The sequence below is a fragment of the Lepisma saccharinum genome, chromosome 17, assembly GCF_977018435.1.
Source record: "Lepisma saccharinum chromosome 17, izLepSacc3.1, whole genome shotgun sequence".
Classification (NCBI taxonomy): Eukaryota; Metazoa; Arthropoda; class Insecta; order Zygentoma; family Lepismatidae; genus Lepisma; species Lepisma saccharinum.
The window spans coordinates 21,832,237-21,888,263 of record NC_139245.1 but is presented as its reverse complement, the minus strand read 5'-3'; the positions used below and the strand labels follow the sequence as shown (position 1 = coordinate 21,888,263).

Below are 56,027 nucleotides of genomic sequence, written 5' to 3'. Positions count from 1 at the left end.
TTGTCTACACGTAAGATGTAGACAATCGTTGTTTACGCGTAGACGCACATCACTGGTCCTGGCTCATGGACTATGGAGAGCACATGTTGAAAATGACTTGTAGAATTCGAGATTTCTAGAGCTTCGGGAAATTTTGAACATTTCCCGACACGAAAATTTCACGACTTTGTCGGGAAAAGGCGAATTTTTCCCGTCCCGAATGTCGGGATTAAAGAAATTTCCCGTCCCGACCAAAAAAAATCTATGCCGCACGTCCCTAAAAACAAATACAAAACAGTAACGATGTCCAAAGTCGACAAGAAAATGCTGACAGGGACAGTTAAAAGAAGAAGAAGAATGACGTATGTTTGCACGAGGCGACAATACGAAAACTGGCCTGGCAGCACTGGAAAGATAAAATTTTGGCGCAAAAGCAAGTGCGGTGTGGAACGTCGTTTGGTTGTCAATTATTGTGTGTTTTTTTATTTCGTTGAATGCCACCTTTCCGATAAAAAGTTATGTTTATAGTATTTTAAAGTTTTTCTGTGTGCACCATACCTGTAAGTATAGCATAAAAATACGTCAAATCTTTGAATGAAATGACCATGTAGTCATGTAATTCTTTTTTATTCTGCAGTAGTAGTGTGGAGAAGTTGTAACTGCTGGTTCCAGTGTACTGATTAGTTTTTTAGTTTTAATAGAGGCGGCTGATGGTCTGCATGTGAGAAACTCCTGCCGATTAATTGCGTGGTCGGGGCCAATTCTGACCATGGCGACTGTAGTCTGCGAGTTACAAACAAAACGTTCATGAAGTACATGCTCTTCACAAATCCATGTTCAAGTGGGGAACGTCGCTGCCTTGCAATGAAGGGGTCCCGGGTTCGATGCCCGGTCGAGGCACATTGAACAATTGCACAACACTTCAAACTGTAGGTCTATTCCCGATTAGCCTTTCTGTGCATAAAGTGGACTTAAAACAACAATTCAAGTGGGTGTACAGAGTGTTAAGGGTATCCAGTACATATACCATTGCATCATTTCAGATATTTTTATGAAGCTTTCATCAGACAATGATTTTAAAGTGCCCTTTTGCCTCTTTTGCCTCTTGCCCCACTTTTCACAAAATACGTGCTACATGGTTCTACACTCAGGTTTATTTTAAGCCAGCGACTATTTTCAGCAGGTGCTGAGAACAGCATATGTGGCGATTTTCACCAGCAAAATAATTACCTGAATCATACCATAACATTGTCTTTTATCTTATTTTATTACGTTCATTGCCATTGTTGATGAACTTACTGCTAGAAGTTATTTTAAATTAAAAATGGGTGTGACTACTACTGTCACCAGGTAGTGAGAATAGCAGAAAGTACATGATCAGTTGTTGTGAGGTATTTACCGAAGTAATTTTAATGCTAATAGCCCTAAACCTGATCTGTCTAACGAAAATAATGTCTTTTGTTTTACATTAACGAGTACTTACTGTTGTTCCTTATTTCCCACAAACCATCCACGGGTAGTCCCAAAAACCATTGTCATTAGCCCAAAAATTCACGATAGCCCCATGAACCATCACGGGGACGAGGTATGCATACTAGGTTAAGTTAGGCCTGTTAAGTTAGGTTCCATTAGCACTCCTTTCATTCAATTTAGCATATACGGACAATATCGGTTTTCTCGATGAAAGAAAATACACGGAATTCTTTTAATTTTAACCTTCCACGTCATGCATTCCACTTCTTTCTTCAAGATTCAGTGTTGAATTACAAATTCCACGGCATCTTCCACACCTGGCAACAACTTCACGACGCATCCTCGACACGTCATCTTGTAAAAGCAGCAATAGCGCGTATTGTGCTCTCGTGCAGAAAGCAAATGGCAGCAGCAGCAATAGCACGTTGGAAATAGATTTTTGTAGAAAACCACATGCATTCGCATTAAAATGGATCAAAATTACATTCCCGAACATCAACAACGCTGCAGAAAATGATTTGCGTGAGTACTTTCTCCTGTAAATTTGAAGAAATCCGTCTCTGGTATAGTAAAGTGTTACCGCAGCACCAGTCCATATGAGAATACCGTGCGGTATTTTTCCAACTCCATGGGTTGCCAAAAAAAAGTACTTGTCTCCTGCACAAAAATAAACCTGCATCCATCTAACAGTCCAGTTTAAAATCTAGCTAGCTTCACCAACTGGTGAAAATTGTCACTCCCTTATTTTAATGTGTAACTAACTTCCAATTTCAGTTTGAACATTTGTGAAAATAGCCTTTCAATTAGAAACATTTTTTGGTGCTGGTGACCCTCCATACATTCGTGAGAAAGTTGGAAATTTTGACTCCATACAAGGGTTTATATAATATTTGAAACAATTTTTATTAATAAATTTTTATTGACAAACATTAGCTGTGGTAATAAACGTGGATACTATTATAGAGTTCTGATTATATTCCGAACAACATCACAATATTGCTTATAGCTATTAATAACTATGTTAACTATGAATAATGTTTATTCAAAAGTTTGATATTAAGCTATTAATGTCTGACAGTCAAATTATTTCACAATCTCTTCTATTTGGTGTATTAGAGATACTGATTTTTTCAATGGATTATATGGTGAATCACTAATTTGTTTAATTTGTTCATTCTGTTTGGGACTGGCATGGAATTTTTTTACTGTACAATAAAATTGCATATTTGTGAAGTGAAACATTTTCGTTAAGAGATAGTTCAGTGTGACCATAACAACATGTGATGGTAACAGTTATGAAATCAAAATCGGTTATTGTGCTTGGAAAATAAAATTTGAGCAGTTTCTTGGTTCAAATCATCTTTAATAGTTTTCATTATCAAGTGAACATAGAATATCAAAACTAAACTAAACTGTTTCAATTCCTTATATTCGATTATTTGTATTTTGCAAATAATCATCCCAGAGTATTTTCCATATTTTATATTGTAACATATTCCAGTGAAGGAGAATGCAGGTAGTTCGTCGAAAGAGAGAAACTAGAAGAGTAGTTGGAGAATTAGGCAACCTTTATCCTCATGATGTGCAGTTATTTACTCTGCCACCTATATCAACAATTTCCTTATCTGAATTTGAGGAATATGCTTTGGAAAGGTTGAAAGGTGAGTTGTACAAGGGTAATTAATTCCATGTCAAATCAACCACTCCCCACTCTCGCCTGCCATAGCCATTTTTTTTATGGAGAACTTTGAACATGAAGCGTTCCGCACAGCTCCATTGAAACCCACTGCCTTCTACAGATACGTCGACGAATCTTTCGTCGTCTGGCCACACGGTAAAGAAACTCTTCAGCCATTCCTAGATCATCTAAACAATCAACACCCGAATATAAAGTTTGCCATGGAGACTGAGAAGAACAACAGCCTGCCGTTCCTGGATATTCTCATCAGACGCAAGCCAGACGGATCCTTGGGACACAGTGTATACCGGAAACAGACTCTCACCGATCTGTATCTCAATGCCAATAGTTTTCACCACCCATCTCAACGAGCTACAGTCCTCTCTATTTTATTTCACCGGGCCATCTCCATCATCGACACTGAGCATTTATCAGAAGAAATACATCATCTTCGCACAGCTTTCAAACAGAACGGGTACTCGGAACATCAACATGACATTAAAACTAGTACTGGACAAGAAGACCAGCACACCAGGGAATCCGAACACACCAGGGGACACGGACAAAGCTGACCAGAAGTAGCCATCCTTCCTTACACCGGTAATCTCTCCGGAGTTATCAGCCAAATTCTAAAGAAACATAACATTAAAACCATTCACAAATCACCTCCGAAGATCAGAAGCCTACTACGCAACCCCAAGGATGAGTTAGGACTCAAGACACCGGAAGTCTACCGTATTACCTGCAAATTCGGGAAAGCATACATTGGGCAAACGGGTAGGACAATAGAACAGTGCTGTAAATAACATGAAAGCTCCATCAAGTATTTCCACCCTGAAAAGTCGGAACTAGCAGAACATTCAATCAACAAGGGACATAGACCAGATTTCAGCAACACAGAAATCATAGCCAAAACTTCAAACTACTGGGACCGTTTTATCAAGGAAGCAATAGCCATTTATGAAGAAAAAGACAATCTTAATCGCGACACGGGGCTTGAATTGGACCCAACCTTCTTAGCGTTAGTTAACCAGAAATACGCACGTAGCAGACACACCACTCGGTTGGTCCCCATCTTCACCGGGATCCTCCCTCCATGAACGTATATACACCGGGTTGACATTCAGAACTGCACTTCTACCCTGAAGATGAGAGTGATGTTAGCTCTTGAAAGCTTGGAATGATTTCCACACCTCACCTGGTTGATAGCCCGAGTGAATCTGTTCATAACTTGGTAGTTGTAATTGCTACAATTATGAAACATCAATTTGAATGAACGACATTATTTAAGTAAGGCACAACAACCCCTCCCTTGAGAAAAACAATGGTAGAAGTTCAACAAGGGAAGTGTAGGGGGCTCCGAAATTTATTCTCGCTCCGGGTGCAGAAATCTCTAGCTACGGCTCTGCTTATGGTGAGTCTCCAGTGAGTAAGAAGAAACTGAAGTGTTTGAAAACGTATTTCAGAAAAAAGATAAAGAAAGTAAGAAATACTTATACCCAATCCCTTTTTAATGCAGAAGGTGATAAAGATGAAGAATGCCACTGTAGCAATTCAGAATCATAAAATCTTTGAGCAACTTAAAACTGCAAATAAGAGGGAAAGGTTCATGATTTCTATTTTGCCCAAAAGTTTGTCATGTGAAAAAATTGAAAAGGAGTTTGATGTTAGTAATTACATAGCAAGGAAAGCTAAGAAAACTTGTCGAAGAGAAGCGAATTTTGTCCTCACTTGACCTCAGACCTGGAAAAACTTGACCAGAAGAAACAGCCTCATTAGCTAAAGATTTTTACTACAGTAATGAAGTTAGCAGGCAAATGCCTAACAAGAGGAGCTATATTTCCGTGAGGGACACAGATGGTAAACGTATCCACATTAAAAATAAAGAGAGATTGATCCTGGGAAATCTGAGAGAAATATTCAGACTTATTACATCTAAATACCCGCTACTTAAGATTGGGTTTTCATAATAGCAAGAGCCAGTGGTACCCACACTGTACGTGTTTGTACCACTCATCAAAATGTTAAATTAATGATAGTTGGAGTGATGAATTTGCTTCTGTATTTAAAATGTGGTAAGGTATGCAAAATATGTTAACTTAAATCATCACATGATCTTGATAGGAATTCACTTTTCATATGATACCAAAGAGATACCACCTTGAAATTTTGACTGAACCTTCAGTAGATGTGTACCGATATGTGTAAAACTTTTGAAAATTTCATTTTTTGGAAACCTTAAAATAAAATTTTGAAACAACTTTTTTGCAAAAAGCCAAGCATGTTGTGTATCAAATAAAAGTCCTCTTCATAAGCTTTAAAATGAGACCATGCCCAGCCCTGTAGTTGAGACAGGTCTCTTGCAAATTCTATTTAAAATTCCAGCGGTGAGCAGTTTTTGGACAATTTTCAAAATTCAATAACTCATAAACCGGCAACATGAAAAATATTAAAAAAATATTTTCTATATTTCAGATGATAAGAAATGTGTATACCAAAAATTCATCAAATCCATGACATCAAATTTCAAAATTTATTTTTTCTTGGTTGATTTGACATGGAATTACCCATAAATAAAAAAAAAATATTGTGTGGCCAAAGTGAGTACATGGAAGTTTATACACACTATGTCATTTTAAATTTTTTTAGAGAATTATGCATACCATTTTTAACATGTTATTCTGCAAGTATGAGTTGAAAGTGTGTTTGCATGTAGTGTATTCAAATATTTATAGATACATTCTTAAATCGATAATGGTTCGGATTGTTTTAGGATTTTTTTTCAAATTCTCCTAGTTGGAAGACTAATTATCATAGAATTTTGGCAATCATTGTCACATTTGCATTTAAGGACTTTATTTTAATGCTAAGAGAACCAAACCTGGTCTGCCTAACCTAACTACAAAAGCATATTTTGAACAAAATCTTAAGTAATCGCTAATACTGAATATAATTAAAATGAAAATTGGAAATATTTGGTATGTGAATTTTAACATTTGGACTCATGAAATACAAAGGCTGTCACAGAGAAGGTGAGACTAATTCTTGTATAGGAAAACAGCGACCTCCATTGGCTAGCAAATGTACTAGGGTGAAAATTTGGTTCATTAGCTGCCGATTGAGACCAAAATGAGCGCAATAGGTCAAAATGTCGTGACTGCGTAGCTGTTAAAAGACAAGCATGTACATGGACCCCTCCAAGAATCATTAAAATGAAACAAAAAAATTACAAACCACAAAATTTTTATTCAGAATCAGCCATATCGAGTAGACGTACATCATTTTCAAAATAGGCACCATTGACAGCTAAGCAAGCGTCCATACGCTCCTGCCACTTTGTGATTGTCTTTGAAAATTCGTCGTCAGGTAGCGAACTGAAGAAAACTTGCACTGCGGTGATCACTTCTTTGTTCGTCATGAAATGACAACCATGTAAAGCGGCCTTTAAAAGAGGAAATAGCCAAAAGTCTCAGGGTGCAAGGTCCGGGATGTATGCTGGATGCAGCAAAACTTCTATTTTTCTCTTTGTCGCGTAATCCTGAAAAGCCCGCGCGATATGCGGGCGTGCGTTATCGTGGTGCAATCTGACTGAGTTCTTCAAATGCGGCCTCTTTTTTGCTACGTGCTGGCGCAGAGTCTTAATGACTCTTTGGTAATACTGTGGCTCTACTCAGTCTGTCTTGATCGGCATATGCCTGTTGAAACATTGCATATGTTTGCGCAGCACGTTTCCCTAAACGCCAACAAAATTTTATGGCATGTCGCTGTTCATCTTGAATACTCATCGTGAAAAGCAATGTTATACACAAAAACCTGGAGGGGTAAACGAAACATATTCCACGTAAATCAACACAGCTGCTCACTAACGTGGTTTCACCAGTAGCGGCTCGTGCCTAAAATAACAGGTGAAGAAGTATATTTATAGGCAATGAAAAACAAATAGTAAGTGCCAGTGCCCCCCCCCCCCCCAATTTAAAACGTCTTTTTTGTCTTCATCCGTCCATCTGGAAAATGGTGTCTGCAACAAATTACACACTAAGTCATTTACTGGGTTCATTGTAGAAACCACAGCTCAACACATGAACACAACACACGATAGGAAACGCGAAACACACACGCGGAACAAGATCTCGCGAGAACGCAAAGATTTTGCCACAACCACTGGATGCAATGTTTTCTCCGACGAGAGAACTGCTTCATCTAGAAGGCGACACCCGTTCAAGGCCAACGCTAGGTGACGTCACCGTTGCCATGACAACCGGCTAAGTTTTCCGCAACCTGGCGGTGTTTGCTCTTGGTTTGGGACGAACTCTTCACGTGCGTAGCGCCGAGCGGCGTGTTAGTTGAGTATTATCGTGTGCGTTCTGCTGGGAAATAGTTTAATTTAACAAGCAAATGAAAAATGTCAATATTAATTTGAAAATTAGGTGAAAACATCTGCACTTGTTGCACTTGGCCAACCGCCACTGGGTTTCACAACATGTGACAACTTGCTACGGAAACGGAATGAGTCATCCTACACGTTCCGACTAGTGCCGAAACCATAGGCAGTGTTGCCAAGCCAGGAAAAAATCTGTTTCACCTTCTCTGCCACAGCCTTTGTATGATCCAATATAAAATTATGAATGCTCATGTAAATCGAAATTGTTCATTCCTGACTTGAATGTGATTGAAATTGGTTTTGAAAAAACAAACTCAAAAAAAAGAAAAAAAACAACCAGTTGCTTCAGTGGAAGTACCATTAGCTCTGCCAAGCAGTGTTTGCTAGATGTTTACTCAAGTTGTTCACTCTTCATTAGTGCTCAAAGTGAGGGGGATGCAAGCATATGGTATCCCCAGCTAGCAAAATTTGTGCGAAACATCCCCTCCTTCAGTTAATTCCAAGGATCGACCAAACATCCCGTCAGCTAACATTTTCCACTTCAAGGGCTGCTTTTCATTATTTGTTACTATTTCTAACTGTTTATGAAAATTTATTCACTTTTTATTTTATTTATTTTTGTTATGGCAATCTGACATGGGGTAAAACTGGGTTGAGCAGATTGTAATGCCTACATGAGCTATGACTATTACAGTAATGGTCCCAGGCTAATAAATTTATACTTTTGTAATTTGTGAAACTTAATACAGATTCACAATTCATAAAACAATTTATTTTTTAAGTCAAATTTGATGTAGTTCTTACTTAGAACAAGCTGCCTCCTTGACACAGAATATGGAATTCAGGTTGTGTAGTTTTTCTATTACCTGATGAATCATTTCCAAGTTTTGACGTTTCTGTTTTTTTCGTAGTCTTGAGAATCATAGAACGTGCAAACCTTAAAGGTGTTGCAAAATATTCCGATGACTGGGCGAGCACAATCAAAAATGAAATGATGAGTCAAGGGCTCAAAGCATATCATAAATTGGTAAGTATGTCTTTTGATAACTGTAAAGTTAAGATTTTACTGATTGTCTGTTTAGTTTGTGTTAATAAAAGTTTACATTGATACATTTCTAATATCACTGGCTTTTTACTTTATCTTGCATATAATATAGATTCTTCCACTTTACACTGCATGTATTCTCACAAGATGATTGATTTTGAGAATTTCATTTACTGTACAATTAATATGAAAAACGTGATTGACTTTGTCTACTGTTGAGCTTTTGAAAGAATTTTAGAAGTAATTTTTCATACTGAGCTATAGAGTGTCTGATGAGATAACCATTTCAGAAAATGAAGAATGAAATTTTCCAGTGACTTGTGGGCTTATTTTACACAAGAGTATTATGTAGTAATGTATTCATTTGGGGGATAGATACAAACCTATCTTCATGTACTGCCTCCTTCACAGATGATACTCAGTGTAAACCAGTGATCCATACAAGACAGAAGATAATGGCACACCATGTTATGACCTTTCTTTTTAATTAATTTTAGTTACAGAAAATATTCTTTCTCTGTTCAGTCATGTCTCATATTGAAGACCAAATTCTCTTTTTTCAGTGTTTTGGTGGTGGCAAGGGAATGGGAGATTCTGAACAAGCCTATGCCATCCGGAAGAGAGATCACATTTCACATTATCTCCTTCGTCTTGTGTACTGCAGATCCGAAGACCTGCGCCGTTGGTTTATTTCCAGGGAACTAGATCTTTTCCGTTTGAAGTTCCATGAAATGTCACAAGATGCTGTGAAAGAATTTCTGGAAATTAACAAACTTGACTATTCACCAGTAAGTTTTGACAATACTTGAAGATATGTTTGGTGATCTTCAGAATATCATAAATTTTAAAATTTTTGATCGAGGATATACGTGACACAAAATTGTAAAGATTTTAGTGTATGTGTCCATTAACAGCTTGTTTTTTCAGTGGAACTGTGCAAGATAGATGTAATTTTTTTCTTGGTACATGAAACTGTAGGAAGCAAATACATATCCAATAGAGCGATATGCTAAAATACACTGGAATGACGTGTTTGCGGAAAGTAAGCTTATACCTCTTTGTACCCTGTTTTGATTTGTATATCAGCATACTTCACAATAAATGTATTCTTGGGGTTGAATAGAAAAGAAACAAATATCCAACTAAATGTGCAACAAGGGTTAAAACCACATGATTCTTCGTCATTTTTCAAAATCTGTCACCAGATGCATGCTTGCATGTTTTCAATTTATAATTCTTGCATTCCCATTACGTATTACATCAGAAATTAGTTGGAAATAATAAAGCATTAATTGCTATTATTTAATTCATTTCTTAAAACTTTTCCTGATTGTCTGGTCTGACCTTTATCAGTAATATACCCACATATGCCAACAACCTCTAAAATTTAATTATGATCATTGTAACTCTTGTAAATATAATTATACCTAGATTGAAAATTTTGAATAAACCACTTACCTGCATGCTGGATATTTTCATAAGAGGATGAGGAATACGTATGTGAAGAACTTAGTGTTTAAAACAGTTGAAACTTTGAGAATGTAATCCTGGCATATACTAAAACTAGTATCTTTCAAGTACAGATATATTCCTGGATTTCAGATGGTCCCAACATAGCAAAATGTAATAAAATTTCCATTGATTTTACATTTTCCCGCCTTTTAATTTTTTTCAGCTTGGTCCCCAGAAATATGTAAAATCGAGATTCAACTGTATTTACTTCCAAGGAAAGTAGGCTACCGAAATTATATTTATTACAACATGCTGCTGTTTGAAGTTTTTTTTTTCATGTCCGTAAATCATGAGTTGAATTTTTGTCTAGCAAATGGACCTGTAATACTCTCTGTACTGTAGTGCTTTCTCTCTGCTGGTGCTCAAGAGCTACTAACTATTGGGAAAGTGTACATGAGAGGGACATGTTTAAATACTGAGAGAACTACACAACTAGCCTAATGATGTCAGGATGTCTATCATCCTCACAAATACCAGGTACAAAAAATAAACACAGTGAATGTAACTTTAATGTTTGTGTAAAAACTATCCCCCAAGCTACACAATTATGTAAATAAAAATAGCATACGTGCACTCCTTAATACTTTGCTAAAGTGATCCATATTAGAGTACTGCATTGAACCACTTTCGCTCGCTGAAACTCAATCGAATCTCCCACGCCCGAGTGTGATGTGCTCGAATGTATAGAATATCAAATATCATTTCAATGAGAGAATAATCGTACAAATACATGTGTAAAATTCCTGCTGGTAGTTTCACCCCATAATCATCTATTAATTTTCATATATTGCTATGTAATGGTAAGATGATGATGACTAGGCTATGTTCACTTCAGTTTCAATTTCACTGCATCTTTCACTTCACGATCCATATTTCAAGGCCCACTACGTCAGAAAAATTACGTTTACACGTGAACTACTGTGCTTTGGGCCTATGCCGATAGTTTGCCTATTCCAGCGTTATTTACTCAAGCTAACAATCGATTCCGTAAGCCATTTAGCGTCATCCGTGCAAACTATTAGATCGAGCAAAAAGGCAGCACTCTAATCCATGTACACTGAAATGAATTTACCGGTATATGCTTCTCAAAGTTATGGACTTCATGAAGGTAAATTACCTGCATGTATGCAATAATCTGTCCCTTAGTTATCACTTCTTGACAAAATATTTTTCTATAACTTTGAAATACCAATGTGAAATTTACTGGTACCGATAGTCTAAATATATCAGTACAGAAGTGACAAATGTTCCAGGGAGAACCTGGTTGACTATTTTCTTAAATATATATGGTCATGAAAACATTTGTTATGTTTGGAAAACATGCTGTGGATTCAGATATTTACTTGACAAAATCAGGACATGTAAATCATTTTTGTATGTTTCTAAGAATAAGAACAACATGGAAGAATTGCTTACTCAAGTACAGACTATCTATATTGGTCATTAAATTTATCGCTATTGATCAATGTAGTCATATTGGATTGTACTAAAATTCCCGATAATTTTACTGATTCAATATTTCTGTAAAATTAGAGCAAGCTTTGACAATTTTGTTAAGTAAATGGGAAAATAACTGTTTTCCCACAGGCAAAGCTATTACCATCAGCTGATTATTTAGGGTGTGAATGAGTCATTCAGATACCCAATAGAACATTTTTTATTAGCATATTTCTAACATGGCAAATTTTTATTGAACCAGTTGCAGTAAATTTTGTGTCTGTATTCATCCATCCTTAATTTTTATGCAATTATTGTCCAAAATTGGTACTTCATTGATTATTTGGGAGCTTGTGACCATGCTTTTTTTTAAATTAATTAAACCATAAAGTTTTAATTTTATCCAAAAATATATGGAACTGACACACATTTTCCATTGAATATAGATACCCAATGAAGAGAAGGAAAGTCTGATGGATAAGTTCTACAATTCAGCTCCTGTGCTGCTTCGATCAAAGCTTGAAACTCAAAACTACTACAAAGTACCATTTCTACACGTCCTGGATCTCGTTCGCACAAGAAAGGTTTACCTTAAATCTGGGTATGCGTACATTCCCGACTCTGACTTTGTTTGTGTTCTTGTGTCCATATTCAGGTCGGAAATGGCACGTGCGCTAGTGGTAAGTGAAATCTTTTGTATCTAAGTTCTTCTTACAGCTTCACATAACTACTTTTTATACATGGAAAATACTATATGGTTATTTTGAGTGGTTTTTATTTTTTCTTCTTCATGCTTTTGCAGGATGAAACATCGCAAGAGAAATATTTGGTCTAGGAATTAATTTGTGCGCCTGGACAAGAGATGGCGTAATGAGCGTATCGTCCCACAGTTCCGTGTAGCCACACATGCATTGAAAACTCCTGTCAGCACGCATGGTTCGTAGTATAGGGCAGTTGATTGACGCGTCAACAACAGCATTTTGTAGTCAACTGAACATGGCGCAGTTCGTGCCAGATAAAGTGTTTTTGCGGGGTGTTCTGCTTCATTACTTTAACATGCAGAAAAGTGCTACCGAAAGTCATCGTATTTTGGTGGAAGTGTATGGTGACCATGCGCTAGCTGAGCGAACGTGTCAGAAGTGGTTTGCACGGTTTAGAAGTGGTGATTTCGGCCTGGAAGACCAAGAGCGACCTGGACAGCCAAAAAAATTTAAGACTAAGAATTGAGAGCATTGCTCGATCAGGATTCGTGTCAAACGCAGGAAGAACTTGCAGAAGCATTAGGCGTTGATCAAACAACAGTTTCCAAACACCTCAAAGCCATGGGAATGATTCAAAAGATGTCACATTGGGTTCCACATGAATTGAAAGACAGAGACGTTGAAAGACGAAAAACCATTTGCGAATTGCTGCTTCAAAGACCGAAAAGAAAGGGGTTTTTGCATCGCATTGTTACTGGCGATGAGAAGTGGATCCATTACGAGAACCCGAAACGAAAAAAGGCCTGGGTGAAGCCAGGTGAACCAGGTCCATCACAACCGAAACGAGATATTCACTGTGCAAAGGTTATGCTGTGCATATGGTGGGATATGAAAGGTGTGGTGTACTATGAGCTGCTGCAACCGGGTGAAACTATTAATGGAGAACGTTATCGACGACAATTAATGCGTTTGAAGCAAGCTCTGGCCAGGAAACGACCAGAATGGGAGAACAGATATGATAAACTTATTTTTCAACATGATAACGCTCGCCCACATGTCGCAAAACCGGTCAAAACCTATTTAGAAAATGTCGGATGGGAAGTTTTACCCCACCCGCCGTATTCACCAGACGTTGCTCCTTCGGAGTACTACTTGTTTGATTGCATGAATAACCATTTGATTGGACAGCGGTTCACTTCTTCAGAAGATATCGAAAAATGGGTCTCTGACTGGATCGCTTCAAAGGATGAGGACTTCTTTCGCCACGGAATCCGTAACTTGCCTGACAGATGGGCGAAAGTGGTGGCTCACGATGGACAATATTTTTCTTAAGGTATTTATGTATTTTGTGTTTGAACTACAGCTTCAATGTGTGCGTAACAACCGCACGAATTAATTCCTAGACCAAATATAATAAAAATCATTTCCAATAACCAGAAATCTTGTGTGTTCATTTTTTAGTATGTACTTGTTCTGTTTGCATATTTCTGTTACAAATGCATAATATTGATCATCATTATGCCAAATGAGCATTTCAGTGTTATGTCATATGTGAATGTATGAACATTTTAAAGGAAATGTGGTAGACTGGTATGCTACAGTTCCAATGAAATACTTTATATTAACATTTATATAAATATTTAAACAACTTTAAATTGGTAGTGTTCAGTGTTGGTGAAAATCTGTAAGAGTATCAGTTAAGCAGTATTAAAGTACAGTGGTCTGTTTTTAATTCAAACTGAAATGCGACATGAAAAGATGTTTGAATTATCCAAAATTTAAATTAAGAAAACTTGCATTATTGAAAAAAATCAATAAAACAAAACTACTCTACTACAAATAATTCTTGAAGCCTTCCTGATGGCGAATAATGAAAGGTTTTCTCGGGACACCAACCAGGTGATTTCCGGATAGGCTTCCGAGAACTAACTAATGTCACTCTCATCTTCAGGGATTGAAGTGCAGAGATGTCAGGGTATGGTTATATGCATTTGGTAAGGGAGGGTTACGGTGTAGGTGGTGGGCCAATGAGGTGCCGTCTCTACGATGTCCGTGCTCCCCGTGCGACTGTCGCTAACCAGGCTGTGTCCAGTTTGAGTCTTGCGTCGAGATTTTCCTTTCCCAGTGGATGACTATTGCTTCTTAAATGATTTGGTCCTATTAATTTGATGACTTATTAAACTTGGTGGTTGTGAAGTCAATTCTATGGCCCTCCTGGATGGAATGTTCTGCTAACCCTGATTTTTCAGGATGAAAATTCTTGATGTAGCTTCTTGCATGTTCTTTGCAGCGTTGTCCGATTGTCCTCTCAGTTTGTCCAATGTAGACTTTACCGCAGGCACATATGATACAGTAAACCCTGGGTGTCTTCTGTCCTAGGTTGTCTTTAGGGTTTCGAAGGCAGCTTCTGACTTTCTCTACTGCAGTGGAAACAAAAGTAATGAACATGCAGTTTGTCTTACTGTAAAACTTGCGTATTTTGTGTGTGGTCCTAGTGTAAGCCAGTGAAGGGTGCAAACCAGCAATTGGAAACTTTCTCTTCCTAGGGCTGTCTCTGGATCCGAAGCTGCCTTCGAATTATCCAAATAAAGGTTCAAAAGTTCGAATTATATATAAATTTTTAACATTGGTTTCAATAGGAATTTTAAGGGGAATAAACTGTTCGAATTACTGAATAATTCTAATTGTTGAAGTTCGAATTGAAAAAAGTTCACTGTATATGCTAGAATACCGTATTTACTCGTGTATAATGCGCACCCTGGTTTTTGATGGGTAAAAGTTACAAAGAATTATATCTTGTATATAATGCACAGTACAATCCTGTTTCAAGAAATGGCTATCTTAGTTGTACGTCGTAAAGCTGTTGCTATGCTGATCAAGAGTGAATAACATCATACCTATTCAATGAATCACCTGTTGCTATATGGACCAAGAGGAGAATATCCTCTTGTGTAAACCCATGCCACCTCCCCCCTCTCCGTCCACTGTGTTTAGCATTCCAAAGCTTTCACTCTTTAACCACCTTATTCATTATTTATTTATTTATTTATTTAATTGTAGTTGTCTCCAACAGAGAAAGCTTCTCCAATTATGGGAGACTTGCATACAGTTTAAATATACATACATAATTAATAATATATAAAAACACACATACACACAAATAAAGAGATACTTCACACAAATAGATATTTACAAGACAAAACAATACAAAGCCATACCTATACTCATAGTAAATGGTAACAATATACCTCACCCATGATATATATACATGCTTAGAAATCCCTAAATGTCTGCCCTTACAAGACAATAATTTCTATAATTTCTTGCGCAAACCATAATGATTGAAATTTTGTCTTGCAAACATTCAGGGAATACAAAACAATACAAAGCCCTACATACACTCATAGTAAATGATAACAAATAAATACCTCACCTATAACATATATTTATATTCAGAAATCCCAAATATTTGCACTTATAAGACAATAATTTCTATAATTTCTTGTGTAAAACATAATGATTGCAACTTTGTTCTATAAATATTCAGGGAATATGAAAAGTCTAACTCATTATCTATCATTGATAACTTATTGTACAAATCTAACATTTGCTGTAACGGAGAGTTTTGATACTTCTTAGTTTTAGCCATTTGACAATTCAGCAAGTTTCTATTTCGAAGATGACAACATGTAGTATTAAAGGATATTTTGCTTAAAATTTGAGCATTATCAATAAGGCCATTAATTATTTTATACAAAAATAGCTGTTGCATAAAAATTCTCCTTGACCTTAATGATGGCATGTCGATTTCTCGTTGAAGTGTATTGGTAGATAACATTTTAACATTACAATTCTTACCATGTTTTTTGGAATACAAATAACGTTGAAAGCATTTTTGTATTTGTTCTATTTTTTCTATATATATTTTAGCTATTGGTGACCAGATTATAGATGCATATTCCAAGGTAGTCCTAACCATTGCATTGTATAATAACGTGATTGCGTCCAAATCCTTTAAATATTTTAACATTCTAATTACAAAACCTAATTTTTTGTATGCAATATTTACCATTTGTATTATATGAGTTGAGTACGAGAGATCCTTATGTAATAGTAGAAAGTGAGATCGAAATTACGTTATGGAATTGCAGTGCTCGGGAAGTTATTTTCTATTATTTCTCACCCAACAAATACTGCTGATATGCATTCCATGTGATGGAAGGTACATGCTCGAATTCCGCCGGAGTTGCCTGTTTTTTTTTTTTTTTGGTCTCGCAGAACTTTCCATTACAAAGTGAAAAATCTTGTGAAATGGCCTTCAAACTTTTATAATTGGTTTTGCTCATTCCTTTTTTACTTTTTCTATAATAACTTCAAAATATACTTTTTCCGTGACTAATGTAACATTTATACGAGACACATTCAGGACCTTCAAACTAGCAGTTAGCAGCACAAGATTTCTTCCATTAAGGAATTTACACACTTCATATATATATATATTATTATTTGGCCAGTAATACATTTTAATTATTGTTTTCTTTTTCCTTATGTTTTCTTTCATCCAAAGCACCATAGAAATCAGAATGTTCCTTCATTTTGTGATGAACTTATTTCAACCGCATTTCACATTAGGGTAAAAATACAGTGAAGCACATCCCTCATCGCTAATTGCCTGAAACTCACAGGGACAAGTTTCCAGTAATTCAAAACCATGGAGTTTAATGGGGAAAAACATAGTGGAGCCCCACTCATCGCAAGATGTTCCCAGTATCAAACATGGTTTGATTTTGGGTCCCTTGTTTGAAGTGGAAGGCTCAGTGATTGGTCCACTCAAGGTCACTTCTTCCTTTTTTGGAAGACACCCTCCTTTTTCCCCACTTTTTTTTGACAGATTTGTAGTTTGCAAGCTTGTGCGATGGCGGTCAATATGCCCGTCCCGACAGCTGGTTCATTCATTATATCCTGACCTTTTTATGGTTCGATTAGCAAGGTTCCTTGTGCCGCACTGTGTTTTTACCCTTAGTGTCCTTATCTTGAATGGAATACTGTTGCCATATTTAGAAACTGCAGGATTTAAGCTTTACAACGTTATATGTCATGATAGGGTTCAGTAAACATGAAAAATCAATGCAAGTGTCCCAAAATCATGGAACGACCCTGTACGGTTTCGTGTGGATGTCTGAATTATTCCGTGCATAATACGCACCACAGTTTATGGGAGCAAAAGTTTTGGAAAAAAGTGTGCATTATACATGAGTAAATACGGTATATGGTACAATTATAGTGACAGGGCCCTTGTTTTCTTTCAGGTAACTTGCCGTAGCTTACCAAACATGGAGGAAGATGAAAGACTGGTGAAAGTGCTAAGAGATATGGATTCTCGGTACACAGGCCAGGACTACTCAAAGAATGTTGATAGAGCAGCTGTTCAAATAGAGAATCTTGACCATGTAAGTGTTATGGTTCACATTCTCATGTCCATATTGTATTGCACGAGGGACAATCTACCACCAACATTAGTTTTTTGTCAATCCAAGAGAAAAGTGCTTTTGTATGTTACTGTTTAATGTAATCCACACAGACATTAAGAACTTTGTCCGTGCTGTACCTTTGCCAAAGCTGGAAAGATTCGAAAGTTTCTAGGTGCAAGGTCAGGACTGAAGGCATGCCCATCACAGAATAACCGGCATCATTGTCCCAGTGAAGAAATCCAATGGTTATTTCATCAGTTCAACTTTCTTCATAATTCATCGTTGCAGTTAAAATTGAACAGGATAAACAAGAGATAAGCATGACTTACAATAGCCTTTTCACTTGATTATTTTCTTTTTCTTTACAAAACAAATGTCATGGAGTTTTACATACAGTTGATTATTTGTTGCTTTTTTAAAAATATATATATTGCAGAAAAATTTTCTAGACAGGTTTTGACCTTGAAAATAATATACAAAATAAGTGTGCATACTTACACTGGCACTCTACAAAAATCATTCATTTATGGTACAGCATAGTGAATTTTTGTTTTGAACTCCATGCAAACTCAGACTTTTATAAATTAATAATTGCAGCTTTCTCGCAGTTCGTATCCTCTGTGCATGCGGCAGCTGCATGAGAAGTTGCGAGAGATTCACCACCTAAGGCACGGAGGTCGTATGCAGTACGGCTTGTTCTTGAAAGCCATCGGACTCACCTTAGAAGATGCAATGAAGTTCTGGAGGTCAGAATTCACAAAGGCTATGGATGTGGACAAGGTAATACCACTCCATAAAAATTACTGCTAATAGTTTTATATGTTATAATAGTGTATATTTGCAGGTTTATTATGTCAACTAATGAGAATAGTTAGTAGTCAGGACGGATATGGATTTTTTTGCCAATAATAAGGATATAAATGCTGATATAAAATTTAGTCTAATGTAAAATTACATATACGTACTGATACTTCATTGTTGTAGCAATTTTAACTCACTCACTCTGGCATTCCTAAACCTGAAGGTTTATTTCCATTTCCCAATTCTGAGCAAGATATTCCATTATTTATCCTGAAATGTGTCTTGCCTCCAGTAGCATTGTATCTTGAAGACTTTCCTTTTGCAAAAATTGGTGTAAATTATTTGTTAAAAAAATAAAATATGACTTCCTTGCAAATTTTCTACTGGTCAACACATTATTGAACACCATGGCATGAAATGTTATATTCACTGTTCCTAGCTAAGGTGCTGTATCTATATACTGAGCCATTCAGAGCACACAAATAAAAACATATTATTGTGAGTATGTGTTAAGCCCTAAAAGATTAAATCACTGCACTGCATAAATTTTATATATATATTTTTTTTTTGTTACCCAAACATTTAAAATTCATTAACACCATCTGAATTATAATTTCAGTTTGAGAAACATCATTCGTACAACATTCGCCACAACTACGGTCAAGAGGGGAAACGTGTCAACTACACTCCTTACAGCTGCATGAAGATCATTGGAGGGAGCGTTGGGGCTGGCGATTATCATGGTTGCCCTTTTAGACATAACGACGCACAAATCTTACGGCAACAGCTTTTGCGATATCATTTGTCTCAAGGGGGTAAGTGATAGTGTTGCAATTGTTACCATCATGAAAATAAGTGACATATGTGGCAGACTGATGGTCTTGCCATGAAAGGTTTCAGGTTTGAGTCCCATCATGGGCGTGTGTGTTTGTTACCCTTCATCTTCGTTTTGATTAGCCTAAAGAGGGAATGAATGAATGTAATGAAAAGATAGGGTAAAGACACCCAATCAATATGCTGATTATATATTATTATTTATAATATAGAAAACATATTCAATTATTCTGTTGAGTTAATTTAACGGCCAAGTCTGCTGCCACGTGCGTGTCAGCAGTAAGAATAAGCATCAAATTTACTCCTGCCACGTAATTCGTCTGCTAAGAGGATATTACAAATCTTAAGAACAAATGAAGTTGAGAAAAATGCAAGTTTATGACCAGTGGGAATGAATGTACACGTAATTTAGAACTTTTTTTTTTAGAAAGCATTTAGAGATATTATTCCATGCTAACAGAACCTAACCTAACTATGAGAGCATTTAGGTTTATTATTAGAAGAATGCTAAGGGACCTAATCTTAAAACATTTTTGTGTAAGTAATCGCTAAAACTTCACAGTATGTGTTACAGACGTAATTGCATACATAGCATGATGAAATCACGATAAAACAAAGACAGTCTGCTGCCACGTGCATCTCTCTTTTGAGGTTACAGCAGATAAAGAACGTGGCATCAGACACTACCTAAATTAAATATAGCCTTTTTTGTATATTTTTTATTTGAAGGCAGTAGCTGAATAAAGAATTATTTAATATATTGTAACCTCACACCTTTTGGTAGTTTCGATCCTGCTTTAAACTGTAGCTTCAGTTGCAATTAGTCGGTTGTACTCCATGGTGCTTCTAAGAAATGAGATGTGTTGTGGGGAGGATAAAGTGTTTTATTTCTGACTGAATTAGCTTCGTAAAATAGCTTGTGGCTGGATCAGGGATCAAACTTTGATTTTTGTTATTTGATGCCAGTGCCGTACCGCTGAAAGTTTTATTCAGTAAATAGTAAAATGATTAATGTCAACATTTATACCTTTAACAGGAATTGAATCAGTCACACGAATAGACAGAAGTGTTTTCTGCACCGTGGAATTTGTTGTTTGAGGAAAAACATGCCGATTGTTTTGCTGTTCCTGTAGCATTTCGTTTTTGTTGGATACAATGTTGTTTGTGTGGCAGATTCATTTGGAATTTTTTGAATCCACCTGGGGAACTACATTAGGGATGGGAAAGGAATGTGTTACAACACTAGGCAATTGATCTCACTTTGAGCTGACATTCTCTGTCATTTGGGACTGCCCAAAGAAGCTTTGTAATGTTTAACCTTTTTAGAACCACTTACTTTTTTAAAACCTAGAAGTAATGCTTATCATCTCCTGTGTGTGCCAAATTGTAAGGTAAAAATGTTTATTCCTTTCGTGCATCTGATGAAGAACCCAGTTTGGTTTGAGAATTCTGATCGTGATTAGAAGTATGTATCTTTATGTTAGTCACTTTACTATTTATATTGTTACAGTCTAAGATTTCCATCCCAGGGCAATTCCCTGGAGACTTACCAGATTTCCAGATCTATCCTAGAGACCAATGAGCAACATTGCAAGATTTTAAAATGAATATATGAGGGTGATTAAAAAAGTAAGGTAACAAGACCTCTCACATGTATCATATCCCTCCTGTTCTCCGAATATCCTGCAAAGCGCGAAGCAGAAGAGCACAGCTTTATCACACAGCCTTTAGATGGTGCATATGTTGAGTCAGGCCCTCGCAATGTCAGTTGGAAGATTGCTGCAGTCACGGAAACATTGTCACGCGTGGAAGTGCGTAGTGTTGTCAGATTTTTGAGTCTAAAGGTCACCTCACCAACAGTAATTAATCGTCAACTGTTTGAGGTGTACAGTGCTAATGTACTCGTAATGTCACGGAAACAGGTATGGGTTTGGTGCACCGAGTTCGATAATGGCAGGCCAGTTGTGCAAGATGAGCAACGATTTGGTCGGCCAAGCACATTTGACTTAGCGATATTGCTAAGGAACTCAACATCTCAGTAGGCATCGTTCATGAGCAACTGGGCTACCGAAAGATGTGTTCATGCTGGGTGCTAAGGCAATTCGCTGAAGGCCACAAAGCCACTAGGATGGGATTCTCTCATGTGGACATCCTCCCTACATCCCTGACCTGGCAGCCAGTGATTTCCATCTCTTCGGACCACTGAAGAACCACCTGGGTGGTAGGCGATTGACAAGCAATATGGAAGTTCAGAAAGCCTTCATTACATGACTTGACAGATTTATTCTATGCCGGCATTTGATGCCTTGGTATACCATACTGTTGGAACAAATGTTTGGACAAACATTGTGACTATGTTGAAAAGTAATGTGTATCAGTATATCTGCCTGTGAAATAAGGTTTGTCCATGAGAGCTATTGTTACATTACTTTTTGAATCTCCCTCGTGTCTATTCAGGTTATTAATTCAAGAGCAACTGTGAGCATCCTAATGGGAGCAGGTACTAAGTTCGGGTGTCTGAATTGAGCTACGATGGCTGGCCTGCTGACAGACCCTGGCTTGAATTTCACCGCAGGGCCACCAGAGTCATGGGATCCAAGGCAGGGTCTGTCTGGAGGCCCGGCACTGACACTCAACCTTCGGACATGTGACATGAAGTTTACCTTATTAAATTTATTTATTGTTTTCAAAATTGATCTGCATTTGGTGATTACACTGGAATAAATTAATCTAATTTTTTATTCATGAAGTCCAATTACTACACAAATTTAAAATGCTTTGCATTTTTTTTTTTTTTTTTTAAAGAATTGGGTGGATAATTTTTGGAATGTAGAAGCTGACCATCTTTCACCTTAGTTACATATTTGTCCAATTCCAGCAATTGAAGAAGTCATGGATTACGTAAAGCGGGGACATTTCCAGCTGGCTTGCCAGAAGTATTTTGAGATAACGCACAAAAGCACTCCTGATTCTGGCATCAACCATCCAAACCAGTACTTTGATGAGAGCCAGAAGATTCTCACAGGAAAGGCACCTCCAAAACCTAAAGCTGTGTATAAAACTGAATCAGGTAGGTGATTTCATACATTATACAGTTCCTCCTTCAGAAATACTTTATTCGCTTCAGTAGTCCTACATTACTAACACCACCTTATTAATACTGAAGCTTAGTGAAGGAAGTATATGTCAGTTTGACTTTCTTCTTAACTGCTCCAGCTCAGGCTCTTTACTTTTCCTCAGTTTCTTTAGTCTTGTTCTTTCCTATTTGTAGAAGACAGCCATAATCCCCCCCTTCCTCCCCAGCCAATGGCATGTCCTTCCCAGATTGTTATGATACCCATAAAGAATTTAATTATGACAAAGCATGTTATCTTTACTTAACCTACCATACCCAAATTCGTCCTTTTCTTCATTCTAGTAGCAAAAGTGACTTGGAACCAACTAAAGTAAATGAATAACTCAAGGAAATATATTCCGATTCCCCCACCTCATCGCACATGGTGCCAAGGTGGAATTTTTTTTGCATGTATTTTATAAAATATATCCATGTTCAATTTCTGTTATTGTAAGGACCCCTCCTCCCAAAATTTCAATGGTTTGGTCCATATCATCCTTCCCTGGGGCACCCCTGGTCATAGTACTGCATTCTGTTACATTCTTACATTCATTCATTCTCAATCTTACACCTTGCTGTAACTTTTTGCTGTTTGCATCCTGGGTAATTTGTTTGATGTACTCCACCCTGGCCCTTATTAAAAAAAAAAAAATCTTTCTATTTTTTCCATTATTTGTCCTGAGATGTCTCTTGCCTCCAGTAATAGCACATCTTTGAAGACTTTCCTGTTGCAAAAATTGGTGTAAATTACTTGTTATAAAAAGAAATATGGACATTCTGTCCTTTAAATTCACAAGCAGGCATTGATTGAAAATTATCAGCTGCACCTTTGCACAGATTCCCCCCCCCCCCCTTTTTCAGAATGTGTCCTCATGCAATTTCTATTACATTGTATTACAAGTAGATATTTCATTCCAGTGCCAATCAGCCATCCAGGACCAAAAGAGAACATGGAAGACATGTGGCTAAGCGATGACTTTGATTTACAAGCAATTGAAGATGGTATCAAAGACAACAAAAACAATTAACAAAACACTTCCAGAATTAATCTGGATCTGCTAGTGAATTTGATTGTGTTTACAAATACCATGGGAACAAAGTTGTCTAATCTTTTGTAATTCATTTTGTACAGTTAACGTACACATTGCGCAGTAAGCTGAAATATTTATGGAATACTTTGATTATATTGGAAAACATATGTTGTACATAGTTATTTTCCATTTATAAATATTACATTGTAACATAGAATAAGATCTCATTAGGAGAATAAGTTCTGATTTAACACAGAAATGGGAATTTTGTGTACAGTTTTTTCTGCACTTGCTGCTGTGGAACTGAAGAGTTTATCGCAAGTGCGCGATCTTAAATGTGTTCAATTTAATAAAATAGCTTTAAGTTTCTTGAGGAAAATGGTAAAAGAATATATTTTTATTAAACTATAGTGTAATTTATAATTTTGTGTATTTAATTTTTGTGCATTGAAGAACTGTTCACTGACATATGTATGAATCTTGTAAAACTGCTACTCTGTTGGTAGCATTTTAGAGTAATAAAAAAATGAAATTCCATGAAAACATATTCTTCATTGAGTATATTGCTTCACTTCTTGAAAAACTTCAGTCAAAATTTAAAAAATATATTTTATGATATACAGTGGAACCTCAATTTTATGTTCCCCGGTTTTACATTTTTGTGCATTATAAATTCAATCTTCATGGTCCCAATAAAGCAAAATGCTATAAAGTTTTCCCAGATTTTACATTCTCCTGCATTGTGAAGTTCTTTCAACTTGGTCTCTTGGAAAACGTAAAACCGAGGTTGCACTGTATATTTAGGATAGGAACAACACAAGAGCAATTTTGCTTGCAACTGAACGTTCAAAATCAAGCTTGAATATGAAGTTCTTGCCGATACCAATAAGTTATTCGACCAGTCTCATGTGAAATACAAATGTTCCACAATTAACTTCTATGGAGTTGCTTCAGGGAAATAAAATGTTAGATATTTACTTTACAAAACCTGTGTATATTCATTGAAAAATATATCAATATGCCCAAGTTTGTTGTAAATTGAAGGCTATTTATAAAAATTTTGGATGGGTAAATTATCAACAATATGTCTATATCAGTTGAGATTACCAGTTAATCTGTCCTATCCCTCCTCATCCATATTAATTGCAATGCAGTGTTCACATATCATCTTAAAGTATTTATATTTTTCTTTACTTATTAGTGGTTGTCAGTTTGTGCCTTAGTATCTCACCTAAGTATAGTACTTTAATCTCAGCTTCAGGTGTATAGACAAGTGCAATCATAGGTAACATTATATTTATACTTCCAGAGTTAAATTTCAACTTTTGATCATACAGTTAATGTAGAATATGTAAGTTTGGGTGAGAGTGTTTGCTACAGTACAAGAAATTACCTTCATATTTTACCAAGTTTTTTGAAATTTTTACTCACCTTCAGAGTATAGAGAAGAAGCATGAGTATATATTTTTTCCATATATTTTTTGAAAAGATGTGAAGCTAGCATACACCATTGCTTCTTTGCATATTTTCAGTAGACCTCACAATTTGTATGTGTGATTTTATATTTCTTTGTCTCGATTGTTGAGTTTGCAATTACTCATAGGTTCAGTGGCTCTATTAATAATAATAATATAATAATAATGTGCGAGTGAGTGAGAACTTGTGTATCGGAAATTAAAGCAAGAAAAATTTAATATCCCAAAAAATGTAGTCTAATGTCTCTAGCTCTGCAAATACAAGTTTCCATGCTCTGTCATCTTAAAAACACTAAATCTTCACAGGAAAAAGAATCAAATGTGGGAGCTGGGGATATACTGGACCCAAATTGCTTTCACATTAAATTTATAAATTCAAGATAAAAGATCAGGCTAAATCAATTTTCTAATCTTCATCGGGGATCTAATTTGGCAGACAGAATGCTTCAAAAGTTGGAATTCAAACACCTGGAGGACCACAATGGGAAGTGATCAACAATTCATATGCCAGAATGCCAGCATTAATAATTAAGTAAAAGTTATGAAGCAGTTTAATGCTCTTCGCTGTTCAATATTATCTAGTGGACAAGAATGCAGGTATGTAATATTTCAAATGTATGAATTTTTATGATGGTAAGAATGAGTTCAAACTGTCCCAAATTAATCATGTCCACCTGTTTCAGATTTAGCTCGGATCATTGGCAGGCCACTTCTGAAAATATGGATCAAAGAGAAGATCCACGTCGCTTTTCTGCCACTTTCGGCTAATTGCGATGATGAGGATGGGTGATGATATGATGAAACTGATGAAGGGACAATTACATAGAATGCCCATGCACAGACTGGTATTCGAACCCAGGACCCCTGGAGTTGTAGTGTGATGTGATAAGCACTCCGGCCCGGTGGTGGGTGAAATGTTGGGAGTATTAGATGTGACCACCATTGCTATGAAAGTATTGCAGTAGTCTACATGCTCTAGGAATAGTAAATTTCAAAATTCTGGATATCTTTAGGACTTTCTGTGACTTTTCTTCATTTCCAATGCGGCTGCTGCTTAGATGGCAAAGTTGTACAGGCATACAAATATAAATAATCTTTAGTTATATACTGTAGCAAATAATAGTTGTATAATACAGTATAATCATGAGATATGGAGCAGCAAATTACTTTTGAAGCATTTTATGTTATTTGCCTACTCACTGGAGAAAAAATATCCTACCTGTGAGTAGTGAACTCTGCTCCTAGGTCATTCCACATCAAATCAATGCAAATGATATTCAATTTTGAAGGGAAATCAATGTATAGGATATTTCTTTTTTAGTAGGTGAGCAATGAAATATCAGAGCTATATTTTTTTTAGAGGAACCATGTGAAGATTAGATGGAGAGCACGATAAGGATATTAGAGAGGGGGTTTTATGGTTCATTTTTAGATTTGAAGTTCTTAGAAGGGAAAATGAAGTTATGTGTACAGGGGCTAGTTGTTACGAAATTACCTTTTTATCCATAATTTTTACCATTACCTTTCTCCTTGTCTTTTATTCTAATTGACGTGGCCATTAAGTGATACCACTCGCCAAGATTGTGAACCTGATGAAGGGAGCAGTTGTGTCTTGAAACATTGTTTTTTGTAAAACGTATACTCACAAATCGTAAAGTAGTTCATTTTATAGTATTTTTTAAGTACTTTTATTATCTGAAGGGAGGTGAATGACATGCAGAAAAACCTTGAGTAAATATAAAGAAAACTATATTAGCAAAAATATGTTAGAGTATTGAAATTGGTCTACTTACGTAAGTGAGTATGTATTCGTATGTGAACTACGTTTCGGAAGCTTTACTGCTTCCTTCTTCAGATTGTCGTATTTTCGGCTTGTAATATCAAGCCACGTCAGAGAAGTGTCATGCAAGGATACTGGGCGAAAGGTTTGGGTTAAAAACACTTCATAGTGCTCGACATATGCAGAATTAAAACTACCCTTGTTAAAAACCCTTAAAACTCTCGATAAAACATGTTAAAACCACCACTACGTTGAACATTGAGTGGCCGTTGAAAGCCCTAGTTCCTTGCTAAGGTGAAGCGTGCGAGCAGCTGGCGCCACGCTACAGAGTGGTGGGGTACTTCCCCTCCCACGAGAGATCCCTCCCCTCCCTTTTTTTTTCTTTTTTTTCTCGTCACCAATCCAAGGAGAATTCGCGTTCCACTTCGGCTACTTTCTTTACCTCCGAGGTGACATGGAAGCCTATCGGGGCACTTTTATTATTCATATTGTCCCACTTTTTAAAAAAGCTAATCCAAACATCATTATGTTATCAAAAGAAGTAACAGTAAATTGGATAGGAATGTATATTAAACGGCACTTATTTGTGCGGGAAAGAGAAATAAACTGAACCGGGACAACGGCAATTTGGATGATGTTTGGATTTATCTTGCCTTGCATTCTACATTTCACTTCAAAATGTAAAAGATAATTGTATGTTTAGTCAAAAATTGTATTTCTTTGTTAAAAAGACAATGTAAATTCTTGTAGAGCTCCTGGAGTATAAAAAATAAATTTATTAATGTTGCAATTTGTGTGTTTGGTTTTTATAACCTTTTCTCTTTTTATTGAAAATTTTAATGAACATTTTTAAAAATGTAAAAGAGATAATAGTAAAGTAAATCCATTATTGCAGAAATATTAATATAAAGCACGTAGTTTGATTCTTTGCTGCCACAAATCATTCGTGGCATGGTACTGTTAATAATAAAAATGAGATGAGTGTGTGAATACCCCCCCCCCCCACACACACACACAGGCAATGGTGGTTGGCTTCCGCACTGATCGGAGAACGTTGAAAGGACTTAGAAGGAAATGGTAAAGAATAGGCTTGAAGAGAGAAGGAATTGGAAGCAACCAAAAACTCCAACTGCTCCGGGATTTGAACCTGGAACCTCTGGCATTCCAGGACGACACCTTTACTGACTGAGCTACATGAGAGCATGAAGATAGGAATTTCGGAACTTCTACTTATGTTGCCAATTGCTGATGGGCAATATATATATATATATATATATATAAAACATCTCACTGTGTGGAGTTGTTCTTATAAAGTAAATAGAATTATGAACAAACTACAGTACTTTGAAATAGATACTCAGCATGGAAAATGTATACATTTGTAATAAAAGACTTAACACATTGTGTTTTTCTTGCCCCAACCACACACACCATGAAGGTAATTACATTTGAAATGTTTATAAAGTTAATAAATCATTACAAGTTTCGAAGTACAGTAGTTGTACATACTATTTACACTTATAGTGTAAATTCCACATAGTGAGACTCTGCTTCTCATATGCAGGGATTAGGCATGTTCTAGCATTGGCAAAATAATCAGTCATCATACTTTAACCTTTAGCAGATGGAGCTTCACTCGCCTGTAAAGCCTTTCCAGACGGAAACTTTTCAAGTATCAAGAGAACTAATTTTCGTAGAGATAAATTCTACCCTCCCCTTTTTCTTCTTTAAAGGGAAAATGCAGTTAATCAAGCAATACCTCACAGATACAGCTCTGTATGACATAAATGAATTGCAAAATAGATTGAATGCAACTGTCAAACATACGAAAAATTACTAATCTCATACACCTTAGTGTTATTAAAAAAACTATCACACATAAATATTAAGGAATAATGTATCTCATATTAAAAAAAATCATGCATATACTATGTATTTTTATTAAGGAAATACATGTTTATCACTGTTTTTAATATCGTTGAATTGATTGATTGAATTGTTGTTTTAAGTCCACTTTATGCACAGAAAGGCTAATCGGGACTGGACCTACAGTTTAAAGTGGGATCCAAACCACTGTGTGCCTCCACCGGGTTTCGAACATCTTTAATATTGTAAATGCAATGTACATTAATGTAAATTCGTGTATCACCCATGTGCATTATGTAAACATCTTTGATGTTTTTATACTGTAATATCTCTTATACCAGTGGTTCCCAAAGTGTGCATCGTGGTGCCCTGGGGTGCAGCAAAATGTTCTAATATTTTTGCTGAAATGACACTTATTCCAATGTATGTGCTTATTTAGTAATTTTTATGTGTAAAATGTTCCTGAATTTGAAATATGTGTTTATTTTTTAAAATGTTTCTGAATTTGAAATATGTGTTTATTTGACTTGGGTGCTGCTGAAAAAATCTTGAAATGCTAAGGGCGCCGTGAAACAAAAAAGTTTGGGAACCTCCGTCTCACACTATATCTTATCCATATTTGCATGTATGGACGATATCCATACCCATGGAAAAATGGGTCAACGGATAAATAAAAATTATGATTACTTTTCTTTACACATTACTTACCTCCCTTGGATAATAATAATAATAATCTGTGGCTCGACAGCCCTAGAAGGGCCTTGGCCTATTTCCTGACTGCCAGTCTCCCACAATCCTACCTAGAGGTGTGCAGTTCTTCAACCGGTAATAGGGTGACATGGTGTCAGCACGTCGGACCCTCAGCCATTATAGAGGTTTTCCCAGACCGGATTACGTTACTCACTTGTGGCTCCCCAATTTCCTCATGATGGTGGGTTGCCACCGATTCTATACACATGCCGTCCCACAGTGGGAGGCCAAAGCACAGCACCTTAGACCGCACAGCCACAGAGGATACATCATCTTAAAAGTGAGATTTTAATACAGGGTGGTCCATATTGATGGGACAAATTTTATTTTGTATTTTCAGACAGTAGGAATATTCTAACATTTTCCAAATGCATTATATTTGGAAGCCTGAGCGTGGGAGTTTATATTAATTCAATTTTCATTTTATTGTTTTATGAATTATGGTGCTGTGGACTCCGGTTGAAATTCTTATGATGTGGAAGAGTTTCTCACTAGTGGAAGCTTCACCACTACTCAGAAAGGCGATTCAGAAAACAATTGAAGAAGCGTGAAGCACCATCTCAGAAGGTGATACTGCATGCTGTGAAAAACATCTGTGAGACAGTTAATGCCGACAAGAAAGCTTCACCTGTGCGACTTGAACGTCTAGTAGTGCAGAGAACATTGAAAGCCTTGCAAATACAGCCGAGCAATATTCCAATTGTAACAGTCACTGCTGGGTACTACAACGACATGTTAATCGCAGGCTCGGTCTTACAAAATGTGGATACAAAAAGATGGTGCCACTAGTCATACAGGATTAGTGCCAATGAGAACCCTTTGAGACCATTTCCAGATTTGGCGATGTCAATTGGCCATTCAGATCACCAGATGTAGCCCCACAGGACTACTTCCTGTAGGGTTACCTAAAAGAAAGGGTGCACACCACAAAACCAGAAACAACTGTTGAACTCAAAGGAAACACCTAGAGGGAGATAAGAGGCGATTCCAGTCGCTGCACCCCAGTATTGACAGTATCACTTCAAAAGCCCAAGAAGGTTCTCCTCAAGGTAGTGCCCATCTACAGGATGTTATAGTCAAGCAATGAACAGTGCTGTAAACTCTTGTATCTTGGTTATGTATTACACATAGTGCTTAATAAACTTGTGTGGTCCATTCCTACAAATGTGCATTTGAAATGTGTCCCATCTATATGGACCACCCTATATATTTAATTATTGCGCAATCATCAGAAAATGGCTGAACTGCATATTATTTACTTCTCCTGGGGAAAGATTGGATACCTTCATCTTAAAACCATGATTTTAATATATTTGATTCCAGCATCATTATCGGGAAATGGCTGAACTACAGATTATTTACATCCTTTGGGAAAAGATTGAATACCTCCATGTTAAAAGTGCAATTTTAATATATTTGATTTCAATGCCATCATCGGGAAGTATCAGAACTACAAATCATACACACTCATCTCTCTTAGTATCCCAGATAGCACGTAAGTTAAGTGCAAGTTTGCACTTGATTTGCATTTGTCTTGCGAGACTTGCTTGGCACTTCAAGTTGAATGCAAGTTCACTGTAAGTGTGCAGGAACCATGAGTTTGCATTTTAAGTGAATATAAGTTTGCAGCAGGTGTATAAGTGACAATTTGCCTGATACTTGCGTATCACACTTGCAGCAAGCCTGGAGTTCAAGTCGTCATTAGAACGTATTGCGTACTCCGAAGGGTGCAACATTTTTACATTTTAGCTATCATTGATGCTTCTTGGCTCAACGCAGAGGTATCTCTCAGCAAGGGGGCCGACAGAAGGGGACCAGGGGGGCACTTACCCCTTTGAGATATCTGGAAAAATTTCATGGAATTCGAATGGTTAAATTGAAGCGATATTTAATCAAAATAATTTTGTTTTCTGTGATTTACAGGCTGTAAAGTTTCAGCAATTTGCTACCATGTCCTACAAAATCTTGGGAGACTGTTTTCAGCTGTTATTAGAATCATGTTCACTGCTGTAATGGCATTGGGAAGGGATTTTTTTAATATAATTCTGATTTCCGGTATTGAGAAAATCTCCATTTCCCCGACTAGGTCGTAAATTTTTCGAAATTTCCCAACACTGTGAAAATCTAAAATTGAACTTCCCCCCAAAGTGATTGATTTTGCACATCTGCAATAAAAATTGGCCATTTAAAGAAATTCCAGACCTTTTAAGTGCAGAAACTGCGCAAGATTTGGTCACTGTTATATATGATAATTTGGAATTTCTCGACTGTTCGGCAGATTCTCGATCTCGCCCCCTCGTTTTGAGGGTGCTGTGATCAGCACCACGCTCCGACCGCCTTTACTCCCTCTCCCAGGGTTGCTCGTTTACCCCGTTACCCATTTATTGTTATTTAACATTTACTCAGCCAATGGGTCACATGTAACCCATAGAAAATATAGGCGTAGTTGGCCGATGGGTCACTGGTGCAGGAATCAAAACACAAAAGGCAATAAGAGGGGTTGGGTGGGCTGCGGCCCCAACTTTCAATGAAAAAATCATAAAAATAAGGGAGCTTGCCCCCTCTTCCCCGCTATTTTTGGAAGGGGACGCAAACTTTAGCCTTATTTTCAAAGAATCGTCCTTTCTCAACCGAAAGAAAGTCATTTCATGTTCCTGGGTGAATTACATTATAGAATATGTGTAAAGAGTTCCCATTTTTATGATTTTTTCATTGAAAGTTGGGGGCCGCGGCCCACTCAACCCCTCTTATTGGCTTTGGCGTTTTGATTTCTCCACGGTTGAATGCCCTGTTGTTCTAGCTACAAAGCAAAAGTTACCCGAAGTAGATTGGTCAAATAGTCTACGAGTTATAACATTTTTTTTCAAATAAGTGTACGAATTTAAAATTCGCGCCAAAAGGCCTCGGCGAAACCGAAAAAATGTTATAACTCGTAGATTATTTGACCAATCTACTTCGGGTAACTTTTGTTTTGCAGCTAAAACATCAGGGCATGCAACCGTGCAGGAATCAAAACGCCAAGGCCAATAAGAGAGGTTGGGTGGGCCGCGGCCCATCAACTTCCAATGAAAAATTCATACAAATGGGAGTTTGCCCCTCTTTCCCCGCTATTTTGGGAAGGAGAGGTAAACTTTAGCCTTATTTTCAAAGAATGGTCCTTTTTAAACCGAATGAAAGTCATTTCATGTTCCTGGGTGCATTACATTATCGAATATGTGAAAAAACTCACCATTTTTATGATTTTTTTCATTGAAAGTTGGAGGCCGCGGTCCACTTAACCCCTCTTATTGGCTTTGGCGTTTTGATTCCTGCACGACGGCACAGATGATTGGAGTACTATTTTTATATATACTATTCAGATTCTCGTTAAAAGAATATAGGTTAACCCATGATGAAATTAATATGTTAAAGAGAGGGCCTCCCCGATGGCGCAGTGGTAGCGTCGTCGCCTTGTAATCAAGGGGTCCCGGGTTCGATACCCGGTGGAGGCACAAGTGGCTCAGATCCCACCTTAAACTGTAGGTCCAGTCCCAATTAGCCTTACTGTGCATAAAGTGGACTTTAAAACACTAACTCAAAAATATGCTAAAGATTTATTTGTCATGTAAAATTAGTCATTACTGAAACAAGAATGTATTTGTCATGTAGAATTGCTCATTAATGAAAGATGAATGCAAAAGTACGCACACGGTTTCTTTTGTTTTGTGATGGCGACATGATCACAAGTACTTCAAACAAAAATCTTTCGTGTGGTTTATCAAGACGATTAAACGAGAAAGAGAAGAATTTTGTGACCACTAAGGTAAGTAAATAATTATACAATTCATAAGTAATAATTAAAACTGGTTTAAAACAATTCAGTAAAAACGCACACCTATGTGAGATACGAAACAATACCGTATATATTTTCACAATACTCTTAGCATTGTCTGGGAAAATGACAGAAATGATGATAAAAAATAATATTGCATTTATTTAGCGGGCGAGATTCTTTTATGGCTTTTTTTGTTAAGTAGTTAGATTAGATTGCTCTTAAAAAGAAAAGAAAAAAATCAGCTGGATTTGTACGCATGGCTTAGATCATGCAGTTAAAATCTGAGACTTTTTTAAATTTCAACGGTGTTCATGATATATAAAGTGATTTCATTCGAGATTAATGATGGTAAGAATTGGGTCTCACTGCAGAACATGTTCCTCTACGTAGACGAACAAAATTTATATTCCCTGAAAGTACGTACATTTTGCTTCCATTTTCCGGTGTTATTTTTCCGATTAGTATTATATTTTTGTGCGAAAAAATGTTTTTCCTGCTATTAAAAGCAATGCATTTCTCGGCTCATTTCTCCATTCGTTCCTGTCCATATTGTTTACGCATAGTTTCTTTCATTATTTGAGACGAGGAATGCCTACAAGGTTAGGTTGGGCCTGTTAGTTAGGTTCCAATAGCATAAATACAAAAAAAAATGTTTTTCATGTTACTAAAAGCTATGCATTTCTCCATTCGTTCGCGTCCATATTGTTTACGCACAGTTTTTTTTTCATTATTTCGACAAGGAATGCCTACAACGTTAGGTTAGGTTTTGTTAGCATAAATACAATGACAAATTATTATTTAGGCTAAGAGAATTAAACCTAGCTACCTAACAACGTAGGCATTTTTTTGCTTTCACTACATTTGTGCAGTGCCACGATTTCAAGAGCGCCCATCCTGAACTCTTATTTCTTGTTTTTTTTTTTTTTGTTTTTTTTTTCGAAAATTACACATTTCCGCACCTTGAAAGTTACTTTTCCTGATTAATAACTTGAAACCATTACCATAAAATTAGGAATCGCTTTCCTCCTAAGCAGCCCATATTCTGCAGTCTTACCTTTTTTTTTACACAATTGGATTCCTATTTATGTCTCGTAACACTTGCTTTGGAATATGAGTGATAACTTATTCCATGCTTTCTGAAGAACGATTTTTTGGTAAATGTATGTTATATCGGAGACACACTTCTTCATTTTTACAGAAGAAACCACTAACGGAAATGAGTTTCTGTAGCATTTTGAAAGTTCTTGGGGCTAGAGTCTAGTTTACGTCCTTCTTACCCGTTTACGTCTTTCTTTGCACACTCCTTCTTGCCAGTTTACAAAACCTTGCTAGCAGACAGCCGGCGCTCCGGCATCCGTAGAGTAAGTAAGTTTTTCTTTTTACACTTTCTGTCACTAACCATTCATGGGAATGAGGTATGCCTACGAGGTTAGGTTAGGCCTGTTAGGTTGGGTTCCATTAGCACTCATTTCACCCTTAAATATGTGCTTCATCATCGAAAAATGTCCTCAGTACGTTCAATCACGCATATCCGGACAACATCGGTTTTTCTCGATTTTCTCCAGGAAATTTTTCCTCGCCTTGGGATTTACTTTGTTGAATTCCTTATAAAATAACCTTTCCAACGATATATGACATGTATTTCTTAGGAAAAGGACGTAAACTAGACTCTTACCGTTCTTGGAGGTATTTTCTCACTGTAGAATGCTGCACAACAAGAAATAAGCACTTTTGATATAATAAACTTGCATTTTGTGCAAAGCAACAACATTATGCCATTGTTTCCATTATGTACCTGCAGATGGCCGAGTGTCGGAAGTCATGCAGTCTCGCCAGTGTTTCCAAACGTGCCTTTTTTTACGAGAATTTTTTTTAACTATGCTTACCTAACCTAACCTAACCTTGCTGGAAATGGTCCGTGGGGCTATCCGTCAATAGTTCGTGGGGCTATCGTGAACGGTTTTTAGGGCTATCCATCAATGGTTCTTGGGCTAACCGTCAACGGTTTGTGGGGCTATCATGAATGGTCTTTGGGGCTATCCGTCAATGCTTCGTGGGGCTATCGTGAATGATTTTTGGGGCTATCCGTCAATGGTTTGTGATGACATAATGAACACGAAAGTTAAGAAGGTGGAAACACTGCATACCCACTCCAAATCGACAAAACACAAGCCCGACGTGCAATGATCCACAGCTGTGTGAGCCATATTGTATGTTCTGCAACGGAATAAAGGAACCAAAAGAATTACTCGTATTGTGAAAATCGTAGTTGTTTTTGTGTAAAAAGCATAATGGCACCGTCAACTATGGTACGCAATACACAATTGGTAAGTATGAACCATCTGAAAAACAAAATATCTGATTTTAATGTGTCTCCGATATAACAGACATTTACCCAATTTTTTTTGCTTCCGTATACTCCTATGTGATTGTTTGTGAGCAGATATTCACTTAATGTAAGCTTGGATACGGGCTACCACTACCATTTACTTCACATGCGTTGGGGACAGAGCTATGATGCTTTCGTTGCTAAGTTAGGCATGTTAAGTTTAGGGCTCTAACATTCTCAAACCATCTCTAAATGCTTTCTTTGTTAGGCTAGGTGAGTCAGGTTTATGGCTTTTAGAATTAAAATGAAATCACTAAATGCTTCCAATGCATGCTCATGTGACATCTGGTCTCAAGCACGAACCCCCTTTGAGCCGCACATGGAAATCAGCCACAAATGTGTCCAGTATTTTAAGGCACTTCTTAATACTTCTATAAAATTTGGGAACATCGTTAAACATTTGGTACCGTTACCAAATTACTTTACAAGTTCATTGTGAGAAAAACTTAACTATTTCAGAATTCATTTTAACCCCCAAACTCCATTATTTCCATGCACCAGAAACTTCATTTTTTTTTAAACCAATCAAATTTTATGCGAGAAATAAATTCAAATGTTATAGAAGGAGCTGGTGACCAAATGTCCACTCTCGAAAATTACGTCTCTTATTATTTTAATAGGTCCATTTTTATGCTTTACACAACATAAATTTAGTGACATGTCTGTTTTGTGTATATTTTGCCTTAACATTAAAGTTGTGTACAGAGACCTAATTTTTATCTTGATAGATTTAATGCCACTATTGAAATGAGGAACGGACAAATATTGAGCTTCAAAAATAATTGTTTGATGTGAATCTCACTGCATCACCTCCATCGGGATTCTATGTCTAGACTCTTTGATTACAAGATAGTCACAACCAAGTTTTTTCTAACTGTCGCTGTTTGGTAATATAAGAGTAACTGTACCTCATTATATTTAATCTGTACTAACTAATTCTTGATTCTTTTGCAGGTGACAGACAGCTTTCCACTGGAAATGAAATTAGTCAACCTTTTTCCTGTGAGTATAATAGTTTTTGTCCTTTGCTTTAACCTTATATTTCTGGTGATACATGAAATATTTTGGCTTTCTAATATCTGTGCAACCATTTGCAATGACAGTAGCCTTCATGATCACAAGAATTATCCAGATTTACTGTGAAAACCATATTTTCAAAATTAACTCAAACTGATTCCATGTCATGCACCCATGCAAATGGAAAATTGTTAATATTGACAGTAAAAAAAATGTGTTTGATCTTTGTCAGTTTTTTGCAAAGCTGATCTGTAAAGTCAGATTTTTTTGTGTTTTTCACTGCAATTTGTAATATGCGATATCGCCCGAACAGATTTCTTCAAATATACAGGAGAAACTGTACTGAAATCAGTTTCTGTAGCATTGTCGAAGTTCTTCGAGGTATTTTCTTTCGCGGAAACTGAAAAGTTCACCATAGAATGCTGTAGAACAAGAAATAATCACTTCTTATGTAAAGAACTTGCATTTTCTGTAAAGCGACATTATGCTGTTGTTTCCATTATGTACCTGCAGATTGCGCAAGCGTCTTGCCAGTGTTTCCAAACGTGCCTTTTTTTTACGAGAATTTTTTTTTCTTTTTTTAACTACACTAACCTAACCAAGCCGGAAATGAATGGTCCGTGGGGCTATCCATCAATGGTTCGTGGGGCTCTCTGTCAATGGCCAGGAAAATGACATATTTTTGAGTATCATTGAAATAAAATTGTATTCATCCTAACCTATTTATGGTATATTGTATATACAGTCACGGACACTTCTGGGTTATAACAATTCCATTAACTTTCAATGGAATTGTTACAACCCACAAGTGTCCATGACTGTGCAAAGTAACCTTGTTATAGAGACATTTTAGGGCATTGACCTGTTGTAACTGCTAAAAAAATTTAATATGATAATTTATGTGCAATGTTTTCTTTCTTCTTCTTTTTCATACCAAGTAACTTTTAAGTACTGTTGTGTCAGGGCTGAAGTGTACTGAAGTGTCCCTAAATAATTTAGGTTTCATTTTGTTCGTAAAGTATTGAGTATTTTTTTCAAGAAACACAAAATGTTATTGTTCCAGGTGCATGCAGGACACTAGCAGTAGTATTGCAAGGGATGAGAACGTGTGGAGAAACCATGCCAAAACGCACCAAAATAGTGAGTAAGTAGATTTACATTTCTTTTCTGGTTTTATATTCAATAAATACAGAATGTTGAATACATTGTTTTTGACAAACGTGAAATGTTAAATTTAAAAATCGGCTTGGCAGGCACTGGCCTTCCGAGCACTGGACACTAATTAGTGTAATTCAAATTGTTAAGTATTGTCTGAGTTCTTATCTTGGCAGGAACTGATAGAATTTATGCAGAGAAACTGTTATCTTTTCATACATATACAGGAGTCCCGGGTTCGAATCCTGGCCTGGGCATGGATATTTGTGAATGTCCATTCATCAATTTCATCATCTCCATGTAAATGTTCTGCACAAAATTCTACAAGACACCAATGAAGGTAGAGAACCTTAGAGTTTTAAAAGCAATTTTAGATTTTAACACCAAAATAGCATTTTATATTTGATTTTGATAAAAACTATGTTTAGTTTTTTTTTTTTTAAAAAATATTTATTATTAACCCACAAGTACTATGGATGTCAATAATCACACAACTAGTATGGAGGGGTCTGTCAGACTGCTGTTTTGATTTTGATCTGTAAATTACCTGTTTTACTATTCTCAATTTCTGACATGTTTTACATTACTTTACATGGCTACAGAAGACTATTTTAAAGCAGCTTTCATTTATTATTTTATAGTTAAAGAAATATAAGTTAATTTATGCAATGAGGAAGAAAATGGGCCAAAAATTGTAACAGTTGTGTTGGGGAAGGGGAGGGGGGAAATTCCGAATTCTTAAAATGTCTATATTTTATCTTGTCAGAAAACCAGGAGTTCAAAGTTATATGTAATATTTTGCTGAAATTAAAAATTAGTAACGAGTCATTAGAAGGAGAACGTTAAAAAAGAAACTACTATGGTATGTCTGTCAGACAGTTCACCCTAAATATAATTCAATAAGATTTCGACAGACAAAGGCAAGTGTTCATTTATAGTTGGAGGGGTGTGAGAAATAAGCTAAAAGAGAAATTCAGAGCACTGTGCGAGACGGTAGGTAAGGGTCTTCATTAACATGCTTTATTCCAACTGTGGTGCTCAGAAATGTTACTTTTATTTTAATTCATGGATTCTAGCTATCAAAGAAATTATTCTGATAGAAAACAATTTTTGACAAAAATATGTTGTAGTTTACAAACAGAAGTAACAATTATACGCTCATGCTTGTATGTGTATGTATTGGGGTCTCTAGTATCCAAGTATATTGTTTCAATGATAATATTATCACTCTATGAAGCCAGAGAACCTGGGTTCTAATCTCAGCCGGGACATGGATGTTCGTTGTGAGTGTCTCTTAACCAATTTTATCATATCATCAACATTCTCATCTTCATGATTAGCCAAAACTGGCAGAAATGTGAAGTAAAAAAAAAAGATTAACACCGCCTAGTAAAAAAAGGTTCAAGGTTGGATTCCTTGAGAGGATGCATGGTGGTTGAGATATAACTTTAAATTGAAGGTTTAGTATCATTTGCTCTATGTGTGTGTGTGTGTAAAATCAGCTTAAAAGAACAAAGAATATGTCGCATTTTATAATGCATTGAAAACTGTCACATGTAATCAAAAAAATTAGGAATTCTTGCAATGTTGAAGTAATGAAGTATTGATAATGTCACACCTCTGGAGTACACTGTAAATTCAGCCGTACCCAGAAATGTATTTTTGTGTGTGTTTTTGTTAAAGAAAATAGTTTTGGAGTAATGGAACTTGAATTGATGCCACGAATCTTATGTTTTCCACCATTTTTTATTTCAGAGAAATGAAGCTGGAAGCCCACATAGACACAACAGGAAGTGATGGAAGAGCCTGACTAAGGACCCCTTACAAGACTGAATGAATACATGATCTGTAAAAACATGAGAAATATAAATAATGAGTTGAAACTACACATGTGGTATTTTTCTTTTATGCCTACTTACAAGCTACAGGTGAAATTTATTAACTGCAATTTTATTATAAAATGAAAAAATGCCACATCTATAACACTACATCCACTTTCACTTTGATCAAATTACAATAATCTGTTTACAACCGCAGGCTGCAAATGTAGTAAAGTCTTGTCCAATATAATTTTGGGGGAAGCGCATTGCTGGATTTGGGTGTAAACTCAAAATGAATATATTTAACTAGAAATTCACTTTCCCTTTGATGAGAGATTTATTCATACTTCTCCGACTAATTAGTCCATATTTTTTGTTTCTTTTTTTAAAAAAAATAGTTCAAGTATTTTCCACGTGTTTAGCTATTTTATTTTCTGCAGCAAATTTATGTATTTTTATTGGAGACTATTAATTAGTTTGATGTGTGCATAAGAATTACAAAATAGTTCGTATATGCTTCATGTACATTTAATGCCATTGAATTTAGTTATAGACAATTTTTTTTTTGTCTTTTTTGCATTTTTCTTCATGTTACTCATTTTATCAATTAGTAGTTAGTGTCAATTTTACATATCATTCATCCTTAGATTTGGAAATATTGGTTAAAAATGTGACTACTTGGTTCTGTGGTGGGAATATTTACTCTAGTGCATGTAGTGGGTCTGAATTAGATGAAGGGCTAGTAGAAAAAAATGGCGTAGTAGAAAATTACGTCAATAGTAACACACACTCATTAGAAACCACATTTTCTAATAAGTATGTGTAACTATTGGTTTAATTTTCTCTGATACACCATTTTTTCCTACTACTTCTTTATCTTATTCGGACCCACCACCTGCTGGTGTTAGTTGCCCAGCAAGATTGTGGTCAACTTGCAGCAAGTTTCAACACCTGCCTTGCAAGTTTCAGGTTAACTTCCAGCAAGCCTCAGATCTTTAACACCTACTTTGCAAGTTTCAGGTTAACTTGTAGCAAGCCTTTGAGACTTTAACACCTGCCTTACAAGTTTCATGTTAACTTGCAGCAAGCCTTGAGACTTATCATGCAAGTTAGCTGCAGGTTACAGTTAGAACTTACTGCAATTTCAAATGTTGGTAATTAGTACCTTTGCTTTCAATTTGCTGCAAATTTACAGACTTGCTCTGAAATTTTCCTGCAAGTTCCCGTTACTTGCATTGCAAACTTAATGTGGATTTGAGGTAAGTCTACCTTGCTATCTGGGATTCTGCCAGTTTGTTTCTTTATACATCATATTTGCAGAAGATACAATTAAACCTACAAGTGTATCAATATACGCTGTATAAAACACCTTATTACTAACTTTCTTATCTGCACCTCCCTTTGGAGGTATGTATCATCTTCCAGAGGGAGGTAAATAATCTATACTTCAGCCATTTCCCAATGATGGCACTGCAATCGAATATATTAAAATCACGCTTTTAACATGGAGGTATCCAATCTTTTCCAAAGGAAGGTAAATAATATGTAGTTTAATTCTAATAGAGGACCTAAACATGGATTTTATGCACCGTATGATATTGCTTCCAACTTTTACAGTTTTTCCTCCAAAGGATTCCAGTCCCGACATGTATTCATAACACTACAAAACAAGAGTTCCCAGTTTTGGACCTGGTCAGGGATCTGTGTATCATATCTGTCCATCGTACTTCTTTTGGTCACCACTCATCCTCATTGCCACATTTAACCAAAAAGATAGAAAATGAAAATAAAAAAAAATGAAACCTAGAAATGCCATCTTCAATTTGCAGCAGCAGAGTTCACCAGTCACACACAGGTAAGAGATTTTTGCTCCAGAAATAACAGAAATTGCTTGAAAAACAACTTGCTGCTCCATATCTCATGATCATCTATGTCCAGAAGGGGGCAAGGGAGGGCCATGTTGGAAATGATGTACCATAGAGTATAGATTAGTATAGAGGAGGCAAAATAAGAAATGTTGTACCCAGAGACACATATTCGGGGCTATGTGTGAAGCCCAGACCCCGTGTCCAAAATACAGAAAAAAATATCTATCAGAAAATGTGCGTAAAGATGTTCATTTCAGTAAGAAGATAAACCTGATTTCTTAAGAGTTGAAAACATTGCCAGGCTTCTTTGAATGTGCGAGGTGGTTGGCCCAGTGCCGGCAGGCAACTCCAAGGGGGTGACGGGCAAGCATGACAAGGCTAGCACAAAGATCACCTGATCAATGTTGCAAACCAATTTTTCCCAGCATGTAATTTCCACAAGATCGGAGAATTGTGGAGCCAAACTGTTAGAGGAGAGGGAACAGTGTTGCATATGGCAGGGGAAAACCCCTCTGAACTTCCTCAACAGTCTGGGTCAACGTTGCAAATCAATTTTTCCCAGCATGTGATTTTCCCAGGAATGGGAAATTTTGAAGCCAAATTATTGCAGGCAAGGGGAAAGTGTGGCATATGGCAGGAACAAGAACATCATTGAACGCTTGCAGAGGAGTTGAAAAAGAGGTCGTTTACCTTCAACTAGAGATACAGTGGGGAGAAGAAAATTGTTGGCTGAGCGGGAATGGTTTACGAGTGCATCTAAAAATTACTGAAATGACAAGGACCAGTTCTAGTCTAGATCGTGTCGAGTGGTCTTGGTTTGTGGAATTTATTTAGAGGCAGCGTGTGAATACAGTAGTCAGTGGATTGTATTTTTGTGAATGATATGTGCTGTGCTGTGTAGTGAACTGAAATCTGTGACACAATTAACGAGCTGTCTATCCGGCGTACGAATGACGATAAGCTCCAAATTGTTGATTTTTTTTTTGTTTGTCCACTTTATGAACATATAAGCTAATGGGGATCGGACGTACAGTTAAAGTGGTATCTAAACCACCATGTATCGAACCTGGGACCCCTTAGTTTCAAGGCAACGACGTTACCCCTGCACCAACAAGGAGTACTCGAACTTAAAATCGTGAAAATAGGTAGGTTGAAATTTTATATTTATACTCTTGTATATAGGCCTAGACCAGGCATGTCAAACCCAAAATATGGACTGGGCCAAATAGTCAGTAGTGTTAGATAGGGCGGGCTGCAAGGAAAAAAAAATTAAATTATCTTTAATACTTTATTTTAAAGAATGATTAACATAACACGTAATAAAGTATATTGAACATTCATTGAAACTTGATAATTGCTTCTTGCCTGACAGCTGGCATCTTTTTTCTGCCACCAACTTATCAATATCAGGAGACATCTTATTCAAAGCAGTTACTTTCAGAACACAGCTAAGATGAAAGTCTGAAAATCTGGATCTCGTTGATGACTTGTTTCCTTTCACGAGTGAGGAAAGTTTTTCACACTGGTAAGTTCTACCGAACATGGAAATTATTTCACATGCAAATTTGCGGGAAAACGTGCAGACAAGTACAGTACTTGTAAAAGTCAAGGATACCCACTTCGCTGTACTTTTGTTTCAAAGTTGAGTCGCACTGAATTTAAATTACTTCCATCTGCAAATGTGCTGCCACTTTTTCTACGTCAGTCGTAAACAGGGCTGAAAACAAGGAGATCTTGTCTTCGAAAGAATGTACATCATGGAACCTTTTCCCGAATTCAGTATTCAAAAGCTGATTTTTTTCGGCGTACTTTTTGTACAAAACAGGGTCCTTTGAACTTGATATGTATTTATAACAAGTTGGAAAGTGCGTCAAGTCTTCGTTTCTTAACTGTTTTTCCCAAAGCAATAACTTATGCTTGAATGTTTTGACTTGGTCATTCATGTTGGTGATTAATTGATCTTTTCCTTGCACTTTCAAATTTAAATCTGACAAGTGTTTCGTTATATCAACAAGAAAGGAAAGATCTTGTAACCACGTTAGTTGCGAAAAATGCTGGTGACTTGTTCTTTCATTTCCAAAAATTGGCATATTTCATCTTTCAAGTTCCAGAATCTTTCAAGAACCAAAGAACACGATAGCCAGCGCACTTCTGTGTAGTAAGTAGGGCACTCCAGAATATTCACTTTCTAAATCTGCTAAGAAAGCAGAAAATTGTCGCTGGTTTAAGCCACGGGATCTTATGAAGTTGATAGCTTTTTTCACAGGCTTCATCACACTTTCCATGTTGATTACTTTTGAACACAAGACTTCTTGGTGAATGATGTAATGCACATGATGGAACATGTCTTTATAACAGGTTTCACGAAATTAGTTTTGCAGTTTTGTCACAAAACCATTGTTTTTACCCGTAATTGAAGGGGCACCATCCGTAGCTACACAGGATAACTATGACAGAGGTAAATCATACTTCCACAAAAGTTCACGAACAGCAATAAATATATCCTCACCGGTAGTAGTGTCATGCAACGGTACAATGTCCAATAGCTCCTCATCACAAGCACGAAGAAACACAGCTAAGTGAGCTACACCACCGATGTATGTACTCTCGATGGAATAAGCCATGAAATTTGACACTTTTGTTTTAATTTGATCACTCAAATCACAGGCCAGTTCGGTTATCAGCAACCGTGTTGCGGGATAGTGAAATGGCTTGAAAAGCTTTTACGCTTGCGGGATTAACTATTTCAGCACCTTCTACCAAGCACCGTTTAATAAACTCGCCTTCGGCAAAAGTTTTGAGTGTATAGCTATCAACTCCGACAATGCATAGCTTGCGCGTACCGCAGCTTCGCTTTCTTGAGCTACTTTAGTAGGTTTTTGAGTGAAAGTAGCTTGCTCCCCTTTCCCTTCAACCCTCCCCTAATTCTAGATTCCGGAGGGAAAAATGCGCAGGCAGGCGACTTAGCCTTGGACTCTGTACAGTGGGATCCATGAGTATTACCGTGCAAATTGTCCATGACTATTTTCATCAATTTTTCTCTTACATCCAATGTGTTTTAAAGCGAGGGATTTTTATGTATGCTGGTGAAATAGTTGTCAACAGCTTGTTTTGAGTTTTCCCTTAATTCTTGAAGCTCTTATTGGGTCAAACAAAGTGCACGAACATGGTGATGGACAATTTGCAAGATAATATTCATGGATCCCACTGTACAACTGGTAATCACTACATTCGTCAACCACCCCAATAATGCAACACGACCACCTTTTTTCACCTACCGACCAGTATATCCTGTCCAAGAGGAAAATGTGTGAAATTTCACATTGTGTTATATAATAACACAGATAATTTGGCAACTACTACATCTGAAGGCTCTACTACTTAAAAACAGGTAATTGCAAAGGGGCCACACAAAAACATATCGAGGGAGGGGCCGCACAAAAATATATCGAGGACCGCATGTTTGACATGCCTGGCCTAGACAATATTTCACAATATGGGCCTTATTTATGCAAATAAGAATGAAATTCTTGAAATCCTTTCCTTACTGACAGTGTACATTTCCATTTTTTATTTATGAGGTACAGTATGTAACATTGTTATTCGTACACATAGAATTTCCGAGGAAAAAATGTCATATCTACTAATAAATATAATCATTTTTATATGTACCTGGAAATTAATGTTAATGAACGTTTCACCAACAAATGTCAATAAAAATGTATGTTCAAAGTGTATAAACAGAGCATATAATTTGTGTGAAAAGAGAAAAACAACTGTTTCATGCAACATCATTATTCGTTCAGGCAAGAGTTTCAATCTTCCTCGCATACAGTGCCACCGCTATTCGGGCGATTTCGTGCAGTTTGCAACTTCGTAAGAAGTTTGAACATGCAGGTGCGCTCCCTGTCAAGCGGAATGCTGGCGTAGGTATTGTTGTAGGCCTATTCTCTATCTATCAGTGTGTTTGAAATGGGCAAGGTGAAGGATGATATTATAAATTTGACCCTTAGAGGTTATTCGTTAAGAAAAATTGGACAAACAGTCAATAAATCACACTTTACAGTTCAATACATAGTAAATAAATTTAGAGGAAGGCTCAACACAGAATGTGAAGAGAAAACCAAAAGAGAGACGGTTGAATAAACGTGATTATCTCCTTATTTTAAAAAGTGTGTGAGAAAACCCCCGACTAAGTGTTCCTCAGTTACGACCGTTAGTAGAAAATGTTGCTGGCAAGATGATGTCCGATCAAACTGTCCGACGTGCCTTGTGGAAGCATGGATATCATGGCAAAATACGAAAGAGGTCATATGTAAATAAGGTGAATCGCAGGAATAGACTTTCATTCGTGAAACAGCACATCCACAAGGACCAGGAATTTTGGGATAGTGACATATGGTCAGATGGGATAAATAGGTTCTGGAGAAAATCAAATAAAGACGATGATCACATTAACACAGTTCCAACAGTTAAACAAGGTGGTGGGTCATTAATGATTTGGGGCTGCATGTAATCCAAAGGTGTTGGTATCATCCAGTTTATGGATGGTATCATGGATGCATATGTCTATTTAGACATATTGAATAACAATGTAAAGCAGAGTGCCCAAAAAATGGACATGCTGACTATCTACAGATTCCAACAAGACAATGACAATAAGCATAAGGTGCGAGTTAACTTGATTTGGCTAATATGGAATGTGACCAAAGTACTACAAACACCAGCTCAAAGTCCAGACTTAAGCCTCGGCTGGATGTTTCTCTCAACAGCTGAAAACTGCTTCTCCTTCTGTTGACAAAATCTCCTAACATATGCCTCCAATTTCGGTGATATTCTGCAAGGCTTTTCAAGAAGGATACACGGAGTGATGTAATGAATAAAAAATCAATTTGCAATTTTAGTTTGGCGTACAAAAAATTGGAAATTTAGCATTAATTGGATCTGAAAGCAGCTTTAAATGGGGCGTTTGAAGTGTTTTAAACCATTTTAGCATTTAAGTTCAATATTGTGAATCTTAGTGTCATGACTTTATATAGATAATTCCAAGTGTTTGCACAATATCTTCAACAGAAATTACATAATTTTATTAAAAAAAAGACACGTATTTAGTTCCCACGCCTTCTGCAAGTTCGAGGATTTTCCGCTTATGGCGCTGCTGTCGTTTCTGGGCAAGCAACCCTATGAATGTGTATCCTCCCATCTGCGGCACCGGTCATGTGCCGCTTGGAGCGGAGGAGGGGGAGGGTTTCACACCGCAATTTGTAAACTTATCTTGCTTTAACATCTGGTTTATGTTTTGTCCGCGGAAAGACCTTGGAAACTCAGGGAAGTACAAGTCTGATCCCAAAACAAGAAAGCCAGTTACTTCGATGACTTACTCTGTGATGCTCTCCGATTTTTTTTACATATCTAGGTTATATGCATCATAATGGGAATTGAAGAAAATGTAGGATGAAAGAGGGTGGTTCAGAAAAATACCATTTTCGCATTTTGACTTTTGTTTTTACCTAATACAATAATTATACTTATACTAAATCTTTTGCGCCGCGGTGAGACCCAAGAACTGACTTATTTTAATTTATTTAGGCTCAAAGTAAATAATAAAATAAAAAAAATTAAATTAACGTTCATCATATTATTATAATAATTATTATTATTATTATAAAACGTAAAGCGCAAAATTTAATAGGACAACAATGCTCTGTGTGAGTTTGGTGTGGAGTAACAAAATTTTAATAAATTTATTTCCAAACCATGAATTTCATCTGAAATTAATGATCTCCCCGATCGCATAGTGGTAACGTCATCACCTTGTAATCAAGGGTTCCCGGATTACGGTCCCACTTTAAACTGTAGGTCCAATCCCAATTAGCCTATCTGTGCATAACATAGGACTTAATACAAAAATTGATGTAAGATTATGTATAAATTGACAATTTTGACTGACGTGTCGGCGTTAAATGAACCTAAAAATTAAAAGACAAATTATACAAAAATAAGAGAAAATTTTCGAAGGGGAAAATTTATGATACTGGTTGGAAGATGTAGAGGCTGGGGAAAATGAGACAGGAGACACTTACCTGGAATCCCCTTCAATTTGAACAGTGACTTGACATTGGTAACATTAACTAAGGAAGCATTCATTCATTAACTGACAATCGAGCCTATAGGACTTATGACTTTGCGGTGCATCACAGTCAGAAATCTGGTGAAATCTTAATGTTTAGTTTCAAGTGGGATCCAAACCACTCCTTCGGGAGCGGCGTGCCTTCACCGGCTATTGAACCCGGGGCCCTCTGATTACAAGGTGTTACCATTAAGCCACCTGGTAGGCCCTCCTTAGAAATGCATTAGTAGTTTAGCGAGTAAAATTTTAAAATTTCGCTTATACTCGAAACTAGGGCGACTTTTTTTTCGCCTCATTTGAGCTGGAATGAGACTTGGGAGAGTCTAGAACTTGTAATACAGAAAACTAACTTTTATTTATAACTCTTTTATCTCTCTGTGTGTGTAAAACCATAGTATCTTTTTCACGATTAGGTCTTGTTCCATTTTCCCTCCTGCTTTCTTTGCTCTCTCCCTGGCTCTTCAGATATAGAGCTTCCTTCATTTCTTACCCTTCTCTTTCTCTCTCTCCCTCCACTTGCTCGTTCTCTATTTCGCTTTCTACCTTTTGCTTCTGTTTCTCATTCTCTCTTTCTATAGATTTCTCTGTATTCCTCTCTATTTGTTTCTCTTCCTTCCTTTATCTCTTTATCGTTCTGTACTGTTTCTTTTCTTTGTTCCTTTTCTCACTCCATCGTGAGAAATGTTTATCTTCATTTCTCTCAATCCACCCCTCACTCTGTTATTATAGTCTGTTTTGGTTGGTTTTCCTCTTCCTTTTCCTCTCTTTCAGTCTGTGTTGCCTCTTTATTTCCACTGGAGGCACATGGCACAGTGGTTCGGATCCCACTTTAAACTGTAGGTCCACTCCCGATTAGTATGCATAAAGTGGACTTAAAACGATAAATCAATCAATCAATCTTTATTTTCACTTTCATTCTCTATCCTTTGGTTTTTAAGCATCACGCTCCAGCCTCCTTTAGCCTCCCCCGCCCCTAGGTGTGTCGTCCTCTACTGGTACCTATATATTTGAGAATGGGCGAACCCCAGAGCCGCTTTATGAAGAGAGAAGGCCGCAAAAATCCGACCTCACAAAACACGCCCAGGAACCTAATCTTAGTTTCCAGCAGGCCAGTGAGACGCCCAGCCGACTTTACAAAGGGAAAACTTCCCTGTTATTGTCCTTCAATACTTTTTTTTGGGGGGGGGAAATCAACTTTAATCTCTATTTTTTCATTCCAGAAAGAATAGTTTCGGAGAATTAGAGACTATAAAAAGGAATTCACCTTGGCTTTTCTGTCACTTTTGAGCCGAGGACTATTTAGGAGAGGGAGATCCAGAGAGCACTGGCATACGCAGAGGGGGTGCTAAAGGAGCTATAGCCCCCCCGAAATTTTTAGAAAATAAAAAATTCAAATGAAGGTAGTAATAAAGTCGAAAAAACTCAAAATGACCCGCAATAACCATTTTTGTGTTTCAATTACTTTTAAAACTAAGGTTTAAAATGGTAATTTGAGCTCATACCAAATGAAAATAAAACACCAACACTGAAATTGATTTACGGCAATGTATTCCATGATTCAACCAAATATTTAATCTCCCTCTGTTCAGTAAAGGTTAGATTCATGACACGGAACCCGCATTCACATTCAGTTGTAGATATTGGTACAATTTCAATTGAATTCACATAATCCTTGACCTTGAGTGAAGTGAAAATGTGTCTTGGCTGACATGATTCCATAAAACACACGTTCTTAATCGTCTAAATGCCATGTGTGTGCATTTAATAGGACCATAATCAAAAATAAACCTGTCTTCAAAGCAGCCATTCATACTGTGCAATTAAGATTGAAAACAATGCTTTCAAACGTATGGTTTTCCTCGATCGGGGACCACCTCGACTTATTTTTATAAAACACAACAAAATACTACAGATCGCAACAAGCTCTCGAAGAAGATTAAATGACCAAGCGACTCAACATACGTCAGAAACGCCGCCCAGTTTTAGTGTTCGATACAAGAGTACTTGTGAATCACCAGAATTCTGAAAAATACCAAATACATGGCATTTAAAAGAGACAGCCAGGGGTTCCAATTTTTCAAAAACACTGGGTGGGCTCAAAATTTGAATTCACAAATCACATAAATTATTGTGATACACAGACCAGTATCAATTGGTGTCACTGTACACAGTCACCATAAATTGCATAACGAAATTTTTTTGTATGTAGCTATGGTGTGGTAAACTTAATTGAATCCAAATGGAACACCATAAGTACGATATAGTTTACAAGTGGGTTGGAAATAATGATCCCCGGTTGAGATGTGTCACTCATAACTAGAAATCTGATGTTTCAAAACAAGACGGGGGAAAATCCCTCTTATTGTCCCTTCAAATGACACCCTGCATTAAAATTAATAGATATTTGCTACTTTCAAATGACAAAATTCTGATTTTCAGTTTCGTACTCTTCCAAATGAGCACAAAACGAGCTTTATATGTTTCGAAATTATCTGTTTTTAAAATAACCATAAATTCTAAAAAAAAAATGTATTTATTTAAAAAACAGGAAATCTGTGTGTGCTCTTCTAAAATGGAATTTTCAATGCCCCAACTTTATGTGCGTGTGTGTATAATATATATATATATATATATATACATACATACATACATACATACATACATACATACAGTACAGACACACACACACACACACACACACACACACACACACACATATATATATATATATATATATATATATATATATATATATATATATATATATATATATATATATATGGAGGACGAATATTGTACCTTACAGATGAAAAATGTTCCTGCGCTACTGTTTATGCACCATCCAAGTTCACAAGTTCAGCCCCCCAAAAGAAAATATATAGGAAAATATAATTATAATCTCTAATTCTTCTTACGCCAGTGCCAGAGGGTATCAAGTACTGAAATTAAATAATAAAAATATACGTTTTTAGTATTTGTTGTATAATCGAAGGCTATTTATTTCTGCCGAACTTATTGGAAGGCAACGATTATATTGGGAACATACGGTTGAGAAGGCCAGTGTCAAAGATTTATGCACACTGGAACTAACCAAGAAATTTACTTTTCGTCTACTGGATCCAACCTTCTTTTTTGTTATTCAATAAATATTCGATCCTTGATCTATTTGACATTCATTTCGCATTTCATTTTTTTGCGATATTAACTACACCTAAGCTAGATAAAGAATATGTGTTGGTATATTCCTGTTCTTACACCGTCTTTTTGCCTATTTAAGTAATAATAATAATACATTATTAATTAATTTACATATTTAATTAATGTCATTAATCTAATGTGAATACTTTAATTTAATCATTTATATTATTATTATTTCTGAGACTTGGTTCGGACTCCCCCCCCGAAATATATTTCTTGATACGTGCCTGCTTTTGACTAATCTTGATTGTCAAATCTTTGTGAATCACCTAGAAGTGATAAATGTGTTGGAATGTCTATAAACTTACTTTTCAACGAAAACATAGACTCAGTGGAATTTAGCAACATGTATTCTCGCGCTCCATCATCATCCTGGGCGAGTTCCATAGGTAAAGGTAATGTAAATTCCCCCGTGCATATAGCACCGTGCCATGAAGGCACACGTAGGTAGTGGTGTGGTGGGCCCCAAAGATTCTCGATCTCGAACTATTTTTGCAGATGATGTGATCAGCACCATGCTCCGGCAGCCTTCATCCCCCAGGGTTGCTCTCAGGTACCCATTGCTATGAGGCTGGGTGCGGAGACAAGGCTGGATAAATTCCAACCAATTCCGGGAATCGAACCCGGATCTCCCACGAAGTTGTCAGACTAGACCAGAGCGGCTCCTTGAATGAGTTTCATATTTCGATTATTTCAATAAATTTAATATATTTGCTTTTTTTATGGATTTTCTTCACACTTAAAATGTCTCACTTATCATATACAAATAACCGTTGACTAGAGAATTATTTTGTAACAAAGAAACAAAAGAAATGTAATTTTGTTCCATTTCTTTCATAAATAGCAGCTGCATTAGTAGAAATTATTAGTAGTAATAAAACTAATTAATTATAAGAATTATTAATTAATTATTATTATTATTATTAATTAATTAAAGTATAATAAAACAATGGTAATGTGAATTTGTAGAAAGTTTTCGAAATAACACCCCCCTTGATGAAATCCTGCGTACGCTACTGGAAGTCCGGAGTTCGGTGGTTATGTACAGAATGGTATCTGAAAGGGAAGGGGAAGTCCTCCATCTGCTTGCTAATATTTGGTTATTGTGGGGAGACTATATATGTACAATTTATAATATATCGTTGCTTCAAGAGTAGTTGCCGGAAATTTTGCAAATACCTCACTCTTTACTTGCATCTATCGATTTTGGACACTTATCAATATCTCCAACTATTAGAGCACAGCCAATCATAATTGTGAACTGATAGCAAAAAGTTTGTTTGTTAAACTTGTTTTAAGACCAATTTATGCACAGAAAGGCAAATCGGGACTGGACGTATAGTTTAAAGTGGGATCCGAGCCACTCAGTGGGGTAGCGCAGATCTTTGCCCCCCCCCTGCAAGTAAAATATTGAGGGGCCCCCTTAGCGTAAAAAAAAAATATGATGCCAGAGTGGGACTAGTGTTGCCCACGAGACGAGACTTTGGCCTGTCTCGTCTCGTGGAAATTCTGTGAAATGCTGTCTCGTCTCGAATTTTTAAAAGCCTGTCCCGTCTCGTCCCGTGGGCAACACTAAGTGGGACGGAGGTACAATAGTTAGCTAGTTATCTGCCCTCCCCCCTTCGTTGTACACGAAATTACGAGACAAAATTTCGTAATTTCTTGTACAACAAAGGGGAAAGAGCAGGTAACTAGCTAACTATTGTACCTCCGTCCCACTCTGGCATCATATTTTTTTTTTACACTAAGGGGGCCCCTCAATATTTTACTTGCAGGGGGGGGGGCAAAGATCTGCGCTACCCCACTGAGTGGCTCGGATCCCACTTTATTCTCCTCCAGTGCAAAGAAACAGGGGAGGCAAGACAAAAATATATCAAGGAAATAAATGAAGATAACATTGAGAATATAATGACAAGCGTTATTAGGAGGGAGAGACCGAGAGGGGGGAGGCGCAAATAAAGAATCTGGGAACTTTCTTACACTACGCCTGGGTAAAGAGAGCAAAGAAGCTCAGTGGGGATAGCGAACATGTGTGAAATGGGGGAGGGTTACTAAATAAATAAATTAATAAATAAATTTGAGAAAATTTAGGAATCACTCAGGTAACAGTGCAAGTATAGGGAAAGATTTGAAATGAAATAGTGTTTGTGAACTCCCAAACAGTGTGAAGGTGGAAGCAGACTAAAAGGAGGAAGGGTGTAGGGAAAGTACAAGAAATTTTTTTCACTTGTATAGTATGTATAGCTGTAAAGGCCCAAACTGGAAATAAATTCTACAAGAAAATAACTTTTACCTCAAATATTATGCCTTTCCATTTTTTTGTTATCGACTTATATCACTGTAGTACCTTCTTGAAACTAAATCAGGATGGTCTGGATCTCTGAAGAATAACTGGAAGAAGAATCTGGAAATATTTTCTCTACTTCAACGCAGCGACACAGCCAGGAATCACTTTTGGAGGAGGAGGAAGCTTCCCGCTGCCTGAGGCTTTGTATTTTTGCTTGAAATATTTCTTTTAATGAAGTTACATATATTACACAGATATTAAAAAATACTGTTTTGGTGGAATTGTAAAAAAAATAGTAAACACTCCTCTTTTGGACTTTGAGGTGGATGTGCCTTCAGCTCCTAAGCAATCTCCTGGTTCCTCCAGGCCAAGATTCAACGAAAGAGTCGCTCATAACTGCCTTCTAATACTGAGTGAGTAATATACTCGAGCAACAAACTTATCCTTCAGTAAAGGGGGTTGAACCGGACATCTAGATTGTCGGTAGTAACCTATCACAAGGTAAATTTCAATCTGCTACGAAGAAATAACTGCGGACTCTAGTCTTGAGTGATAGATAATAAAGCTGCGAAGGAACTCTATTCACTGAAAATTTGTCACTCCATGAAATGCAGCTTGGAAGGACTGAACCCCCTCCCCCCAACAAAATAAAAGAAGGTTGCCACAGGTTAGTAGACCTCAACATCATTATTCATAATTTTAATGCTCCCATTCTTTTTTCGATAGACCAGTGATCATACTTTCTTAAATACTTTTTCATGAAACAAGAATCTTTTTATTAATAGACCATCAGTGCTCGAATTTTCCTTTCTTCTATACCCAACGCGAACAAGGAAATTTGCAGCGAGGAATTTTCCCTTCGAACACTGCAGATCAAAAAATCGTAACACATTGGAAAATAAGAATTAGTTCGACAGAAATGTCCACAAAATGCCAAATTGTAAGAAAAATTAACTTACAAAATTACACAAAATAATGGTCACATTTAACTCATACGTTGTATACCCTGCGTGGCAGAGGATGGGATAATGGTCTTTACAGCGAAGGGATAATTTACTATGGGTCCCACCTTTAACTGAGGTTTTCGTCCTCTTTGAAGTAAAACGTAACAAGTGTAGACAATATGGGAAATTCATTTCAGCTCTTATTTCAATATGAAAAGAATTGGGACCCCCTTGAAAATATTAGGTGGGAAATTACATTTTAAATATCACGTGTAAAACTAAAAGGTTACGAATTAACAATTTTGATGTTTATTGTAAAATAAGGATAGACTGGTTGAGCAACTGAATATTTCTACTGGATTCATAACTGTAGACAATTGACACGCTACACTACGTTTACGACAAACTGCGTAGATACAAAGGTATGAGATGAGGGATATTTTCCTATCGATGGACATCTGCGAGCAAGTAAGTTCATTCTGCATTTCGGAGGGGGACCCATATGACAAGTTACTGGGGCCCCTCTGGCTGAGATAATACGTCACTGCTTGTTATCGCAGACGTCGTATATGATGTTACTGGGAACCAGATTTCTGTTTCTTAAATCGATTTTTTTATAAGCGACACTATATGTGGAATTTCTGCTATTATATACAAAATTCAAGAGCGCATTGTGGGGCTCCTACACCTCGCCCTGCCACACATTGCGGGGATTGCGCGGGTGGCTGCTACGCCACTGGAGCCACTACGCCTCCACCGAGTATTGAATCCGGGGTCCCTTGATTACAAGGCGACGACGTCACCACTACGCCATCGGAGAGGCCCTGATAACACAAAGTGTAGCTTCTTGCACGAGAACAGTAACAACAGAATCCTGATTCCAAAGCGGAGAATTTATATTTTAGGTATTTTACTACATATCTATGTTAGTTGGCCATTTTACTGTAACGAAATGAATGTACCGACGGAAACAAAAAGAAACATGCAGCTTCACAGTGCATAGGCTGGTGATCTCAAAGGACGATGTGTAAGCTTTTTTTTCAACTAAGGAAAGGAAAACAGTTATTCTTCAGGGTTTCGGCACATCTGTCAATGGCCAGTGGGAAGGACCATTCCATTCTCCCCCTCTCCCTGCCAGATCGTAAAAGCAGCGAGGTCGGGTTGCTGAAACTGAGTAACGATGGTAAGAATATGGGAGATTTTTGGCTGGGAAAAGGAGAATTTCTTGGAACCGACGTCAGCGCCTCCCTCGTGTTCCCTTGGTACTGTTGTTAGAACGGAACTAACGACACTCTCGAAATTTGGATTTCTTTTGAAGAGGCGAGTTCATAAAACAGGCGTCAAGTCCAAACAAGAGTTGAAAACTGTTGTGCAAGCCGAGTGGAATAAAACTCTGAAACATGTCAGAAACTGATTAATTCTATGAAGAACAGGTGTCAAGCAGTAATTAAAGCCAAAGGATACACATCAAAGTATTAGAACTGTCAGTCAATTTGATCTGAATATACTTTTTTCTTTTATATTATTAAGTGTATGAATAGAAAAGTTGTACAAAAATGACATGTTTCTCTTTCAGTTTCATTTAATTTATTGGTTATACAGAATTTGAGTAAGATTTTATGTTCCTAATGATATTAGTTATTGAATTGTAAAGAAACAACTTCAAAAGAGGGTATTTCCTTTCAGATATTAAAGCATTTTCTTTGAAAATCCATGTGAAGGAAGGAATAAGAATGTTACATATTGTATACATTTTTAATCACAGAGTCACATCACTTCAACCTGCCACCCCCAATGAGTTAAAAAATACAAAAAGTCCCCAATAGCAAATTTTTGTCCATTGAAACACTATGATAAGGTGTGATAGCCCAGGGTTTTAACCTAGTATAGGCCACTGGTTGTACCATAGAGTAAACATTAATATAGAGAAAGCAAGATAAGGAATGTTGTACCATGAAATAAAAATTAGTATAGAAGGTGCCAAGTAACAAATGTTTACCATAGAGTATAGATTAATACAGAGAAGGCAAGGTAAGAAATGTTGTACCATAGAGTATAAATTAGTATAGAGGAGGC

At 36.8% G+C, this 56,027-nt stretch overlaps 1 protein-coding gene and 1 long non-coding RNA gene across 4 annotated transcripts; both read left to right on the top strand.

Moving 5' to 3' along the window:
- The first annotated feature begins 384 nt into the window (after positions 1 to 384).
- LOC146001588 (DNA primase large subunit-like) lies at positions 385 to 24,059 on the top strand. Its single transcript, XM_083139089.1, has 10 exons — positions 385 to 539; positions 2,954 to 3,113; positions 8,423 to 8,538; positions 9,120 to 9,344; positions 11,952 to 12,185; positions 17,516 to 17,656; positions 18,275 to 18,457; positions 19,098 to 19,293; positions 22,191 to 22,382; positions 23,346 to 24,059. Exons 2-10 carry the CDS (start codon positions 2,963 to 2,965, stop codon positions 23,453 to 23,455), a joined length of 1,548 nt encoding a protein of 515 aa, XP_082995215.1. The 5' UTR covers positions 385 to 539; positions 2,954 to 2,962; the 3' UTR covers positions 23,456 to 24,059.
- Positions 24,060 to 33,000: 8,941 nt separating this feature from the next.
- Positions 33,001 to 39,614, top strand: LOC146001217 (uncharacterized). Of its 3 annotated transcripts, none has more exons than XR_014443547.1 (4): positions 33,001 to 33,131; positions 36,487 to 36,534; positions 37,613 to 37,693; positions 39,460 to 39,614. It is a non-coding gene; the product is annotated as an uncharacterized LOC146001217 (long non-coding RNA). The 3 variants fall into 3 exon arrangements; XR_014443545.1 differs by having other exon boundaries at positions 33,042 to 33,135; positions 37,613 to 37,689; XR_014443546.1 differs by having other exon boundaries at positions 33,042 to 33,135.
- Positions 39,615 to 56,027: the final 16,413 nt, after the last annotated feature.

Coding starts and splice junctions, on each gene's coding strand:
- LOC146001588 (XM_083139089.1), top strand. CDS start 2,963: ATGCAGGTAGTTCGTCGAAAGAGAGAAACTAGAAGAGTAGTTGGAGAA. Junction 3,114..8,422: donor TGCTTTGGAAAGGTTGAAAG/GTGAGTTGTACA, acceptor TTTTTTTCGTAG/TCTTGAGAATCATAGAACGT. Junction 22,383..23,345: donor TGTGTATAAAACTGAATCAG/GTAGGTGATTTC, acceptor ATTTCATTCCAG/TGCCAATCAGCCATCCAGGA.